This window comes from Bidens hawaiensis, unplaced genomic scaffold (assembly GCF_021521415.1).
Source record: "Bidens hawaiensis isolate Kalapana, Puna unplaced genomic scaffold, B.hawaiensis_p1.1 tig00025108_1, whole genome shotgun sequence".
Lineage (NCBI taxonomy): Eukaryota > Viridiplantae > Streptophyta > Magnoliopsida > Asterales > Asteraceae > Bidens > Bidens hawaiensis.
This window is the reverse complement of record NW_027493993.1, coordinates 97094-169182: the sequence shown is the minus strand read 5'-3', so window position 1 is coordinate 169182 and position 72089 is coordinate 97094. Positions and strand designations below refer to the sequence as shown.

At 37.7% G+C, this 72089-nt stretch overlaps 2 protein-coding genes across 2 annotated transcripts; both read right to left on the bottom strand.

The window, feature by feature from the left end:
• Positions 1-39618: 39618 nt before the first annotated feature.
• On the bottom strand, positions 39619-43525 carry LOC143570851 (uncharacterized). Its single transcript, XM_077056391.1, has 4 exons — positions 43289-43525; positions 42207-43229; positions 39735-40895; positions 39619-39654 (listed from the first exon to the last, which is right to left on the bottom strand). Exons 1-4 carry the CDS (start codon positions 43523-43525, stop codon positions 39619-39621), a joined length of 2457 nt encoding a protein of 818 aa, XP_076912506.1.
• A 26888-nt stretch (positions 43526-70413) lies between these two features.
• Positions 70414-70809, bottom strand: LOC143570850 (uncharacterized). Its single transcript, XM_077056390.1, has one exon. The coding sequence runs from the start codon at positions 70807-70809 to the stop codon at positions 70414-70416; it is 396 nt and encodes a 131-aa protein (XP_076912505.1).
• Between the last annotated feature and the right edge of the window lie 1280 nt (positions 70810-72089).

Sequence of the window (72089 nt, the reverse complement as noted above, 5' to 3'; positions counted from 1 at the left end):
TAACTGCTGTAATGGGCGGCCCTATGAGGGGGACAAGGAAGACGAAGGGTCCAGTCAAAATTCTTTAGAAAATTTAGATATTACATATTTAGACCATGTGTAGTGGGCGTGAACTTGGGCGAAAAGGGGCTACAACACCGCCCCCGGGTAAAATTTGGGGCGAATTGTGGGGGGGGGGGGTGGGCAAGCTTTTGTCGTCGGATTGTGTTGTTTGTTGGGAGGGGGGGCAAATGTGTTTTTATAATTATTATATTGTATTGAGAGAGAGGGATATATATATGTATATATATAATTCTACAACACCATTACACCCTAAAAACAAAAACCTATCCTTGTTGACTGTGCGCCACACGACGCAAAACACCCCATTTTGTAGCCCCTCCACTACGCATAGCCTTACTCGGTGACCACTTATTAACGAACAACATTGTCAACTTTAACCTCACAATATCACCCGTCACTTCTAACTTGATGTAAACTTATATGTGATGTTTATTAATTTATTTTTTTACTTTTATTATAATTATTGCCATTCTTATTATCATTGTTAATACTAATAATAATTAAGTTAACAGCGTAATTTTGTATGTATCTAGTCAAACATAATATATTTGTACTTCTTTATTAATATACTAGTTTGATCCTCCCGTGTTACGAGAGTTTATTTAAAGTTTTGTTTTTAATCGTTTTGCTATCTTATGATGATTTATAGTATTTTTTAACGAAGTTATGTTTTAATTTAATACATATACATTAGTTTGTTATTATATTTTTTAACGTGTGGGTTTATCAGTTGAGATGTTTAGGTTTTAAGATTTTTAACGAACACGAGCATGTTGATTTTTTTAAATGTACAAACATGAACACAAATATTTGTCTAATGAAAGAAGGGGCATTGATGTAGTTGACAATGGTGGGTAGTATCGGAAGTTAACCAACGATGGAGATGATAGATCAACAACGTAAAACATGTATTATAAATTAAATTAGAGTTTGATGATAAAAGTTTTTGTCAATAAATTAGATCTTATAAACAATGAGGGCTATTAGAGTTTGGTAAGACCTATAACCCGTGAAAATTATTCTTTGATGATTAAGGGGTTATTTTACAAATAAATGAGATGTTATAACACGTTTAAGGGTTATTCGGGTTTAGTGAGACCAATAACCCGTGAAAATTATTATTCGATTATGAAATAGTTTTATAAATAAATGAGATGTTATAACCCATTTAAAGACTATCCGGATTTGGTGAGACCTATATCCGCGAATTCGGGTCAAATGCATGAGAAGCCTCCATTTATAAATCAAGCAATCTGATGGCTCTAGAGAATGGGGGGAACAACATGAGAGCGACACCTATGATTTTATGGTAAGCAATTATATAGATAGTTAGATACTCTCATTTTTTAACGCTTAAATTTACATTGTAGGTTGTTGAAATTCTTTATTTTCGTTTATTTCTTTATCTAGACTAAAATATTTAGATACAAGTTGTCGAAGTTTTATTGTTTCTTTTGATGTCACGGCTGCAGCACGTGTTCGTCCCGCTGAAAGCACGGGTAAAAAAAAAACTAGTATTAAACTTAAAAGGGAGAAAATGGAAGTCGTGTAACATATGGATAGTTTCATATAACTTCAACAATAACAATCATACCTAGTAGTTACTTAGGTGAACATATTTCGGGTTTATAAAAATCACTAGATACCTGACCTGAAAATTACCCGAACCTGACCCGAAGGAATATACATATATTTGCTGGGTATAGAAATTTGTCTATTTTGATGATTGATTTATGATGTCTATTGTCAAGTTGAATTTGCTTAAACTTGTTGAAACTTAATTTGAAGATTTAGAAGTTAGATATCACGCAAGTAAGTTTTGGTATAGCTTGTTAAGAGTCTTAGTTAGCAAAAATGGTTGCTTTATTGGCAATGAGATATATGTTCTCGAGGGAGGGAATCATGAGTCGGTAATTGTAAAGAGGGCATAGTGAGAGTGGAATAGTGAAGAAACACGGATCTACTCTTCTAGACGGGTCCTAGATCCCATGAGCCTACAGGGTAGGATACGGTTAACTGTCAATATGATATGAACTCAATTCCCAAAGTCCAGTGACGTGAACCTGTAAAACAGACACCGTGAGCTCGTTACGGGAAGGACAAGAGGGGGGGGGGGGTCTTCCCGTAACCACCCTCCGACGTGAGAATAAGTACAATTCTGACAAAGATTAGATAATGCACTTAAGTAAATAGTGATAGTACAGTGGGAGTGAATGAATACCTCATGATGATCGAGAGGATATTTATAGCCGAAGGGGGTGGGAAGGTGATTGGGCCAGCTGTCCCTTTCAGAAGATGCTCTTGTAACCACCTGGACACGTGTCTTCAAATGATAGATTCAGTTATACGTTGCATGTGCATGTATAACCACCTAGACACGCGTCCCTTTGATATAAGTAAATAGGCAATACTGGCCATGTGCACGGTTATAACGGCCTTGCCAGGTGTCCCTTGTCAATTGGTCGGGAGATCACGTATTGCCCAAGAAAGCATCTTTGATAAATCTTCTAGAAGGTAATTGGTTATTGACAGCTGTCCTGGAGCATTACCCCGTGGTTATTTACGCGGGGGAATATTCTTTCTTGCGGATGACTTCTGAGGGTGCCAGGATGCTTCCGCATGTGCCGTGAGGGTGTTTCATCCTTCGATGATTATGCGGATGATTCGTATGCCCCGCGGGTGACTTGTGATGCACTTCTGGTTGACCCGCGTGTATTACTTTGAGTATTTGGGTCTTTTTAGTACCCTACCTCTATAAATCCCCCAGTCCACTGTTTCTTCCATGTGAAGTACTTTATGCGGGTGAAATTCTGGACTCAGAGTGTATTTGGGGATTTTTTATTTTGCAAGTTGTTGAGAAATATCATTTGTTGCTGTGGATAATCATGAAAAAAGGACAAGTTGACCACTCGCAGGCATGTGTGCAGGTGACAGGACGTTTATGACTGTTGTCACTGTACCCGACTGTACAACTTTTTTCCTTATTCGAATTTCCCGCGTGACGTGGCGACGGCCTATTGGGCGTTTTTTCTCTCTCCACTATTCATATCCCATTGCATTTATTGCGATGAGTATAAATAGAGGGAGTTAACTTCTTTTTGAAGTTTTATCGCCTTTGAACTCTGAATATTAACTTGTTTTCTTTCTCTGAAACTTTCGATTATATACCCAATCTTTCTTGAAACTACTTGATAGTATTGTTATAATGACAAGTACTATGGCTGAAGTCGAAGAGATAGAGGTTCAATGGGACCTGGATGAGTATCAGAAACTCATCGATACGTATGGTATCCCAACGGAATGGGGACCGGAGTTCCCTTCTGCCGGTTCGATTGCCAGTTTCCCGCCTCTTGGGAAGATGGCTTTATATGCTGATTACTTTGTTCACAGGAACTTTTGTCTTCCTGTTACAAAGTTTTTCATGCGAGTGATTAAAGCGTTTGGGATTCACTTATCCCAACTACATCCTCGTGATGTCATGCGAATTCGTCACTTCGAATTCGTGTGTATGGCGCATGAGGTGGTACCTCGACTGGACCGATTTGCTGTATTCTATAAGATGGTCAGTCGGAATGGGTGGTTCACTTGTCATGCTTTGACTGACAGGGTCATCGGTCATGAGACCGAGACAATTTCTAAAGATTGGAAGAAAACTTTTTTCTGGATATCAGAGGACGTGGTGCCGGAGGCCATGATTCGACGTTCGGGAAACGAGGCTCTTCTTGACGTTACTCCGGCTGCTCATGAGAAGCGTGATTGGTTCCACAAGCTGACTTCCTCACCAACTCCGACGCGGGCATTCCTGAGGAAGCCCTTGTATGGGCGGGGTTGAGCCTCTTGTGGCCTTCTCCATTCATGGAGCCTGTTTTTATTGGGCTAGATAGCCGTAAGTTTACTACTCTGTCTTCTTCCCTATTATTTCTGAAGTTCCGTTATTGAGTTCTTTACTTTGCTTTCAGGTTTGGGATCAATGTTGAATGCCCTGTATGATGACAGAGGCTGTGTGGAAAAGAATATTCGCAACGTAAAGGACACGCCTGTCCTTGAGAAGACTGCGAAAACGGTCAGGCGGATGTTACCGGGATCAATTCGTTCTTGGGACGCAGGGTATTGGGGGCGTGACGTTGGCAAGAATCGCACTTTCTGATTTCTTGCACAGCGTCCAAGTGCATGTCTGGCCAATAATATCCTCCGTTCATGATCTTTGCAACAGTCATTCTATGACCCGCGTGTAGGCCACAAATGCCTTCATGAATCTCTCGTATTAGATAATTCTCCTCTTCAGCGTCTACACAACGAAACAGTGGTCCTAAAAATGATCTCCGGTATAACACGCCATCATTCAGTTGGTAACTCAAAGCCTTGTGCTTAATCTTCCGGGCTTCAGCCTTTGCTGCTGGGAGGGCTCCAGATGATAAGTAAGCTTTAATCGGTGTCATCCATGATTCAACTCCTGTTTGTATTACCAAAACTTGACTTTGTGGAACGGACGGGTGATCCAGGACTTCAACGCGAATGTCTTTAGCAAAGTGTTCGAAGTTTGTCGAAGCCAGTTTGCTAAGAGCATCCGCAGACTTGTTCTCACTTCTCTTGATATGAATAATACTGAAGGAAGAGAACTGCGGGATTAAGTCCTTTGCTTGCGTGAGATAAGAAGCCATAACGTTATTTTTTGCTTAATATGTTCCATTAATATGTCCCGCAATTAGCATGGAATCCACTCGTGCTTCCAAAAATTTCACCCCGAGCTTTTTGGCTATCCGCAAGCCTGCCAGAAAGGCTTTGTATTCCGCATCATTGTTGGTACTTTTAAAGTCCAATTTTATGGCGTATGTGAATTCGTGTCCTTCAGGATTGACTAGCCTTAGGCCTGCACCGGATCCCTCGCTACTTGAAGCTCCATCCGTGAACAGTGACCATACTTGTCCTTCTTCCGGAGGTGCTTGGGGTTGCTGCTCAATCAAACATTCTTTTACTTTGTGCTGCGGGACTTCGGTAACGAAGTCCGCCAGCACTTGTCCCTTGATTGCTGGTCTGGGTTTGTATTCGATCGTATGTTCACCCAATTCAATGGCCCATTTTGCCAATCTTCCAGACAATTCAGGTTTACTTAACACGTTCTCGAGTTTGTATCAAATCAGGACATTTATGGGGTGTCCTTGGAAATATCTGCGGAGTCGTCGGGCTGCATAAACCAGTGCCAATACAAGTTTTTCTAACATTGAGTATCTGGTCTCTGGATCTGACAACGTTCTAATGACATAATAAATTGGAGTTTGGACGTTGTTTCTATCTGTCAGTAGCACAGCCCCGACGGCAATATCAGACGCGGATAGATACAGTGTCAAGGGTTCACCCGCAAATGGTGCTGTTAGAGTAGGAAACTCCATTAAGCAGTTCTTAACCTCTAAGTATGCTTTTTTGGCTTCTGCGGTCCATTTGAAATGTGCATTTTTGAGGCAATTTATAAGTGTTGACACGAATGGGTAAGACTTGGCCGCGTGATTTGCTAAGAAACGATTTAGCGTCACGAGTCTTCCATTAAGTGTCTGGACCTTTTTGAGGGAAGAAGGAGAAGGCATGCGGGCTATAGCCTGAACCTTATCGGGGTTGGCTTTAAAGCCCGCATCCGTGACTATGACTCCAAGGAATTTTCCTTCTTCCATCCCAAACGAACATTTTGCCGGGTTCAATTTCATGTTGACACTTCTCAGTGTTTTGAAGGTTTCCTCAATATCTCTTAGCATTTGATCTTCTTCAATGCTTTTGATTACTAAGTCATCCATATAAACTTCCAGGTTTCGACCTATCTGACCTTTGAATGCTTGATCCACTAACCGCTGATACGTAGCACCCACGTTCTTTAATCCGAAGGGCATTATTTTATAACAAAATGTCCCCTGGTCAGTGCGAAAGGCTGTCTTATCCTCGTCGTCCGCTGCCATGCGGATTTGGTGATAGCCTTTATATGCATCGAGGAAGCACTTGAACTTAAACGGAGCTACAACATCTACTTTGAGATCTATTTCAGGTAATGGATAACAATCTTTTGGACATGCTTTGTTTAGATCTTTAAAATCAATACACATTCGCCATGTTCCGTTGCCTTTTGGAACAATGACTGGATTAGCTACCCATGTCTGATACTTGCTCTCCCGGATAATCCCTGCATGAAGAAGATCTTGTACCTGCTCATTCATAGCTTTCGTTTGTTCCGGGCCCATCTTTCGCTTTTTCTGGACAATTGGGGTAAACATCGGGTTCACCCTTAACTTATGTTCCGCAATGCTCCGCGGGCTGCCAGGCAAAGACATCCACGTTTTTGGTCAACAGTTGCATTAAAAAAGTCCTTACTATCTCGGAGACAGCAGGTCTAATCATAATTGTTTGATCGGGAAATTTCTTGTTCAAAACCCACTTTTCCGACCCAGTCCTTAAGGTTTTCTTTGGGATCTAGCCGGGCCTTGAACTCTCAGTTGCAAAGCAATGTTGGTTGACATGAATTATTGCCACACCGGTGCGAGTCAGGACTCCTACCGCACCGTGGGCTGTGGACGGGTGGGCGTTGAAGTCACTGGTCGCCTCACGTCCTAAAATGATGTCATGCTTAGAAGTTGCTGGCAGGACCAAAAATTCAACTTCCTCCGTCCTTGAATGAATTCCATCGCTGAGTGTTACCGGAAACGATATCACCCCTTGCGGATGCATTATCTCTCCTCCGAAACCGGAAACGGGAGCATGAATTGGCTTCAACCTTTCTTTGTCTTCCTCATCTAATTGTTCGAAACATTGTTCGTACATGATTTCGGACGTACTACCAGTATCAAAGAACACATATTGCGATCGATAGTGACCAAAAAGAGCAGTGATTATCATCGGATTCTTGTTACATGGCCCGCCTTTGATTCGAGGAAAAATCACGGGCTCATTTTTCTATTCTTCATCTAAATACTCCCTCCGTTTTCCTCCAACCCATTGTCCACCCTGAATCATGTGGACATTTAAATCCTTAACTTGCCATTTAGCCGGGCCTTGGCTGTCCCTTGCGGGAGGCTTGCCAGTCCCTGGTCGTGTGTCTTCAACCAAATGTTCCAGTTTACCATTTTTAACAGTTGCTTCAATTTCATTTCTAAGAGCCACACACTCGTTCGTGTTGTGTCCGATATTGTTGTGGTATGAGCAACGATTTTTTTTATCAAGAAATGACTTCCTTGGTATTGGTTGAGGCTTTCTGATGGTCAAGTTCTAAGTAGTAAGGATTTCTGAGGGAGTCTTTGAAAACAGGGTCCAACTCTTGTTGGAGGACCGGGCTAAGAAGTTATTTTTGTTCTTATTACTGATCAGAGATCTTGCATCAAATTGCTTTGGTTGTTCCGTATTTGGCTGTAATCTCGACCAAATTGTGCCTTTGGCCTGTCTATTCGGTCGTGGAGTTTGAAACTCGACCCTTGGTAATTGCTTCTGACTACTGGATCGCAATTTTTTTTTCAGTTCTTGCAAATAATTTAGATGCCTTCATGATTTCGTCCCAGGATTCGGGCATTCCGTCTCTTCCCGTTAGAGTACGGATCAAAGCATCACTATTCACATTCTTGCGGAATGCTCCCCGTAACATATCTTCACTCACCCCTCCAATGTTAAGGCTCTCGTTGTTAAAACGAGTAATGAAATCTTCGATGGATTCATTATTTCACCTTACCACATCTAGTATTTCTGACGGGTCACGAGTATATTTCTTTTGTTGACTGAAATGTTGAGAAAACTTTGCTACAAAATCCTTCCAACTTTTAATTTGTCCGCATGGTAATTTTTCAAACCATTCTCGCGCCGCTGTGGTGAATGTTAATGCGAACATGTGAGACCAATTTGGAAGAGTCCAACCACTGACTCCTCCAAATGCCTCAAATCTCAGCAAATGATCACTAGGAACCGTCATTTCATTGTATGTTCCGACGGACGGTGGAATTTTTGCATTTATCGGGAACGGTGCTGTCGCGATACTTGAAATGAACTTTGATTTTTCAGCAAAAGATTCTGGACGATATGGTTTGGAAAAATCATGTCCGGCGTCGCTGTTGTATTCCACATGGCGGACCACTGGTCGCGGGTAACTAGCCCCTCCATAAAAAGGTAGGCGACTGTCTCTGCTGTAATAACTACCCTCCAGATGATACGTTGAATAATGTCCATCAAGTTCGTCCTCATAGGACGGTACCCGCATATCTATGCGGGGAAGAGGACATAACCTTCGGATTTCACCAAGGTTTTGCTCAAGTGGCTAACTGTATTGAATGTGACTTCCCCGTATGGGAGGAGAAACTGATCTCCTGGGAGAGTCATCATACGTCAGGGTACGAGCGTGAAAACGCTCGTTCCGTACCCTACGTTCGTACTCGGCTTTCAGATTATCTTGTTGGATACAGAGCCGCTCATCCGGAGACAAAAGTCCCTCGGATCTGGAGTTATGATGCCGAACTCTTCTTGGAGTAGAGTTATTAGAGTTCTCTTCCAAGCCTAACTTTGAATGAGTTCGATTAGCATCTCTCGTAATTCGTTCCAAATCTCCCATATTGGAACCCCCTGGAGTTGTAACACGCCCCAAGTCAGTAGTTGGTGTAACAACGTTTCTGGTGTCTACCGGAGTAACACCTACTTGTTGAGCAAACAATCCCCGAGCCGTCGAACCACCCAAGGAAAAACCTCTAGGGTTTTCGGCATCGGTTCTTGCAACAGGAGTCGAGGTTCGATCAAACACAGACGTTGCTCCTTCATGTGTTTCGAGGTTGATACCACGTGAAGACTATGCCTGGTTCTCCATCGGCCCTTTAGGTAACTGATTCATATCGTAAAGAGAACGGAGAAACTTCTTGTTGTTCTAACAAAAGCACGGATGGCGCCAATGAAGAAACACGGATCTACTCCCCTAGACGGGTCCTAGATCCCATGAGTCTACAGGGTAGGACGTACTGTCAATACGATATGAACTCAATTCCCAAAGTCTAGTGACGTGAACCTGCAAAACAGACACCGTGAGCTCATTACGGGAAGGATAAGAGGGGGGGGGGTCTTCCCGTAACCACCCTCCGGCGTGAGAATAAGTACAATTCTGACGAAGATAATGTACTTAAGTAAATAGTGATAGTACAGTAGGAGTGAATGAATACCTCATGATGATCGAGAGGGTATTTATAGCCAAAGGGGGTGGGAAGGTGATTGGGCCAGCTGTCCCTTTCAGCAGATGCTCTTGTAACCACCTGGACACGTGTCCTCAAATGATAGGTTCAGTTATACGTTGCATGTGCATGTATTACCACCTGGACACGCGTCCCTCTGATATAAGTAAATAGGCAATACTGGCCATGTGCACGGTTATAACGGCCTTGCCAGGTGTCCCTTGTCAATTGGCCGGGAAATCACGTATTGCGCAAGAAAGCATCTTTGATAAATCTTCTAGAAGGTAATTGGTTATTGACAGCTGTCCTGGAGCATTACCTCGTGGTTATTTACGCGGGGGAATATTCCTTCTTGCGGATGACTTCTGAGGGTGCCAGGATGCTTCCGCATGTGCCATGAGGGTGTTTCTTCCTTCGATGATTATGCGGATGATTCGTATGCCCCGCGGGTGAGTTGTGATGCACTCCTGGTTGACCCGCGGGTATTACTTTGGGTATTTAGGTCTTTTTAGTACCCTACCTCTATAAATAGTTTACGAGGAGAGAAGCTACGATCCCGTTCCACTCGTTTTCTTTTCATGATCGGATGTGGAGGGTGACTAACATGTGTCGTATTATTTTCAAATTCTAGATAATATGGAAATGTGTATTGTACTCAAACAAAATAAATATATTTTGATCATTTTTTTTCTTTTTTCGCGTGTCCAATCTTCTTTGATTGTGATAACCAACTCACTTATACAATGGTTTCAAAGGAGCATTCTTCTAGTCATCTTTTCACTTGGGGGTGGTTATGTTGTTGCCCAGTTTAATATGAAAGTGAATTCAGTAGTTAGATTAGATTGTAATAGACAAATTTTTAACTTTGATCTAAAATCATGCTTTAAGTGAAAACCACCCTGTCTAAGGACGGTTTTGCTAAAAGACAAAAGCAACATTGATAAGTGATGGGTTACTGATGGGTTTAAGTGGGTTAGTGAGGCCCACTAAGTCGTTGCACTGAAACCTTCCTAAATAAGGGTGCTTGCAGAGAATTGTGCAGCTACACTAACACATTTTTTTTAAAAAGTGAACTTCATTGCTACACTGACACCTATTGACTAGAAGCATTTTGCAAAGATGAACCCGTCCTTGGTAAAGGCGATTATACCATTTTTAACATTTTTCATGCTGACTTGTCATTTACCATATTGTTTTCATAAAATTACCAATCATAAAATAAATTAAGAATATTACCGTTGCATGTGAATGGAATATAGGAGGCATTAATTAAATATGTTTGATTGTTTTGTTAATTTGATATAAATTACACCCAAACCAAATCAACACTTCTCAAAATTACAAAAATTCATTTCAAGATAAAGAGAGAATTACACTAAATTATAAGTTAAAATATATATAAAAACGTTCATAAGTAAACTAATCACTATAGAACTTCTACATCAAATACAATAATTAAGTAAATTTGAAGCTGATATGGCAAGTATTACAGTCTCTTCATTCTCTATTCCATATGGCAATCCATAGGTAATCCATCAGCCCTTAGCAGGGATAATTAGATATTTTATGACACATGTCATTTTTTAATTCGTCAAAGAATATAATTATATTTATATTTGATTTTTCACCTATTTTTTCTCTTGATATTTTAATATTATTTTTTATATCGTCTTCCCCCATTTATAAACCATTTATAAACGTTCATAATTTTTTCATACGTTATTATCTTTTGAAAAAACTGCACCATAATAATTAGCGTTTTTTTATCTTTAATATGAGTAGGATATTTTTATATAAAATGTTAAAAAAAACTCGGTGTTTTTATGGCGTTTTAAAGAGAGCGACGTTACCATTACGGTGTTGCGGCTGGGTTTTTTTATCTACGTCTAAATATTTATAGTTATATGGTTACAATTTCATTATTTTTTTAATACACGTCGCCCTGCTGCAAAGCGCGGTTAAAAAACTAGTAACAAATAAAAGTACAATTACCAAACTATCTTTAAAGCATCAAAACCGTTAACAAACACTGAACACAAAAGCCTTATGAAGTTTAGAAATATGTACTAAACAAAAAGCAAATTTGCAGGTGTGCGAAGCACCATTTTGACTAAGGTAAAAACAACAAAACAGAGAACAGAGTTTGACTTTTTGGTCAACCCTATCCAAAGTGACATAAACGCTATAAATTATCAAGAAAATATGTGATTTGGGCTGACTTCCCAGTAATTTTGGTCAACCCAACCTAACCTTGTTATTTAATAAGACAGAATTCAGATCGGTTTGGGCTGGCGTGCGAGTAATTGTAGATTCAAGCATTGCGATAAAAGTTATGAGTGGAGTTATATCACATAATAGGGTAGGTACGATTAAGAATAGAGATGGTTATCGACTTATTTCAACATCTGTTTACTCCAATAGGTCGATTTGAGTTGTGTTTCAACTCAAACAGGTCAAGTCAAAAGTCAGGCTAATATTAATACATGTCGAAAAATTTAAAGCTTGCCTAAAGGACCGTCCGAGTGTTTACCCGCTTTGACTCGATTAGTAAAGCATCAATTGTTTTAGTTATTTATTTTCCTTTCATGGTAGCTGACTCGAGAACTGCGACCATGTTGAACTTTTTTTTTTTTGAATGGCGGGGATTTTATTAAAAAGACCCAAACTCTAGCAAGGAACTAGAGGGGAGCAAAAATACAAATACAAATTGTCATTATAAATTAAAGAGGCGCCAATCTTTCCATTCGATGTTTGTTTTCTTCGATCTGTTCTTTACCTATAAAAAGCTTGTGGCTTTGATATCCTCCAATATTTTGTGAATAAGAGCTCTCTTGTTCTTGAATATCACCTCGTTTCGTGCACGCCATATCATCCATATTGTAGTTAGTATGACCGCATTTATGGCCTTTCTTTTAATGGTACTGCCCCCACCTTGTTCATGAATTTGTAGATGTTTAAAATTGAAAGCAAAAATAGGTGGAATTTTGCAGCATTGCGAGATTACCGACCAAATAATATTTGCCACTTGGCAATTGACGAATAGGTGCTCGGCTGACTCCATGTCTTCTCCACTTAACTTGCAAATGCCCGAACCAATATTTCATGAGTGCAATGTACGTAGGAATTCTTTCCATTTCGGCTCTCCACGAATGAATGTTTAGTTTTTTTGGAACTCAATTGTTCCATTTAAAGAATTGAATCTCTTGATTTTCCGGGATCTGGATCATCCTTTCTTTAATGTATCCCACAGAGAAAACCCCGCTGGAATCCCCCTCCCAAGCCCAAGTATCAACGGAATCAGATAGGCATGTACGCGAGAGGGCTTTTTCACATCTATGTACTTGAGCATCATGTAAACTGGGCAAGAATCCATTGTACACCATCATTTGTTACTCTGCATCTATTGCTGATTGAGCACCCTTTTCCAGTTTCTAGCTCATATAAGGATGGGAACCTGTACCGGAGAATCTAATGTGGTTGTCACATCCCACCTTCCCAACAATTAACCTATCCAAGTATATATCATTTTCAGTGCCAATACCCGAGATGTTTTTCCACACACTTGAGAATTTTTCTTTTGTCGGAATGTAATCCCCAAGACCTATATTACAGCCTTCCAGATATAGTTGTGTTCAGTGACAAATCTCCACCACCACTTTAAAAAGAAGAGAAGGCTAATATTTGTAGCTTGAAGAGAGCCCAAGCCGAGTCCGCCTTTGTCTTTTGGGAGAATTACACGGTTCCAAGCGACCCAACTTATTTTATGCTGATCCTCATGCCCACCCCATAAAAATCTACGCCGGAGCTTTTCGAGGGTTTCAATGCCTCCAACGGGGGCCTTGAAGAGGGAAAAGTAGTAAATAGGTAAACTATCCAATACTGATTTTAACAAAGTCACACGCCCGCCAATCGATAATGTTTTAGCCTTCCAAAGAGAAAGTCGGGATTCAAATACATCAATAACCGGTTGCCAACTTCGAATTCGGTTCATATTTGCACCTACTTGGAGGCCGAGGTATTTAAATGGGAGGGAGCCCGAATTGCAATTCATTAAGTTACACATATCAGAAATTTCATTATCACCGACTTTTATTCCAAAGAGGGTACTTTTTTGAAAGTTTATCTTGAGCCCAGATTCCAGAAAGAAACATCTCATGATACGCATGATGTTTGATGCGTTTGAGGATGACCAGTCACCAATAATTAAGGCATCATCAGCGTACAGGAGATGGGTAAGGTAAGGTCCGTCATTGGGGCTTTGAAAACCATGGAAAATGCCAAGGGAGGCAGCGGTCTTGAGAGCAATAGTAAAGGCTTCCATGGCAATGATGAAGATGAAGGGGGAGAGAGGGTCTCCCTGTCTGACCCCACGGAAGCATTGGAATTAAGATGTTGGACTCCCATTGATTAACACTGAAGCACGGGCAGAAGATAAGCATCCTTTAATCCACATGCGCCACATATCCGGGAATGACATTTGTTCTAGAATCGAGTCAATAAATTCCCAATTAAGAGTATCAAAAGCTTTCTCAATGTCCAATTTGAAAAGCATAACTTTCTGATTGTGTTTTTTTTCCCAGGAGATTACTTCATTAACGATAAGAGGTCCATCATGGATGTTGCGGTTGGATAGGAAGGCTGCCAACTTCGAATTCGGTTCATATTTGCACCTACTTGGAGGCCGAGGTATTTAAATGGGAGGGAGCCCGAATTGCAATTCATTAAGTTACCAGTAAGATTTGATAAATAGAAAATTAAACCCGTCGGGCCCAGGAGCCTTGTCATTGCCACAATCCCAGACGGCCAATTTGATCTCCTCCGAAGAGAATGGGGCTATAAGAAAAGCACCGTCAGCATCAGAAATTTTTTATAAGACGAGTTCAAGAATTTAGGCCGGGTGTCCTTGAATTTTTCAGAATAAAAGTTAAAGATGTCATCTTTAACTGTCTTTGGGTCGGTACACCATTCATTGTTGATCAGAAGTCCTTTTATACGATTAGTGGACAGGTTGTTGTTGATTATTCCATGAAAGAAACATGAATTTTCATCCCCATCAATGGCCCAATTGATGCGCGCTTTTTGCTTCATGTCTTTAAGTTTCAGATTTTCAATCTCCAAGATATCATTTTTAACCTTTGCTCTCAGATCAAATTCATTAACGGATAGTGGAGCCGATTCTGCCTTGAGATCCATTTCTAAGATTTCATCTTTTAGCCGAATTAATTGGGCATACTGGTCACAGGATTGCGCTTTCCATTTTTGAACCTCCTTTTTTATTGCCTTCAATTTCGCCGCTAGTCTCTTGTCAGCTGGTCCATCCAAGTTGACCAAAGAGATGGCTTTAATCACAGACTCGTGAAAACCCGGTTTATCAAGCCAAGAGTTGAAACATTTGAATGGGATTGGTCCCCATTTGTCATCCGGGTTAAGATGAAGTATTAGCGGGCAATGATCTGAGAGATGGAGAGGTAAAGCAGTGAGGACAGCAAGAGGCCAAAGCTGCATAAAGTTAGAGCACACAAGTATTCTATCAATCTTACTCATCTTGGAGCCGTTTCCATAGACATAGGTGAATTTGCTACCCCCCATATTGTATTCCGTCAAATCCCCATTATAAATGAAGTCATTAAAGGCACTAGAGCTGGCCGGATTAAACTCAAAGTTGAGTCGATAATCCAGCAATCGAACCTCGTTGAAATCACTGAGTAATATCCATGTGCCCCCTTTATCAAGTTTGAGTGTCAAAATCTCATCCCATAGGCGTTTCTTCCGGGTCATGGGGTGCATAGACATTTAGTACATTGAATACCACCAAATCTGCCAGAAGAGTTTACAGCCAAATAATCAAAACATGTTCAATCCCAAAACTTGTCCACTTTTACTTTGTTAAAATCCGAACATTGAGTTTCTTGGATAGCAATGAAGCTGATTTTATATTGTTTTTTCATCGATCTAACCCAATTGGCTTTTAGGTCACAGCCAATTCCGCGAATATTTAAAGAGAGGAAATTCATTGGGGAAACACACCATTATCATCATTAATAATATTCCTTACCTGAGGAATGAAACCCTCCATCTGGAAACCCACACCGTGTCCTACTTCAACTGTATTGGAGGTTTCAATATCAACCAAAGAAGGCACATTATGATCAGATTGTGTGCTCGAGGGGTCGGGATTAGGTTTCGGATTAGGCCGCAGGGGGAGCCACATCGTTCACTTGGCTGGGTAAAATGGTGACTGAGCTTGGGTTTTGGGTAAGTTTCGAAAAACGACGAAAGGAGCGGTGAGGACGGGAAGAGGAAGGGATCACAATATTGGTGCCACCGGAGGGAATGAGAAATTGAGGTCAGGGAGATTAAGATTATCGAAGTGGGTACGGGTCCTTTTGTTTGGCCGAGATTCACCCGAGGGGCTAGAGAAATGGGATGGTGATCTGGGCCCAATATGGATTTCAAGTTGCAAAGGATGGTAATGTCTCTTGTTTCACCAATTAGACAGTGATTTTCCAGAACCATGAACGCACAGGTGTTGAGTTCCCCAAGATTGATTGATTTTTGGTTTGAGGAGGGTCTTCCTACGACAGCTTCCTTGAAAGAGTAATCTGAGTCTAAGTTATAGGAGTGGGGGTGTTGATTGGGTTGGTAATGGATTCTTGTTCAGAGGATGCCGTAGTTGACTTTCCAGCCCGATTGTATTTTGCAAAATTAACCTCCACCTTAGCATCAGAGTACCTGATGAAAGCAAAGCGGTTGGTTACCGAGTTTATCTCTTTTTTCGGTAAAAAGACGTCTTCCAAAAATCTTCAACTCATTCCATACGTCCGCAAGCATGCATTCTTCTGGTAGATTTGAGACCAGAAAGTTTGTGATAGAGGGATCATCTTCCAAGAATCTTTTGTGTGTGGCTGCCAATCTACGTAGTTCTTTGCGTCTTCGTCTTCCTATTGCTTCTTCCCAGTCTTGTCCCTTCATCTCTTTGTCCCGCCGTTAAGTACCAAGAATGAGAAATGATAGAGCCTTGTTGACCTTTTTTCCTACCTTGACTTGAAATTTGAGAGCATCCGAAATAAAAAATTTGACCAAATAAATCACATTTTTATGCAGTTTTCATGAATTATAATTTCATGTTGTTGCTTTTTTTTAAATGAAATTTTAATCTTTTAATAGATATAATATGACAGGCATTTTCCAAAATCATTTTTGTGACACATTTTTAGTGGTAAACTAAGCTTCAGTTTAAATACAATTAATATATTATATTATTATACAAGAAAGATTTGCAAGGGTTTTGTTGATTAACTTACAACAGTCGAATAAAACACAACTAAAATTTGCAAACATCTGAACAAGAATCAAAGGGTGTCAAATCACCTTCATTTCATTTCTGACTGCCATCACTTGTTCCTTTGATTTCTTATTTTTTGCACTGCCCTAAATTTTCGAAACAAAAAAAGGCCCGGATGTTTAAACTATATTATAATAATAATAATAATAATAATAATAATAATAATAATAATAATAATAATAATAATATGGGCTTTGGGATTGTTGGATACTGAAATTTGAGAGCATCCGAAATAAAAAATTTGACCAAATAAATCACATTTTTATGCAGTTTTCATGAATTATACTTTCATGTTGTTGCTTTTTTTTAAATGAAATTTTAATCTTTTAATAGATATAATATGACAGACATTTTCCAAAATCATTTTTGTGACACATTTTTAGTGGTAAACTAAGCTTCAGTTTATATACAATTAATATATTATATAATTTTCCAAGTATAGTTTCATGAATAGTTTTCAACTTGTTCTTAATATGCTACATAGCAGTGTAGCACATAGCTAGGTGGTTGGTGTTCATATTAGATGAATTTTCCAAGTATAGTTTCATCAATAGTTTTCAACTTGTTCTTAACTACTCACTAAGTCTGTATTAAACAAAGCTGAAATACATGTAAGTGTGAAACATATCGGCATCTTTGCCTGTTGCTTAGCTTCAATTTAATTCTTGATGCTTGCTTTTGCATCTGGATCTTTCAATAATAATGAAAGAAAAATCCATAAGATACGCAAGTATATAATCTTTTCATGATTACGCATATATGTTTCTGTGACATATTTAGTTCAATTTTTCACATTTTGGGAAAATGAATTGTGATTACAGGTACCCCATTTTGGCGAAAAAGGCCTCCAGACAAGTCCATATGCGGGTCACGTTAAGGATCACTTGTGAACTACACACCACTTCATGCTTGATCCGAGCCTGATGATCTGAACATGTCCACTCAGAACCAACAGACAAAATTACTAAAAAGATAACAGATATACAAGGCGACACCACTAGAATTATTCCTGGTAGTGGTGGGTGGTTTTGGTCGCAGTGGGATTTCATTTGACTACCATAACCAGGCTTTTCGGAAAGTGTTTGATGAAGATACAAGCAATAGATCAAGTTCTGGCTCTGCTATGTCTAATTTTTATGCTATATGCAAGTATATTAGCAGAGCAGATGCTCATTGACATCACCAAAACCATATTTTCCTCCTCTCTGTTGTATATTACTTTAGTTTTTTTTATAACATTCCTTAGATGATTTTTGCCAACAATTTACTATAAGCTTTGTACATACTGATCTCATCTTCTCGCTGTGGTACTTCTGTGGTCATTTTTTTCCGCTTTACTTGCATACAAGTTCAAAATAAATATGTAAATAAATTAAATAATTAACGGTAGGCTTTCATGACCTTATCTGATTGAATTACACTTCTGCGGTTTAGCTATTCCAAGAAGTTTCATGTCTAATTTCCTGTCATCTAATAAATCAAACACATATTATTAAATTTACTTTAATAATAGGTGTTTTCAGTTTGAGCACGTACTTCTCCACTCAGCATTTTAGGTAAGTGACCTGATAAACCGGTAAGTTTGCTACCAAATTCTATGCATCTACAGCTGAACTGCCTTTAAAAGTCATAAATAGGCTTTTGCTGTACACAAAATATGATAAATCACTTGTACTAAAATAATGATTACCCTCATTTTTTTATAGCAGGGTTGCTTCAGTTTTCTTACCCTCTCAGGGATCCATAAGAGGCCCTATATGCCTTTTGAGGTTTACAAGCTATATCCCTCTATCGCCATTCCTCTTCTGGTTCTTCCGGGGTATTCCTACGGGCCAAAGAGGATTTTTTTTCCATGTCCATTCTTTAACGCATTGTGTCCCGGGTATAGGCCCAAATGCCTTTTGTTTTCCTTGCGTCCTTCTTAGTTCCTTCTTGCTAGGTCCATTTCCATCAGGCTTCAGTTTTCCTATGCATTGCTGTTTCAGTGTGTAGGATTGTGAACGGCCCATTGCTTTTCAGTGAACCAGGCTCTCCGCCATAGCAGCCCACTTCTAGTCCCCTTTTCGGTGAACCAGGCTCTCCCCTCCTTGAACCCCTACTGCTTTACAATACACACAATACTCGTGGGTCCATATTCTTTCTGTTGAGAAAAACGACCACCTAGCCACGAACGGTAAACAAAAATGCGGAATTAATCTTCGTTTGGCTAAACTTTTTCCCGACCCGAATGAACCAATGAGGATGCAAACAAATAGGATAATTAAAAGTAAAAGTGACACAATAAATTTTAGCGTGGAAAACCTCTCAAGGCGAGAGTAAAAACCACGGGACTACTAAAGCCGCTTCAAATCCACTATCACCAATAATGAGTAATACAAAAGTTCTTCTCTAGGTAAAACTAGAGGCATACACAAATCATCATATACTTGGTACAAACAATCTTCAAGTATATGGAATAAAATAAAGAGTAAGAGGTAACACCAACGAGAAAAATACCGATCTCTTGAACGTCTCTTATCTTCAAATAAAACACCAAAAAATCTCTCTTTGTCCTTGGTTGTCTTCGACAGTAGCAAAAGAAAGAACCCAAAAAGAACCCACAAATTCTTTCGTAATATTTGCTGTGCTTGTCGGCTGTTAAGGTTATTTGGGCACACCACAAATAAACCTTTTATAGCATTCTTGTTTCTGGTCCTTCACGTAGTCAAGCCCATCTCAAAATAACCACATCAATTAGTGGAGTTCATGTGGGTCAAGCCCCACCAAAACCCAACGTCATTTACTTTTTTTTTTCTAAAAAACAATAATAATAATATAGATAATAAATCCCATGAAGGTTAAGATTGTTGCCGGGTTTTCTCGTGGGCAAAAATACCCCAACAAATCTCCTCCTTTTGTCTATGAGAAAGAACTCACCACCCCGGCGAGCGAGCAACAAATCTTCAACTTCTCACTTGTCAAAGCTTTGGTCAACATATCGGAACAATTATCATCGGTATGAACTTTATCAAGTTCAAATAATTTGTCTTCAATAGCATCTCTAATCCAATGATACCTCACATCAATATGTTTTGTTCTCTTATGAAACATAGCATTCTTAGCAAGGTGAATAGCACTTTGATTATCACAAAGAACCACGTAGCGCTGTTGCATAAAGCCAAGCTCTTGCATAAATCTTTTCAACCACAATAATTCTTTGCATGCTTCTGTTGCTGCTATATACTCTGCCTTGGTAGTAGACAAAGCAACACACTTTTGCAGTCTTGACTGCCATGACACGGCTCCCCCTGCAAATAACATCAAATATCCAGAAGTGGATTTCATGTTGTCCTTATTTCCTGCCATATCAGAATCCGTGTAACCAACAAGCATCGGCTCCCAATTTCCAAATGTTATACCCAATATGGAAGTACCACGTAGATATCTAAGTATCCACTTAACAGCTTCCCAATGCTTCCTACCCGGATTTGACAAGAATCGACTAACAACACCAACTTCATGGGCAATATCAGGCCGTGTACATACCATTGCATACATCAAGTTTCCAACCACTGATGCATATGGAACACCATCCATCTCTTTAATCTCTTTCTCAGAAGTAGGGCAATCTTTTTCAGTTAACTTAAAGTTGGGAGTAAGAGGTATACTAACCACATTAACTTTAGACATCTTGAATTTGCTAAGCACCTTTTCAATGTATTGCTCTTGTGACATGTGCAACTTCTTTGAAGCTCTATCTCTAGTAATCTGAATGCCAAGAATATTCTTAGCTGGCCCCAAGTCTTTCATAGAAAACGACTTGCTTAACTTTTTCTTCAGCTGGACAATTCTTTCCGCATTCTTGCCAACAATCAACATATCATCAACATAAAGCAATAAAATGATGAAATCATCATCACCAAACCTCTTAAAGAAAACACAGTGATCAGACGCAGTCTTTCGGTAGCCTTGCTTCCCCATAACTGACTCAAATTTCTTGTACCATTGTCTCGGTGCTTGCTTCAACCCATAAAGACTTTTATGAAGTTTACAAACATAATCTTCTTTACCTTTAACCTGAAAACCTTCAGGTTGCTCCATATAAATCTCCTTATCGAGATCACCGTGAAGGAATGCTGTCTTGACATCCATTTGCTCAACCTCAAGATCAAGACTAGCAGCTAAACCAAGGATCACCCTGATGGAACTCATCTTCACAACTGGAGAAAAAATCTCATCAAAATCAATACCCTCTCTTTGACTGAACCCTTTGACCACCAATCTCGCCTTGTACCTAGGCCATGATGTATGTTCTTCAGTCTTCAATTTGTAGACCCACTTGTTTTTCAAAGCTCTTTTGCCCTTAGGCAACTTCACTAACTCAAAGGTATTGTTCTCATACAAGGAATTCATCTCATCTTGCATGGCTTCAAACCACTCTCTTTTATGCTTATGTTCCATGGCCTCTTTATAATACTCGGGCTCTCCCCCATCAGTGAGTAAGACATACTCACCAGCCGAATAACGAGTTGAAGGTTGACTGTCTCTCGTAGAACGCCTGAGTGGGACAAATGCAGGTATATCTACTGGTAACTCAGGATGAATATCCTCATCCAAATCCACCTGCTCTTGATTATCAACATTATCGGTACCATGTTGTTCGTCATTTTGAATACCATCTTCGTGATGTGGCTCAGAACGCTGAGTAGGAATAGGGTCCAAATCAAAGAGACCATCAATATACTGAGGAACTACATGTGTCTTCTCAATATCTTTCAAACTCTCATCTTCCACAAACACAACATCAAGACTTCTAACAAGATTCTTTGAAACCGGATCATATAGCCTGTATCCAAACTCATCTTGCCCATAACCAAGGAATATACACTGTCTGGACTTCACATCAGGCTTTGATCTTTCATCTTTGGGAATATGCACAAATGCTTTGCATCCAAAGACCCGCAAATGACCATACGAAACATCTTTGCCACTCCAAACCCTGTCTGGAACATCATTATGCAAAGGAATACAAGGAGTAATATTAATAACATGTACCGCTGTATGTAAAGCTTCTCCCCAAAAGGAATTAGGCAACCCTGCATGTAAGAGCAAACACTTAAACCTTTCAACCAAGGTTCGGTTCATCCGTTCTGCTAAACCATTCAACTGTGGTGTCTTAGGAGGTGGCCTTTGGTGTCGAATACCCTTCTCTCTACAATAAGCATTAAAAGGACCAATATATTCACCTCCATTATCTGTACGAACACACTTGAGCTTCTTCCCAGTCTGTCTCTCAACTAGGGCATGAAACTGCTTAAACACATCAAATACTTGATCTTTAGATTTTAAAGTAAAAACCCATACTTTCCTCGAATGATCATCTATAAATGTGACAAAATATAAGCAGCCCCCAAGTGTTCTAGTCTTCATAGGACCACATACGTCTGAATGCACCAAGTCAAGTATACTTTCTTTTCTATGAGACGGATGACTATGAAAAGAAACTCTCTTTTGCTTACCATTCATACAATGAGAACACTTCTTCAAATGAACATCTTTCACACCAGATAAGGCATCTTTCTTCAATAAAATAGATATCCCCTTTTCACTCATGTGAGCAAGTCTCTTATGCCACATATCAGTCGCATCAGAATTTGTCAATGAATTAACCGAGTCTCTGGAAATCTTTGGATGTGCCATGTACAATTTTGAATTTCTTTCACCTCTTGCCACGATCAACGAACCACGAGTGAGTTTCCAAATTCCACCACCAAAGGTACTGTGGAAACCATCATCATCATCTAATGTGCCTGCAGAGATCAAATTAAGTCTAATATCCGGAACATGTTTCACATTGTGTAAAACCAAATCCATCCCAGTATCAAACTTCAAAACAAACATCCCCAACACCAACGATCTTTGATAGCCCATTATTACCCATCTTGACATTCCCAAAATCACCAGGAGTATAAGACGAATAAAAATCCCTTTGTGATGTCACATGACAAGTAGCACCACTGTCAACAACCCAACTCGAATCATCACGTGCAATGTTCACCCTATCATAATCACAAAAAATATAAAACTCTTCGGTGGCAGTGTTAGTTTCAGAAGTACCTTCATCACCGTCATCTTTCTTGTAGTTGTTCTTTTTATTGTTGTAATTAGCCTTCTTGTTCTCCTTTTTCAGTTGCCTGCAATATTTTATTGTGTGCCCTTTTCTGCCACAATGATGACACTCATATTCTTCAAACTTCCCTTTGGACTTACTGTGGTGCTTTGCTCTATTACTCGGACCTCTACTATGGCTTCTCCCCCTACTTTCGGTAACCAAGGCATCTGAATGTGAAGAGGAACCTTGTGACTTTCTTCTCATCTCTTCATTTATAATATTACCTTTAGCCAATTCCATAGCAATGATACCGTTAGCTGCGGAGTTGGACAATGATGTCCTAAAAGTCTCCCAAGAATCCGGTAAAGTACCAAGAAGCCACAAACCTTGTATCTCGTCTTCAAACTTAATACCCATACCTGCAAGCTGATTAATAACACCTTGAAAAACATTCAAATGATCAATAACAGGAGTTCCATCACGGTATTTCAAGTTTATCAACTGTTTAATCAAGAACAACTTATTGTTCCCGGTCTTCCGAGCATACAACTCTTCAAGCTTGGTCCATAGAGTACAAGCATGACTCTCCCCGCTAATATAGTTCAATACATTATCATCAACCCATTGCCGAATATACCCGCAAACCTTACGATGCAAAATATCCCATTCTTCATCAGTTTTATCTTCAGGTTTATCGGTACTAAAAGCAGGCAAATAATAATCCTTCACATAAAGAAGGTCTTCCATCTTGCCTTTCCAAACATAATAATTTGAACCATTCAAACTCACCATCCTACCCGTATTAGCTTCCATCGTTCAAACAAGTCTTAACCCAAGAACAAGAGCCGAAGCTCTGATACCACTCTGTTGGGAAAAACGACCACCTAGCCACGAACGGTAAACAAAAATGCGGAATTAATCTTCGTTTGGCTAAACTTTTTCTCGACCTGAATGAACCAATGAGGATGCAAACAAATAAGATAATTAAAAGTAAAAGTGACACAATAAATTTTAGCGTGGAAAACCTCTCAAGGCGAGAGTAAAAACCACGGGACTACTAGAGCCGCTTCAAATCCATTATCACCAATAATGAGCAATACAAAAGTTCTTCTCTAAGTAAAACTAGAGGCATACACAAATCATCATATACTTGGTACAAACAATCTTCAAGTATATGGAATAAAATAAAGAGTAAGAGGTAACACCAACGAGAAAAATACCGATCTCTTGAATGTCTCTTATCTTCAAATAAAACACCAAAAACTCTCTTTGTCCTTGGTTGAAGCAAAATAAAGAACCCAAAAAGAACCCACAAATTCTTTCGTAATATTGGCTGTGCTTGTCGGCTGTTAAGGTTATTTGGGCACACCAAAAATAAACCATTTATAGCATTCTTGTTTCTGGTCCTTCACGTAGTCAAGCCCATCTTAAATTCACCACATCAATTAGTGGAGTTCATGTGGGTCAAGGCCCACCAAAACCCAACGTCATTTACTTTTTTTTTCTAAAAACAATAATAATAATATAGATAATAAATCCCATGAAGGTTAAGATTGTTGTTGGATTTTCTCATGGACAAAATTACCACAACACTTCCCACTAAGTTATACAAAAACTGTTGAAAAAATCAAGTCATGATTGTTATGGTCTTCTTCTTGTTGGTGGAACTTGCTCCCATGATGACGTATTGTGGTTGAACCTGCGAGTTGCTTCATTCCAGCCTTCAAGTGCCTTTCTTTCCTGCATGTATGAATTAGAAGCATTGGACAGTTCCCAACCCCTCCATCTCCTTTGTTGATTAGAATTCTGGATTGCCCTGTTAAATATGACACAGCAGTTCAATCAAGAACTAATCTTGATTCTTTAATATGCAAAACAATAAAACAAATATTGTTTTCTTTTGCTTTCTTGCTTCTGTGCGTACAGTAGCAAATAGAGAACAAAATCTTTGGATGATGGCTGCACTATTCACAATTGCAAACACAGTGGACGACAAAGAATTTTTGACAAACAAAAACAACTCAATATTATTATTAAGAAAACGAACACACGAAAAACTTAATAAACCTATGTGAACCAAGGGTTTATATAACACCTTTAATACGAGTCCTACTCGTATTCAAATACACAATTTGAATCTAACTCAAATAGGTTTTAGGATAAGACTAACTTAATAAAAATAAGACAAACTTATTAATAAATAATAAACGAATTATTATTTAAATCTCCACCGAGCCTCCGCCCAAAATCTCCCCGGTACATTCTTGTTGTGCATCATGCTTCCGATCATGTCGGTTAGGGTGTGATTCTTTCTCTCCGAAACCCCGTTTTGCTCGGGAGTATTAGAACACGTTAGTTGGCGTTTAATTCTATTTTCTTTTAGAAACAAAGAAATTCACGGGATGTATACTCGCCTCCATTATCGAAACGAAGACACTCGATGCTCCTCTTTAGATCTCGTTCGGCTTCTAACTTGAAATCTTTGAAACGTTCAAACGCCTCGGATTTCTCTGTCATGAAATATACCCACAAATATTTCGAATAATCATCAATAAATGATATCATATAACTCATACCTTTAATTGACGGTTGTTTCACCGGACCAAACACATCGGTATGAACTAGCTCGAGAGGCGCTTTAGCTCGATAACTAGAATTCTCAAATGGTTTCTTATGAGCCTTTCAAAACTGACAACCGCAACACACCACATCCGTTTTTACTTCGAGTTCGGGTATTCCCGCCACCAACTTCTTTTTAACAATTAATTGAAGTTTATCATACCCGACGTGGCTTAAACGTTGATGCCACAGATCTGTGTTTAGATTCCTTTTCACCTTATTCACATACGAAGTCCCGGCAGACAATACATAACCGAGTCTTTCTTTCTCCCTTGAATCACCGGTATGATTTAGTTTCGAACTTATCAAAAATACTCACCTCGTTTGGCCCAAATAGAACGTATCGTCCGGTGTCGGTGATTTGAGGAACCAACAACAGGTTCTTTTACATACCGGGAACATGAAACACATTTTTAAGAACAAAACCACTTTCCTCAGAATCTGGTGAGAGATCAACCTCACCGATATGAGCTATGCCGTATCGCGAATCATCGGCTATAACTACCACCTGATTACCCTCGTACTTAACCGGGTTATTTAACCGCTCCTTTTCACCCGTTAAGTGATTCGAACAACCCGAATCCACAATCCAATCATTTAATAAATTTAAAGAGGGTTTTTCCGTAGCCGTTAACGCATGAACTTCTCCAATTCCGGCATAATGGGCCTCGACATCCCAAGGCTCTTCAGTTCGATTTTGCCTTGTCGCGGCGTTTCCTTCTTCAGTTGCACTCGCTGTACAATACTTTGCGATGTGCCCTCGCATGTCACAATTATAACACTTAAAAGATTTAAACGACGGACGTTTACCCTTTTTATTACGGTTCCAATTCTTTCGATCAACGCTTCCTTCCTGTTGGTTTTGTTCCTCGGGTTTATTTCGATCCCACGGTTTCTTTTTGTTGTAACCGTGGTTGGGTTTGAACTTTCCTTTTCCTTTTCCGCAAACAACGCCTCGTTTTCTTGCTTCGGTACAGCGGAGACCGACACACTGGCCATCTGTTTGGCTAAGGATTCCTGTCCGGATAATAAATTTTCAAATTCCGAGAGTGACGGTTGATTCGGCCAACCTTGAACAGCAGCGACAAACGACTGAAATTCCGGCCTCAACCCGTGAATAATAATCCGTTTCATCCTCACGTCTTCGATCCTTGATTGCTGATCTAAATCGGCAATCTCGCGACAAAGCGATTTCACTTTATGAAAGTACTTTGGAATCGTCATATCTTTCTGAGTAACCGAAAGCAACTCGTTTTCAAGAAGTTGTAATCGGGTGTCGTTTTTCTTCGTGAATAGTCATTCAAGAATATCCCATGCATGCTTCAGTGTTTCGGATTCTTGAAAGTGATCTAACAACTCCTCTTCGACTGTTGTTTTTAACACGAACAACGCTCTCCCGACTTTTACTCGCCACTTTCCGATGGCACCTCCGGTGTCGTTTCTTGGCACCTGCGTTTCGGTTCCGTTGGTTACCTCCCAAAGGTCCTGACCTTGAAGGTATGACATAACACATGTCGACCAAACCCAGTAATTAGTTTGGTTCAAACGCTTGATTCCGGCGACAAACGACGTATCAGCCATCGTTTCCTTCTTCGTCAGCTTCTTTTCTCACCACTTCGATCGACTAAACTCGATTACGTACTTACGTTCGGTGACCGGCTCTGATGCCACTTGTTAAATATGACACAGCAGTTCAATCAAGAACTAATCTTGATTCTTTAATATGCAAAACAATAAAACAAATATTGTTTTCTTTTGCTTACTTGCTTCTGTGCGTATAGTAGCAAATAAAGAACAAAAGCTTTGGATGATGGCTGCAGTATTCACAATTGCAAACACAGTGGACGACAAAGAATTTTTGACAAACAAAAACAACTCAATATTATTATAGAAAACGAACACACGAAAAACTTAATAAACCTATGTGAACCAAGGGTTTATAGAACACCCTTAATACGAGTCCTACTCTTATTCAAATACACAATTTGAATCTAACTCAAATAGGTTTTAGGATAAGACTAACTTAATAAAAATAAGACAAACTTATTAATAAATAATAAAAGAATTATTATTTAAATCTCCACCAAGTCACCCCATGAGATTTACCGAACCGCCCTTAAATACCGTCTTGTTTAACATGCCCCTTCTCTTAACACTCATATTTGTTCCCATATCAACAATGAAAGGAACCTCGGACAAGTCAAGGTTCTCACTCACCTCACAATGCAAGCAGAGTCTCACATGTGCTAAGTGTACCACCTTTCCCTCCCTGGTTACCCAATAAACACTCTGAATAGAACCCCAGAAGTCAACCCCCCTCCCAGTAGGATGGACTTTAACATTTTTTGTTGCTCCATTCCCGAATGAATGATTGCCTTGGAATATAGAACATACTACACCACTTAGTTCCAAGTATGATATTAGAATTGATATACTAGCTATACCTATATTGATGATGATGATGATGATGATGATGATGATGATGATTAAAATGTAAAGATTTACAATTTTTTTAAGGTAAAGCAATCCGCATACCTTAATAAAGCTCTTCTACCTATAATTTCAGTTTCAAAACATGGCCATCAACTAAAATACCACTTTCATCATAGAATTAATAAGGTATCCTACATATCTAGGAAAGCATAGTGCATTGTTACCAAGCATTTAACACTGTAGAACCAACCTTTATTTATCATGAACATTGAGCCTAGTAACCCATTGTATTTTAGCCACCACAATTATCAGACCAAGTAAAGCATATCTGAAGAAAGAAACGGACAATATTCACAATATCCAGAGAAATAACAAAGTCACAACATCCAAAGAAACAGAAACAACCCTAGTTCACTTACCTATTCTCCTCAGTTTCCTCCTCCTCCTCCCCGTTTCATCATCCGATTCCTCCAATTCGTCCTCATTCGACGGCATCGATTCATCAGACTCCTCGTCTTTGAGTTCCCTTTTGTCCACTCGAGTAATGAAGCCCAAAAAGTGTATGGTAACCCAAGCTTTGCCATTCTTTCCCCAACTCCTGGAATACAAATTTTTCACCAACACGTTGATTTGTCCATTTTTTCTGACATAAGCTCCTAGAACCATGATCTGAGATATATATAATTTTTTAAAGATTTATCACACTTTGTCAAGTTTTAAAATTGTTTTCACCTAGACTTAACCACACACACAAAAGGCAAGTGTACCTGTCGTGTGGTAATATAGTAACGGCGAGAACCGGGTATCAATCCATGGACACGTAAATTTTAATATCAATCCTTTGCAAATATAATAACCATGAGAGATGAGTTTAATTGATTTGTTTTTAAGATTAATTTTTAGGAGAACTGGTAACAATAATTTAAAACAAGTAACACGATAATGAAGATAAACAAGAATTAAAAAGCTATCACCTTAACTTAGAATCCACTTGACTTCTGATGATGGTAAACTTAAATATATGATAAATTCACTATTTTGTTTTAAAAAGAATAGTTTCTAGTTATAGATAACCATCCAAGTGATTTTTTGGGAAAACTTAGTATGAATTATACAAACTAATCACCTCAAATCATACTATAATGTAAGTGAACTTTTATGTTGAAATTTAAAGATATAGATTATCATTCAATTACGAAACTCAAATCTAACAACCGGTCAGAAAGATTACATGAAAAACACATAATCCACCTATGGTTGATTAAATTAGACTAAGTTCAAGTATTCTCTTGATATATGAATTTTTAACCCAAATGCAATATTAAAATAGTTGTGTTAACAAATTATTTATAATATTACTTAACAAGAATATCAATTCATAACAAATGTTCAATCTTTTCAAATCTAAACATGAGGATATGTGTTTAACCAATTTTCATGTAGCATACAAGAATTATTTTAACTATTTCTAGATTAAAAGTGATAAAGTTGCATGAACAACATTTATAAATAAATGATAAAATCAAGAGTCTTTCAACATAACAAGATGTACCATTTATAATTCTTGTATATTACTTTCAATTGTTTAAACACAAAATTTCATCAAAAGATAACCAAGAACTAGCCATTATTTTAACATAAAATTATCATATATTAATTCCAACCATCAAAAGTTGTCAAGTTTCATCATCAGTTAAGGTGATATAAAGAGTTTTAGCTCATGATAATTATAAAAGATACAACAAAATAGAAGAATATAGCATTCATGTTTAATATTAATATAATCTAACCAAGCTAGATAATTATGATGATGCTAAGACTTCCTTTTGATGTTGTATGAAGGTTCAAGAGCTTCTCTTTCTTTAATTCTATGGATTATGAGAGTCTAAATGGGTGTGTTTTTCTCCAAATTTGTGCACACAAATGAGCAACATGCATGGTCTTTATATAGGCTCACTGTGCACAAGGCATGACCCATGCTTAGAAGGGGCACGACCCATGTTGGTCCCCTTGTAGTACACCACGTGCTCCCTGATTTACTATTTAGCATATATCTAGGCACGCGACATATCTGGTCTAGGCTTGGGCTGTGTTGGTCCCTCATCATTTAATGTGTATGCACTGATTGAACTTTCTTGGCAGGTTTGATTGGCATGGGGGATGTCTGGCTGAGGCATAACCCTGTGTGTCTTCAAAAAGGGGGGCAATGTAGTAAAATAATAAATAACTAAAATTATACTAATCTAGACACTAAATTATCTAGACCCTTTAACTTAACTTAAACTACTAACCGACAAGTGAACCGATCGACTCTAGTACAGCTAAGAAAGTCCGGATATCGAACCCACGAGACTTTTTAAATTATGAAACTAGCAAATAAGACTCAACTTCAAGACACGACTATTTATTAATAATATTTGAGGGGTAATTTAATACTAATAATTAAAACTTGATAATAATTAACTAATGATTACTTTAATTAACTAATAATAAAACAAATAATATAATAATAAAACCAAACCCTAATTATTATAATGATAATAAAACATAATCATTACCTTAAACTTAATTAATTAATTAAATAAAACTTAACCCTAATTTAATTTAAAAACTAATAAAAACAATTAAACGCTTAGATTAACTCAGATGATGAAGATAATTGCCTAGGCCAGAATCCCCAAAGTTACGGTTATTAATTAAATGGATAACTCACGTTATGGAACTGGGATCATAAAATAGACCCTTGACAGAAAACCCGAACAGGACCTTTGAACTTCAAGAAGACGCCTATGGATTTCTAACAAGTTTTAAGACTCGCCAGTTTTATATTAAACTTCCTTATGGTTATTTAATAGCTTATGTCTAAGTATCTTTTATGACGAAAACCTACCTTACAGCGCAGAATTCAAAAGATAGCAAAGGAGACCCAATTAATTTAATAGACTAAGCTGACAATCAAATCTAGACGGACTCCTTACGAAGAACTAAATCTAGCAATCCCGACAAGCAAAGATTTATCAACAACCTATCACCTTACAGCTTTCTAGGCTGGCAGTTCACTTTTATCTATTTACTTGATTTTATTGTTTCTATGATTTTAATGCATATTAATCACAAACTAGCCAAGAACACACAGTAAATGACGTAACAAAACCCTATCATATGAAACAATCAACAAGGGCAATGTGAAACAATAAATTCAAGTAAACAAAAAAAAGTAATCAAACGCATCAATCAAATCAAACTCAACTGTTACTTAGAACACAAAATCCATAACGAAACGAAATCCAGACTTAAATCAAACCGAACTAAGGTTCATCACGACCTAGGCAGTCCATGGAATTTAGCCTAGCATCATAAAGTCTAAATCAAACAAAACAAGTAAATAAGAAAACATGGTGAAAATATAAGAAACGGGGAATCGAAGATGATAAAACCCGTAAACTCGAACGTGAACGGGTAACTCTTCACCGGATGTCCTCTTGCCTTCAAAATCACCAACAAACGCGAAAGATGCTCCAAGAACTCTCCAAAATCGGCCAAGGGTTTCCAGGTTATGTCAGATTTAAGTTAAAGGTGTTTAAATACCCAAAACAAGGCCCAACTAGTTGCAAAAACTAATTAAAAACCCATCAGTGACCCCTATGCGCCGCACGACCGGGTATAGGGGATCCCTCCGCGCGGAGCGGCGTGCTTTTCCATGGCCGGTCTGACCGGTTCTCTGCTCTAGCTCCTTCCTGACGCATTCTGGATCTCCGTTTCGGCTCGTTTTAGCTCGTTTTTTGCCCTTTTTAATCACGATCAAATCCCGGAACCTACGATACACAAAAACGTTAGTAATATACAAATCTTGACAAAAAACGAACAAAAACAATTAAATTATTAAATAAAATAAACAAGGGAAACATATATATTTAGCATTATATCAAATATCCCCACACTTATTCTTTTTTCGTCCCTGAAAAAGTTTGATGCAGTTGGATCAGAATCGGAAAATTACAGTCTAACAAACATATAGGTTAATTTTTAAAGCTCAGAAAAACGCAAAAACCGCGATCAACGATATTGTTGTCCACTTAAACCCATGCCTTTATCTTTACCGGGACAAATATGATCCGACAATTTGTTACTCAGTGGTTTACACAATTAAGACTCGCTTATTTTCAGATTTTACCGGACCAGACCACCCCACTTGACTTAAACCTCAAAATTAGCATATTTAAAATTTTTGTTGTTCTATTTTTTCTTGAATAGTTAAGACGATCAAGGGTATTGTTTATCCACCTAAGCTTAAGCATCAAAGTCTACCAAGCAGCCATTAGATATTATTAAGGTACAATTATTTTATAGCTAGTTTTCCCCACAACATGACATACCTCCGTTATCAAGCAATACACCGAACCATTACCATAGGTGAGTATGCAAAATTTCATCTGTAAGGCTTACATGTGGCGTGTACCTTGTGGTCCATTCTTAATGGTAATGAGACGCGAGCAAGGGGACCCCACATGGCTAACAGCGTGGATGATCAAGTCTGTAATGCATTTGTACTTTTGTACTTTTTGTGATCATGTTTAAAGATTTAAGTGGCAGAAAACTGCGGGTTTGCTCTTTTTAGTTTTATTTTAAATATTCACAACCCCATTTGGAATTGTGAATACCCAGCTAAATAGTCGGCATACAGACCCATGGTCTTTGGACCCAGGGCATCCCATCAATACAATATTTAAGGTTATAAAACCATACGCCAATGATGTGTAAAACACTAAAACTAACAGCTCAAGATTTATATCACATGATACACGGCATACTCTAACGTTAAACCTACCCAAGCATCATATGATAACGTATTCAATTTTTTAAACTTTTTAAACTTTATGATATTTCCACTTTTTCATACCAAGAATTGAGGCTTGAGTATGGCCGACCTTTCATTACTTATTTTCTACGGACAAAACGCTTTACCCACAAGAGATTTCCGACCCATTTTATCAAACTTGCCCTTTCATTTTCAAGGCTGAGCCTACCGACACATCCCAAGTTAAGTGCATTTTCTTTTATTTATCTCATATTATTAGTAGTTTGAAAAACCAATTTCCGATAAATATCATCATCTCCCACTTTTACGCAAAAAAACTAAATTCAAGGGACATTTTTAAACATTTTTCAATTTTTATTTTTTTATTTTTTTAAACATAAACTCAATTTAAACTACGACTCAAATATCTCATCCCCACACTTAAATTTTGCATTGTTCTCAATGCAAGGATAAGGACGACTCAAAATAAAAATAAAATTAAAATAAAGTCGGACTACAAAAACTAAAAACCTAAAAATAAAAAACAAAACAAAAAAATAAAATAAAATAAAAAATAAAAAGTTAACAAGCTAGATAATGGAAAAGACTTAGCTGGTAATATGCGTATGAAACATGATGCCAAAGTCTTCTTTCCATGACTGCCCTCCAACTACGAACGTGCTCAGCAAATGGTAACTCCTTCTCACGAACGTAAACGGCAAAAACAAAACAAACATATATAAAAATATATCTTATCAAAATGATAGATATTAAGCAATTAAAGTACTTCACCAATCCACAAATAAAACATGAATAATCAGGAGCAAATGATAATAAAACATAAAGTATACGGCTCCACTGCTACTCCATCCCCACACTTGTCTTTTTCATTAAATTCTTCCTTGGGGATCTTCTCTCTAGCTCGCTCAATCTTCAAACTCGCAAAACTCAAAAACACAAAACAAAGTAGAACTACAAAAAACTACGCTAGTGACTCGATGAATTATACAAACTCCGCGAAACCTCCCCACACTTGAACTTAATCAGGAGGTTTCTCCTTGATCTGGACCCTGTCCAACCCGTTCAGTTCCACCCGGAATTTATCAAATAGTAATATATCAATGATGGAACCGCAAAATATTAAATTAGAATTAAAAATCAGTAACCGGTCAGACCACCTATATTTAAACTTACCTGGAAAGAGCCGAATGCGTTGTAAGTATCGAGAAGATTGGTCGTGTTTGATATGCAAAGGCTTTTTCATTCCAGTAGACCATCTTCTAAAGTATACGCAACTTCAGTTTTCAGGTAACCTATCATCATCGGCCTTATACCGTGGTTTTAATTCTTGATCAGCATTCAAAACACAGTCCACGGGCCGGCAATGGTGTTCTTCTTCTAACACCACATCCTCATCTACACTGTCCTTTACAAGTAGGGCCTCGAAAAATGCAACATCCTCATTCACGTCCAATTTGTCTCCCCCGTCATAATCCGACAATCCATCCAACTCCAGATTCAGGAATTCATCTTCCTCGTTAAGCTCATTATCAACCTTAACCATATCCTCAACACCAAACATCAACTCGAGCGAATCTCCCAAATTTACACCATCCTCTATCTTATCCTGCAACCCAACATCCTCAAACTCGATCGTCGGCTCATTAAATTATATTTGATACTTTAAACCCAACCGAAAATCATCCATGATATCTGAAAGTTGTGCTTTTGGATTAATGTTATGGATGACACGTAAAACATCGTATAATATCTCTTCTGGATGTGGTATGTGATCCATCATTGCACCAAATGAGTCTTTACAACCGATAATATTCCCCATCCTATCATACACAACGCAGAATTTAGGCTAATAGCTGTTTTTATCTAGGTTTAAACCTCTTTGATCTTTATGAGGATTTTCTTCAACTCTGGTCCCGTAGTAACAATCCATGACAATCACTGCAAAGATAAACTTAAACAGAAAAGGATCACGAGCACCAAATACTAATAATAAACAATATATTAAAGAAACTATACTAATTTAAAAAAATAAAATTAAATTAAACTATATTAACCTAACTCCTACGACTCAAAACAAACTTTAAAAAAAATTACTTAGACTCTTACAACTAAAAAAAAATCAATAAACACGAAAAAATCTAATTAAAAAAAACTACTCAAAGCAAAAAAAAAAAAAATAAAATAAAATAATAAACACGTAAAAATCTAATTAACTAAAACAAAAAAAAAAACTCAAAAGCAAAAACACAATAGCACGTATATAGCAAGTAAGTCCAATGAAAGCTAATATCGCAATCGCCAAGAGTTCCCCGGCAACGGCGCCAAAAACTTTATGTGCTAAAAGTAGTCAAATAATAAATAACTAAAATGATACTAATCTATACACTAAGTAATACTCTAGACCTTTTAACTTAACTTAAACTACTAACCTGCAAGTGAATTGATCGACTCTAGTACAACAAAGTAAGTCCGGATATCAAACCCATGAGACTCTTTAAATTACGAAACTAGCAAATACGACTCAACTACAAGACACGATTATTTATTAATAATATTTGAGGGGTAATTTAATACTAATAATTAAAACTTGATAATAATTAACTAATGATTACTTTAATTAACTAATAATAAAACAAATAATATAATAATAAAACCTAACCCTAATTATTATAATGATAATAAAACATAATCATTACCTTAAACTTAATTAATTAATTAATAAAACTTAACCCTAATTTAATTTAAAAACTAATAAAAACAATTAAACGCTTAGATTAACTCAGATGATGAAGATAATTGCCTAGGCCAGAATCCCCAAAGTTACGGTTATTAATTAAATGGATAACTCACGTTATGGAACTGGGATCATAAAATAGACCCTTGACAGAAAACCCGAACAGGACCCTTGAACTTCAAGAAGACGCCTATGGATTTCTAACAAGTTTTAAGACTCGCCAGTTTTATATTAAACTTCCTTATGGTTATTTAATAGCTTATGTCTAAGTATCTTTTATGACGAAAACCTACCTTACAGCGCGGAATCCAAAAGATAGCAAAGCAGACCCAATTAATTTAATAGACTAAGCTGACAATCAAATCTAGACAGACTCTTTACGAAGAACTAAATCTAGCAATCCCGACAAGCAAAGATTTATCAACAACCTATCACCTTACAGCTTTCTAGGCTGGCAGTTCACTTTTATCTATTTACTTGATTTTATTATTTATATGATTTTAATGCATATTAATCACAAACTAGCCAAGAACACACAGTAAATGATCTAACAACACCCTATCCTATGAAACAATCAACAAGGGCAATATGAAACAATAAATTCAAGTAAACAAAACCAAGCAATCAAACGCATCAATTAAATCAAACTCAACGGTTACTTAGAACACAAAATCCATAACGAAACGAAATCCAGACTTAAATCAAACCGAACTAAGGTTCATCACGATCTAGGCAGTCCATGGAATTTAGCCTAGCATCATAAAGTCTAAATCAAACAAAACAAGTAAATAAGAAAACATGGTGAGAATATAAGAAACGGGGAATCGAAGATGATAAAACCTGTAAACTCGAACGTGAACGTGTAGCTCTTTACCGGATGTCCTCTTTCTTTCAAAATCACCAACAAACACGAAAGATGCTCCAAGGGTTTCCAGGTTATGACAGGTTTAAGTTAAAGGTGTTTAAATACCCAAAACAAGGCCCAACTAGTTGCAAAAACGAATTAAAAACCCATCAATAACCCTTAGGCGCCGCGCGACCGGGTATAAAAGATCCTTCCGCGCGGCGCGACGTGCTTTTCTATGGGGGCCGGTCTGACCGGTTCTCTGCTCTGGCTCTTTCCTGACGCGTTCCGGATCTCCGTTTTGGCTTGTTTTAGCACGTTTTTCGCCCTTTTTAATCAAGATCAAATCCCGGAACCTATGATACACAAAACGTTTGTAGTATACGAATCTTGACTAAAAACGAACAAAAACAATTAAAGTATTAAATAAAATAAACAAGGGAAACATATATATTTAGCATTATATCAGAGGCGTGGGACATGCCTGGCTTAGGATTGGCCCATGCTTAGCTGATATGTCTGGCCCATGCTTAGCTGATATGTCTTCAGATGGAAATGGGGCATATATAGTAACGGCGAGAACCGAGTATCAATCCATGGACACGTAAATTTTAATATCAATCAGTTCAAGTATAATAACCATGAGAGATGAGTTTAATTGATTTGTTTTTAAGATTAATTTTTAGGAGAACTAGTAACAATAATTTAAATCAAGTAACACGATAATGAAGATAAACAAGAATTAAAAATCTATTACCTTAACTTAGAATCCACTTGACTCCTAAAGATGGTAAACTTAAATATATGATAAATTCACTATTTTGTTTTAAAAAGAATAGTTTCTAGTTATAGATAACCATCCAAGTGATTTTTTTGGAAAACTTAGTATGAATTATACAAACTAATCACCTCAAATCATACTATAATGTAAGTGAACCTTTATGTTGAAATTTAAAGATATAGATTATCATTCAATTACAAAACTCAAATCTAACAACCGGTCGGAAAGATTACATGAAAAACACATAATCAACCTATGGTTGATTAAATTAGACTAAGTTCGAGTATTCTCTTGATATATGAATTTTCAACCCAAGTGTAATATTAAAATAGTTGTGTTAACAAATTATTTATAATATTACTTAACAAGAATATCAATTCATAACAAATGTTCAATCTTTTCAAATCTAAACATGAGGATATGTGTTTAACCAATTTTCATGTAGCATACAAGAATTATTTTAACTATTTCTAGATTAAAAGTTATAAAATTGCATGAACAACATTTATAAATAAATGATAAAATCAAGAGTCTTTCAACATAACAAGATGTACCATTTATAATTCTTGTATATTACTTTCAATTGTTTAAACACAAAATTTCATCAAAAGATAACCAAGAACTAGCCATTATTTTAACATAAAATTATCATATATTAAATTCAACCATCAAAAGTTGTCAAGTTTCATCATGAGTTAAGGTGATATATAGTGTTTTAGCTCATGATAATTATAAAAGATACACCAAAATAGAAGAATATAGCATTCATGTTTAATATTAATATAATCTAACCAAGCTAGATAATTATGATGATGCTTAGACTTCTTCTTGATGTTGTATGAAGGTTCAAGAGCTTCTCTTTATTTAATTCTATGGATTATGAGAGTGAAAATGGGTGTGTTTTTCTCCAAATTTGTGCACACAAAGGAGCAACATGCATGGTCTTTATATAGGCTCACTGTGCACAAGGCATGACCCATGCTTAGAAGGGGCATGACCCATGTTGGTCCCCTTGTAGTACGCCACGTGCTCTCTGATGTACTATTTGGCATATAGCTAGGCACGGGGCATGTTTGGTCTAGGATTGGGCTGTGCTGGTCCCTCATCATTTAATGTGCATGAAGTGATTGTACTTTATTGGCAGGCTTGATTGGCATGGGGCATGTCTGGCTGAGGCATGACCCTATGTGTCTTCAAAAAGGGCGACAATGTACTGTGTACTTTATTTTGTCATCTTCTGAGGAGGCGTGGGGCATGTCTGGCTTAGGATTGGCCCATGCTTAGCTGATATGTCTTCAGATGGAAATGGGGCATGCCTGGCTGAGGCTTGGCCCATGCTTAGCTGACAGACTTTCATTTTTCTTGATTTTTTTCTTTGTTTTTTCACCATTTTTGGTTTCCTAAGCTCATAATTCCTATGAGAACAAATAAAGGCTTATTAGAACCGATTCTCAATAATATTATCAAGAAAATAACATGAATTGGGTATGAAATGATGCAATAAATATGTATAAATAATTATACATCAAACCAACACAACATGTTCAGCTTTGTTCAAAGCAAATCCTATCTTAGTATGTTTCGGCCCTGCCGGTTGTTCTTTTGTACTCTCTCTTGCCATTTCACTATTGATATAATATTAATACACCCAGCAACAACTGGTAGCTTCTTGGCACCCTTTTTCAGAAAGTTGTGTATAAGGTCTTGTTTGATAGCCCTAAAACTTGCATAGGTGCTAAAATTACACCTCAAGTTATACCGTGGGGCATTTTCATCATATGTATATTCATGCACACTTTCTTCAATTTTTAGGTGACACAATACCGGAGGCGCACTTGAGGTGCACAAGCATGAGGATGCTACACATATAGCTTATTATGTTGTAATAAGGTTGTATATATATTACATCATATATAGAGCTTAATAATATCTAAAATTTGGTTAGGTGATGCTAGAACCCTATGAGAATTTTTATTTATTTATTTTTTTTGCATCAATAACTTGCGCTTTGCGCCTCGTGCTTTAACTCTAGACCCTGTTGACTTATTGCACTTCACGCTTTTTGAAACCAATGTTTGATTTGGGGCTAATTTTTTTTTAATATAAGTAGTTAGCTACATTTATAACAAGTACCATGACTTACAAAAAAGAGCATATCATTTTGTGTTTGGAACTTGCTAGCACGACGTTAAGGATCATAATGTGGATCTTTCTGAGCATTATCGTTATATTGTGTTATAATGGGGACCAGGGGAAAAGTTTAATTTTTAATAAAGGGAGGAGGTGGGCAAAAACATCTTTTAAAAGAAGAACCACTTCTATACGTAAAGAATTGGCTTTAAAATAATAGCATGCATAAACATAGTTTGTTTAAGTTAGGCGCATCAAAACAAGTCATAGACTTAAACGTTAAAAGGAACAAGTTTTCTTTGGAGTGTGTAGATACTAAATGTGAAGTGATCTGTGTAGAGTTGTCGGTTATGCTGTTGAGTTGCTTGCTTAATGTTATGAGTAATTTGGTATTTTTTGCTTTTACCTTAATAACAAGTTCAAATGTGAATCTGAACACACCAGTGGTCTTATTTGTAATCGTATAATGAGTTTGTAGCTTCACTACATGAAATTATATCATGTAATACCTGATAGCCTTTGATAAAATTCACCGTATGTATCTTTGTTTATTCACTTGGTATATAAACACAATTACAACATAAATTTAGGAGACATACAAGGAAGGTATTAACAACTTTGACTAAATAATAAAAGACATTTATTATGATGGATAAAATATATTTGGTGATGATTTATCTCTAACACCCCCCTCAAGCGTACAGGTGGCGGACGAACGCGTAACTGGTCTCGGAATGATTCAAAGAGCGGTCTCGGAAGCGGTTTGGTGAAAATGTCGGCCACTTGAAGCTTGGTTGGCACAAATTTGGTGTGCAACTTGCCTGAAGTCACTAGCTCGTGTACGAAGTGATAATCAATATCAATATGCTTAGCTCGACGATGAGCCACCGGATTTTGACTGAGAAAAATGGCACTTAAATTATCACATAACAGTGTAGGACAGTCCGAAGGCAAGGAATTTAGATCACGGAGTAAATGAGAAATCCAAATAAGCTCCGCAGCGGTGTTAGCCATAGCTCGATACTCGGACTCACAACTAGAACGTGAAACAGTAGGTTGCTTTTTTGCACTCCAAGATACAAGATTACCGCCAAAAAAAATCGAGTACCCGGAGGTGGAGCGTCTAGTTTCAATACAACGAGCCCAATAGGCATCAGAATACCCAACAAGTGTGGACTTTGTAGGGTAAGAGAAATGAAGGCCATGAGTTATAGTGCCTTTGACATACTGCATGATTCTTTTAACCGGCTGAAAATGTTGTTCTGTTGGCGAGTGAAGAAATTGACTAGCCTGATTGACAACGTACGAGAGGTCAAGTCTAGTGATAGTCAAATACTGAAGTGCACCAACAAGAGAGCGATATAAAGTGGAGTCATGAAATGGCGTTCCAGTGCTAGTAAATGTGTCAGTTGTGGCGAGTGGAGTCCCCACTGGTTTAGAGTCTAAAAGACCAGCTCGACTTAGAATGTCATGAGCATACTTTGTTTGACTAAGAAACAAACCATCATTTGTATAGGAAACTTCCAATCCAAGAAAATAATTTAATTTTCCCAGGTCTTTAATGGCGAACTCTTTTTGCAAACAACCAATGAAACGCGTGATGGAGGGTTCATGGTTTCCGGTAAGAATTATATCATCCACATACACTAAAAGGTATAGAAGGCACGAACCACGATGGAATATGAAAAGAGAGGTATCGGCTTGACTACACTTGAATCCTTGAGCAATCAAGAAGTTGCTTAGCCGTTGAAACCAAGCTCTTGGTGCTTGTCTAAGACCGTAAATTGCCTTGTTGAGGCGGCATACATAGTTTGGATTACTCGAAGCAACATATCCCGGCGGTTGTTCCATGTATACCGTTTCCTGAAGATGACCATTAAGAAACGCATTTTTTACATCTAGTTGATGTAAGTGCTACCGATTTGTCACAGCGAGGGAGAGAACGAGACGAACGGTGGTAGCTTTAACAACCAGGCTGAAAGTATGAGAGAAATCAAAACCGGGTATTTGCGTGAATCCTTGAGCCACAAGGCGGGCTTTATAACGGTCAATGGTGCCATCGGCGTGATACTTTGTCCTAAAAACCCACTTAGATCCAATAATGTTTACAGAGGTGGGTCGAGGAACGAGTGTCCAAGTATTATTTTCATGCAAGGTTTAATCTCTTCATCCATGACATCACGCCAATGCTCATGTTTGGATGCGGATTTGAACCCTTTTGGAACGGTAGACATTAATAAGGCCGAATGCAAGGTTGATGAAGAAATTGCAACCAAATTTAAAAAGTGCCTTGGTTTAACAATACCGGCTTTACCCCTTGTGATCATCGTATGTGTGGCAGTAGTGTTGGAAGGAGGTGTTTGAGGTGTCGGTGAGCTGGTGGTGTGGGATATTGGATCTGATGATGAGGATGTAGCCATGGGTGAGATAGGTGGTGAATGTGGAGTGGGAGTAGGTTGATTTGGAATTTGTGGATGGGGCTGCATGCATGAAAAACAAGGTGAAGGTGAGTGGCTTGGGTTTATATTAGTGGATGAGGTGGTTGGTACAAAGGCTTGTGTATTTGGTTTGGTGGATGGAAAGGATGATTTGGTTGGTTTTGGGTCAGTAGTGGAATCAACCATATCATCTTCATATTGGCTTAAGAAAAGTGTTGTAAGGTTTATTGTGGAACCAGTTTTGGTAAATGGAAAAGATTCCTCATCAAATCTCGCATGGCGAGTGATATAAATACAAAACGTGTTGGGGTCCTAGCACTTGTAACCTTTATATTGTCTGCTGAGAAAAACACACTCAATACTTCGTGGAGCAAGCTTATGATCCGCATAAGGCCGTAAATATGGAAACACACGGCATCCAAAAACTTTAAAATTGTTGTAATTTGGAACGGTGTTAAACAGAAGCTCGTACGGCGATTTATCTTGTAACACTTTGGTGGGAAGACGAATAAATATGGGCCGCCGAAAAGAAAGCATCCACCCAATAGGTTGCCGGAGCATTTGCACCAAATAACATTGCAAGACCGGTTTCGGTTATATGTCGGTGTTTGCGTTCGGCGCGTCCATTTTGTTGTTGGGTGTATGGACAAGACATTTGGTGATGAATACCATTTTCTAAAAATAAAGTTCGAACTTGATTGTTTACGAATTCAGTACCCCCGTCACTTTGAAAGACCTTTAATTTGCAAGAAAATTGATTCTGAGCGAAATGCATAAAAGATTTTAAAACTTCAAAGAAGCCCGACTTGGTTTTAAGAGGATAAAACCAAGTAAATCTTGAGTAATCATCAATAAAAATTGCATAGTATCGATAGCCATCAACCGAAGTAACGGGAGCAGGGACCCATAAGTCACAATGCACCATATCAAGGACATTTAAAGAACGTTTACTATTTAAAGGAAAAGGCAATCGACGTTGCTTTGAAAGCTCACAAGAAGAACAAGTATGCGGTTTAGGTAAGGTAGATGTAAGGTTTAAACAATCATGCTTATTTAAAACTAAAATAACATCAAAAGCAACATGACCAAGGCGTTTATGCCATAATTCAAACGAAGCCTTGGAAGGAGAAAAAGTAGAGGCAACAAGTGCTTGACCGGGGCTCAAAATATAAAGGCCATCCTTATGCTTCCCTTTGGCTAGAATGTCCTTGCTTACCGTGTCCTGGATAGCAAAGTAAGACCGAGAAAACAAGAAATCAACCGGGTAATCATTAGTGAGTTTGCTAACCGAAAGTAATTTTTTTTTGAGATTTGGAACGATAAGCACGTCCTTTAATTTCAAGTTTGGAGTAACGGAAAGAGTACCAATACGAGAGATAGGAAGGACATTACCATTGCCAAAGGAAACTTTGTCATTTCCATGATAAGGCACAGAGGAATCAAAGTGTGCAGTAGGTGGTGCCATGTGAGCCGTGGCGCCGGTATCAACACACCAATCTTGAGTGGCATCATTTAGCTTGCATTGTGCATGAAAAGCTTGGGCCAAGTGGGCTGCAGAGTATGAATTCTTTTGAGCATAATTTTCCAAGTCAGGACATGAGGTTGCATAGTGTCCCTCGCGTCGGCATATCTGACAGGTAATCGCCCGTCTGCCACGCCCTCTAGAAGAGAAACCACCTCTGTTAACAAACCGACCAGGCTTGCCTTTACCACGAGATTGATGTGATGTGGAGGCATGATGGTTTGCTGTGAAGGCAACCTGAGACGGAGAAGAGCCAGGAGGGATGAAATAAAGAGTTCATGACCCTCGGCTTGTACAATTAGGTCACGAAAAGTGGGTTTAGGTCGAATGGCCCGCTGGGCAGTAGCAAAATTTTCAAAAGCCGGACCTAACCCAAACAGGAAGTATTGGTTCTTGTCGAAATCGGGTACCGATTTTCCAATAGCAGCAAGTTTGTCACATATGGTTTTGAATTGTTTGGCATAATCTGAGACAGAAAGATTTCCCTTTTTTAACTGGCGCAACGTGTCTAGAAGATGTTGAGAATGTTCCATGGAGTCATTGCTGTAAGCAGACTCCAGGGCTTGCCATATTTCTTGAGACGAGGAGAGTCCCAAAACTTCCCCATAGCTTCTTCGGTCAAGGAAGATTGAATAAGAAGCAGCACACGCTGGTCGGTTTCAAACCAGGTGGTATATTGTGGGTTTAAAGTTTCTTTGTTATCAACTAAAATAGTTTTTTGTGGAGACGGGTATGAACCGTCAACAAAACGGAGCCAATTTTGGTGAAGCAATAGAGGGGAAATCTGACTTTTCCATTGAAGGGAGTTGGTGGATGATAGTTTTATAGTGAGCATGTGAAGATGGGTAGCCATAGGAAGGGAAGACTCTGATGAAGAAGCCATGAGAGCAAGGAAAAAAAGAATTCGCTGATGAAGATGAAAGCGGCGGTGGGAGGACTGGTTATTAGGGATTTGGGAATTAGAGAGAAAGGAACGGGATTAGGCTGATACCATGATAGCCTTTGATAAAATTCACTGTATGTATCTTTGTTTATTTACTTGGTATATGAACACAATTACAACATAAATTTAGGAGACATACAAGGAAGGTAATAACAACTTTGACTAAATAATAAAAGACATTTATTATGATGGATAAATTATTTTTGGTGATGATTTATCTCTAACAATACCATTAGTTGAATATAAAACGGTTGCCATTAGGATCAAATACCAGTTTCTATTAGTGACAGTATTATAATACATATGACATAGTATAAGTCACAGAATCAAAAGAAATTTTCTTATGAATGAACAATCTAACATGCAAAATTGAATTTAAATCACAATTTTGTAAATAAAAGACTTCAGCTAAAGGGGTAGGAAATATTTTAAATAAAAAGTGATATTGATATAGACATCTCAAAAAATAGGATTGAATGCTTATCAAGATCAACAGCCGGCCTGTCGATGTTACCGAGGAAATAACAATATATGGAATGGCTCAAAAGTATTCAGGCTTTCGAAAAATCCATTCAGTAGTACTTTTCTTCATCTTGTGATGTGTTGCTTTATCCAAAAATACGCTGGTGTTCCCTGTATGCCTCCTGTTAAAAAAATTTACCCAAAAATGGACTCATAGATGCAAACAGATCGAGGCAATTATGGCGATAGGCATCCTTATAATCAATACTATAAATCTTAGAATTTCCTTAGCTATCAATTGAGCCTTTGAGTTTGATCAGAAAACATCCTACCTAGTGAATCAGATCTGTACTCAGTAAATCACATATCAGTCTATTGTCATCTTTATATGTGAAGAAATGAAATTAATTTGTTAATGCTATTCAGTACCAACTTATGCATCAGGAAAGGATATGATTAGTTGCCTACATGGTATCAAATGTTTGATTGGTTTGCCTACGTGACACTGACACCAATAGAGAACTATTAGCATGCTATGAGACATGACATCTTTTGCATTGATGATTGCTTTATCCATATTTATCCATTCTAGGACACACACACACAATATATATATATATACATCTGTAAGTGCGTGTTTGTGTATGCGTATAGTTGCATGTTGGTCATTGTCACCTGCCCCTTGCATTTTCCTCACCCAAGTTTAAAGGTGGAAATTGTAGTGGCAATGAAAAGTGAAGAACTAAGAGATTATTCTATGTTATATGTGAGGTACCTGGAAAGGTTAGAATATTAAGAAGTGAAGGGGTGTCTCACTACAGGTTTAGAAACTTTGGTGTAATGGAAATGAATAAGCAGATGGGTACGTACCAGATGATATATGTTTGGAATGTGACCATCAAGCCCAATTAGAGGTGACAAAATAAATGGGCAATGGACTGCAGGTAGGGAAATGAGTCGGGTTGAATTGGTCGATCACTTGGTCCACCATCATTTCTTGTTGTTTTCATTTTAATATATATCGATCGAGTTAAGGAATTCAGCATGGTTAATTAAGAAACCCATCTTACTACAAAAAAAAGGTATCATATATATGATTGACCCTTTATTAGGTTAAACAAGTCGACCAAGTATGAATGACATCAGTGAAAAAATGTTGGTCAGAAAAGAATCTGATTCAATCCTTGAACTAGAAAGGCAACAATACAACCAGCCGTCTCTAGCAACCACACCATTACACAATACGGTATAGGCACAAATATGTTCGTGGACAATGCTACTTGAAGGCATATATTTTTTTGGGAAATATTGAGTAGATCATAAGTATTATATATATCCCCCAAGGGTTTCAGGGGAAGTTTGAACATAAGCACAAAACTCAACAAGTTTTACTTCTAGACTTGAGTAAATCGACCCTAGTAGCACGAGGATATAATTGGTAGACTGTCAACGTAGCTTCCAGGGATGGGCAATTTTAAGAACTTGATTCCCATTCAGAAGAGGTCTCGGGTTTGAATCTTGCTTCCACTAGTTTCTTACCATAACCTATTGAAGAACACCTTAATTACCATCACAAGCTGCAATTTACCTGTTATATTGTTGCTTGGCTAAGTATTGCCAAGGTCTTGTGAGTATACTAGTAACGGGTTCTCATGGTCACCAAAAATAATAATTTTTAACATGTATACGAGAATTAATAGGGGAGTGAGTTAGGTGAAGTGCTCAAACATTATAATGAGCCGAGGAAAATACACCATCTGCTTGATAAATACAGCGCAAGGTGCCTGTAACATGTGTTAAATTGCATAAACTAGACAATATGCCCAACTGTCCATTTTACCATCTTAAATATAAAACCGATTCATTACCTTCACTTTAAATATATTCTTTTTCGGTCATTACAGTGTCATTATAGTTTACATTAATTCCTATTTTCTTTACAGGTATCGCGCGTACTACCGAGGTGCTGTTGGTGCTCTACTAGTATACCCGTCATGCTACTTTTGAGAACATCCAGAGGTGGTTGAAGGAGTTGAGAGACCACACCGACCCAAACATCGTCGTCATGCTAATCGGTAACAAATCCGACCGACCTCCTCCACCTCATTGCCGTCTCAACCGAAGACGGGAAAACATTAGCCGAAGCCGAGCCCCTCTACTTCATGGAGACTTCTGCATTGGAAGCAACTAATGTTGAAAATGCTTTCAGTGAAGTGATTACACAGATTTACTGAATTGTGAGCAAGAAAGTGGTTGAAGCTGGTGACGAAGGTGGTTCTGCTTCGGTTCCTGCAAAAGGTGTGAAAGATGAATCCTCGGGTCCTAAAGGGTTCGGGTGCTGCTCTAATTAGGTGGTAGTTTGTGTTAGTTTGCATGGTTTGGGTGTTGTTCATGAGAATGCATTAAGTACGTAGTATTTTAATGGAATTGTTTGAGGATGTTGAGCAGCTCAAAAGGGTGTGTTATAGTTATGATTTATGAACGGGTCTTATTGAACTGCACTATATTTATTTTTATTTTTATTATTGTTTTGCTTACGAATTTGTGGGTGTGTTTATATGAGACCATCCGTAGCCAGGCGTTTTGCCGGCTTTTTGGCACCCAAAACGCCGGGGAAACGCCCCCCTAGGCGTTTTGGGTGGGAGCTTTTCCTGCAAAACGCTTCTTTGGCTCTTGTTTCAATGTAAAGTAGCATTTTGATTGGGTAAAATGGAGAGAGTGGTATTTTTGTTGATGAATTAAATGAAAAAAAAAATTACCTAGCTACACCCATTTTGCCAAAAAGCCTGTGTGTCACGTGGCGCACAATGCTTGGCACACAGGCTTTATGACTACGGATGATCTGACATCCTGTAGTAAAGTACAAAGGTCCTACACTTAATAAGTCTTAACACTCACTTCAATTAAACTAAAACTAGAAGGTTATGTTTGCTCAAAAGCGGTGAATTGTTATTGAGCAATTTTTGTGACAAGCAACTTAAAGATTGTTTGTCTATTAGTCGAGTCATTTGTATCTCAGCGAATTACGTAAAAAAGTCCTTTTTATGTATATTTAGGTTAAGCGAATTAGTTAGTTCGCTATAGGTGACCTGCGAACCACTTGCTTCGCTAAGTCTATCTAGAGAACGAGCTGATTCTCTAGGTTGTGGGTTTCTAGAGGTTTGGGTCTTTAGAGAACCAACTGGTTCTCTAGGATTATCATAGTATAAATAGCTAGTGTTGGTCATCATTTCAAGGTTAGACATAAAGAGAGAAACTTTTTGTATGTGTGAGAGAAATTGATGTAAACTTGCTATTTTTGAATGGTATGACACAGTGATTGAGATGATCTCGTGTTTGTTTATCATTTGATTCTTGTTCACGATCACGTCAAGATACTTTAAATTTTGCATGTATCTTGATAAACACATCTACACGTCAACTGATCTACAACTAAACTGGGACGTACATGTGGTATCAGAGCCACGACTCAATTTTTGAGTGTTGTAGATGCGTTTTTGAGTGATTTGTATCTTGAATCTAGCTTGTTACACGATTTCTGGATCGTTTTGGATAATTTGAGTGTTGGTTCAGATTTGGTGTTCTTCATATTTTTAGATTTGGTGTTCTTCATATTTTTTTTGCAACTTTTTGGTACTAAGATCATCATTTATGGATCATATGATGTTTGGTTTGGAGTTTTGATTAGCAAGCTTTGGTTAGATTTGGTAATCCATCAATCCTTGTGGATCAATTTGTTGAAAACATCAATATTTGAAGATTTAGAAAAAAAAATTACTTCAACAGACTCCCTCTTGATAATCATCTCTAAAGATGTTTGTCACTTGATTCCAAATCAACTCTAACAATTGTTTTGAGTAAAATTCATATCGAAACATATAAAAATGATGCAAAGGTATATTCAAAACTTTATAAACGTTATACAAACAGATTTATAAAAGGAAACCAAATTGACTCCGCTTGATAAAGAAAACCAAAATTTGACTCGGCTTGATAAAAGAAAACCAAAATTTAACTCGGCTTGATAAAAAAACCAAAATTTGAATCGGCTTTCGTATTTGAACAAAATTGACATCTAGTCGTTAATATAATTATTCAGGAGGTAGTAGGGACTTTTATTATCTTTTTAACGTGCTCATAATCCGAAACAAAAAAAATGACAATGATACTACTAATAATAATGATATTAATATTAATAAAGCAATTAATAAAAGTAAAAAAAGGAAGTAGAAGTACACATGTTAAATGGTGTACCAGAAATAGATTAGAAAACACTTATATCAATTCACCTCGCCATAACTCTATACAACGTAACAACGATTATCATTATTAGTAGATATATCACACATGATACATTGATACATCCAATGTTTACGTGCATATTACTAGCTAATGTATTGTTGCATGTTGTCTATATATCTATGTTGTGAACGCACACAAGTTATTTACCGACTACTTCTATACAAACCTCCTAGAAGTAAAGATATGATGGCCATTATTTATGCTATTTAGTGTAATATTTTGTAGTTTCATGTCTAATAATATCAAGATAATACGCTACCTGGTTTCAATGGCGTACCCACATATTGCTAATAGGGTCAGCCGACACTCGTAAAATTTTTTTGTTGTTGTTATATATGGGTAGAAACCTCAATTGAAGTGATAATTTGATTGTGAATATTTGATATGTTATGTGCTAATGAGTAAGGTGACTTTGGATGAGTTTCAGTGAGATGACCATGCAAAACGAATATATCTTTTATTAATGTTTTTCTGCTTGTTTATTACAAAAGGGATATATACATATATATATGATCTCGGGAGGATCTCCCTTCTGACCGTTATTCTTTGGACTCTCTCTATTATCCGTTGGTCCTTTGACTCTGCCAGGGAGTTAGCTATTATCCGTTGGACCTTCTTTTCCCTCCAAGATTATGTCAACCTCAGCTCTGTGATGCTCAGGCTGACAAGGACAGGTCAGTCCTTGACTTTGAGCTTTGTCTGGAAGGCATGGGATGCTATTGGGCCGGACTGGGCTGAACTGTGCTGGACCTCTTGGGCTCTGTTTGGGCCTAGCCAGACGTAGTCACTTCAAATCCCCCCAGTCTATTGTCATTGTTATTCGTGACAACGGTGATAAACTTGACTCAAGCCCACCTCGCTTTTTATCTCTTATATCTTCTTGCTATGAGTTAGTGTCCTATGGGCTTGTTATGCAAATCAGGTCGAGTCCCCGTTTCCTTGAGTCGCGTGGTTTCTGGCCCATTTGAGTCCGATTTAGAGGCAGTAAAACTTGTGGTCTAAATTGAATTACATGCTTTTCCAAGTTACCATTATATCGAGGGTTTGCCATCCTATCGCCATAATTTTCACCTGCCATCTCCTCTTACCTCTCTCCGGCGATTTATCATTTTCTACCAACCCTTCATCTCCCAAATTGGGAACAGGTTAGTTCTTACTGTGTTGTTTTCCATTTTCTTCTATCATGAGCCATGAAGGCTTGTCTTCGATTACATCTACTCTTACCAAAGAGAAGATGCTTACCCTATGTGCTCGCTATCATATTCCTGTCTTTATCTCCTGTTTTACCCGATCCTCACGAGACGGCTATTAGCCGCCCCAATCTTATTGCATTGTACACGAAGAATCTGGAGTGTGCTAACATACGTTATCCGCTCACCGACTTCCAGATGGTCTTGTTGAAATATCATAAATTAGGGTTCTCTCAAGTTCACCCATTAGGCTTTCTACGGGTAACTCACTTCGAACTGGCTTGTCGAGCTATGGGAGGCTTAGCAACACTCCCTCTATTCCTTCGATTTTACTGTCTAAAAGTGGACGGCGATTGGTTTACCTTCGAACGTCGTCCCGTGAACAAACAGCCTCCCCGCTATTCAAAAGTGCCTACTGGGTTTAGCCCTAAAGAATGGAAATACAGTTTTTTCTTTGTATCTCCAAATTTCGCTCCTGGTCTTCATAGCCACCATCATACGGACACAATCATTCACGATATAGCTCCTCGCCCTCCCACGAACCAAGCCTACTTGTGAATAATCCTATTGAAGCTATGACCTATCCTGAGCCATTATTGTATATGGCTGGGATGAGCCAAATATGGTCGGATCCTTCCACCCGGCCGGCTATGTTTGAGAATGGCCGAGGTCTTTTAGTTTCCCGTTGACTCCTTTTCTTTCTCGAACCACCGTTTGTTTTGAAAGTTGCTTGATATACATCTATTTATACATCTTGAATCCCTTGTAAAGTTGTGTTAATTTAATATTTCGAGTTCGTTTTAGTTCGTGTTTCGTTTATCTTTTATTGATTTAGGTTTTGAGTCAAGTTTATTATATGTTTACATGTTTTATATCTTTTGGTGTCTTGCATGTTAAACTTAATTCTTTCTATCTTTTCATGCGAAGTTTAAGTTCGTTTTGCTCATCATTTGTTACATGATTACTTCACTTACGAGTTTTGATTTATGTCCATCTAGATGGTGGTTTGGTGATCAAGGGAAAGGATGTCCAGAAGTTTCTATGCGTTACTTGGAGTTCAAGAATGATATCTAAGATGATTTAGCAACAATTAACAAGAAATAACAAACGAGATTCGTGGGCTACATCAGAAAAATGCCGCCGAGCGCGACCGGGGGAGGCCATTCCCGTCGCGGGGCGCCTAGGGCTTCCTGGTCACACGTTTTTGCAAGTCCAAGCCCATTATGCGTTCTATATACACACTTTTATACCAATACGAATTCAAGAATATTGCAGCCGATTATGAGAGGGTTTCCAAGGGTTTGAAGGTTATTTGGAGCTAGGAATCAAGGAGGATCATTAAGCTTTCATCCAAGTGTTCAAGGGTCGATTAAGACGGGTTCTCTCGTTCTTTATCTTTGTTCTTCTTCATTACCTTTCATGATGTTTCCTTTTGTTCTTTAGTTATTTATCTTTGATTTTGACTATGCTAGGCTAGACTTCATGTCTACCTAGGTTTGATGAACATGTTTTTGACTTGATTCTTGCTTTGGACAATTGTTTGATTATGGTTTCATTTTATTAATAGTAAAAGACTTGGTTTTGTTTTCATGATGCGTATAAGTATTCATTATCTTGATTGATTATTTAACTATTGCTTCACATGGATCTTGTTTTCTATTGATTGTGTTCTTTAGATATTAAGGTTCATGTTTAATCTTTACTTGGTGTTTTGATTATTATGGTTAAATAGGCCTATTAGATCATAGATGCTTTTTAATTGTTGATTAGGATTTTGAATGTTTTGCTAAATTCCAATAGTTGTAAGGTGAGGAGTTGTTCATGTGTCTTGGTCAATTGCATGCTAGGATAGATAGTGACAATATTCTTGCTTATTGTGTTGATCCATGTTCATGATATCATGTTTAGCTTATCAAGTTATCTAGGGTTTAGTTTTTTGTAAGATTGCTTGCCTATGATACTATTAATTAACTCTTTTTGATATCTTTGCGGAAATCAATAATACTGATTGCTTAATAATCTAATAATTTTCTTTGGGAAGTCGTTTGATTCGGTCAAGGGTCCTTTAGGGTTTGTTAAATGAATACGTTTAGAAATCAGTTTCCATAATCATGTTATTTGTCCATTGATTGATGATTGTTGATACATGGGATTCTTACCTAGGTAGATTCCTTCTCTGATTGGTTTCGATCTTGAGTTTAGTTGCTTATTTCTCGTTTGCTTGCTTATTTATTTTCTTAGTTTAATATTAGTTTAAAAACCCCCTTAAAACATTAATAATATATAGTCGTGTCGTAAGTCGAGTCTAATTAGTTAATTTACGTAATTTATAGAGTCCTGTGGGTTCGATATTCCAGACTTACTTAGCTTTAGTACAATTGACCGGTTCACTTGCCTGTGTTTTGCTTAGTTGAGTCTTAAGTCTAGTTTTTATTACTTGTTTAATTTAGTCAATATTTAATTGAATATTTTTAGCACATCATGTTTTTGGCGCTGTTGCCGGGGACTCTTGGCGATTACGTTATTAGTTTTACTTGGACTTATCTGCTACATCCGTGCTATTTGTTTTATTTTTGTTTGAGTTGTAGGAGTCTAATTTAAGTTTTAGTTTATTTTTAAGTATTTGAGTCTACTCACTTCATCTTTTGTGTTTTTCAGGTTTATGCCACATCTTCGTTCGCAAGGACCACCGCTGGATAATCTTGGAACTTCTCCGTTAAAGACCGAGGCTAGTTCATCAGTAGAAGAACAACCGTCAGAACCCGCATCTACACCAAATTCGTCACCGCCCAGTTCACCATCCGAATGTCCTAGACGTCAAGATCCAAGGGCCGACAATAGGACTATTGCTGCTTAAGCATTCGATGGTTTAACCGGAAACCAGTCATGCATCGTCGTTCCCTATATCGAAAATCCCAACTCGTGGCAAATTCCATCATACTTCATGAACAACATCGTTCAAACCAATCAGTTTAATGGGAGTGATGACGAGGACGCACCGGCTCACATTAACCGACTTTACCGCGTTCTCAAAACTTTTAATTTTCAAGGTGCTACCGAAGATGCTATTTTCTTTCATCTGTTTCTGTTTCACTTGCAGGTAAAGCAGCTACTTGGCTTGACACGCAACCACCTGGCACGTTCACCACTTGGGAAGCACTACGTTCTGCATTTATCAAGAGATACTTCCCACCAGCTAAAGCGGCTATTCTTCGCGATCAGATTCACTCGTTTCACATGGAGCCGGGAGAGCAATATTGTCATGCTTGGAAACGTTTTCAGAACATGCTAGCTCGTTGCTCACAGAATGGTCTCACACCATGGGCTCTTGTGGAGCAATTTTACAATGGGTTGAACTACGAAACCCAAGTTCGGTTCGACACGGCCGCGGGAGGAAGTCTACTGGCTAGGAAGAATGTCGCCGAATGTAATGAGATGTTTGAGCGCATCGGACCTTGCCAAAGTGCCACATCACGGGAATTTCACTCCTGTTAGCAGTACATCTTCATCCGCTCGAGGTGTACACCAGGTTAATCTGGATACTAATGTGGTTGTTGCTTTGGAATCACTAACTCGAGAGGTTAAGGAGCTGAAGGCCAAGGTGGACAAGTGTGAGTTTTATAGAGGTGGACATGGTACATTGGAGTGCCCGGTGATGAATCAACAAGTCGATTTTGTTGCAGGTCAGAATAGGTTTCCCAATAATTACAGCAACAATAATCAGAGTTGGAACACCTACAAAAACCCGAATCAGAATAATTCCAACTGGCGTCCGTCAGGCGCACCACTCGGATTTCAAAATTTTTTATGCTCCAGCACAAGGTCAGTATTTTAATGATAATAATACCAATAATACTAATGTTCAAAATAATGTGCAGGATTCGAATGGTGGAATTGGGCGTTTGGAAGAGATGATGAAGCAAATCCTGGAGAGAGATCAAGTTACACAGAAAAAGTTTGCCGAGCACGATTTGCTTTTCAAGAATCAACAATCTTCTATTCTCGATATTCAAAGAACTGTTGGTGATATTGCTCGTCGTTTAGAAGAAAGGTCTCCAGGTCAATTTTCGGGTATTCCTCAAACTAATCCGGCTGCTCAATTGAAAACCATCTCCACTCGTAGTGGTAGGGTTTTTGGTCCGGAGGTAGTTAGTAAAGAAATTGGAAAAAATGGGGATGATGAATTGGTAGATGAGGAGATAGAGGTAGAGGCTCCGGGCAAGTCACAAGTTACAACACCGATTATTGAGCCACTAGTTGAAAAGAAGCCAGTTGGAGCCCGGCCACCACCACACATCATTAACCCTGCTTATGTCCGGTATCCCGCTCGTCTAAAGCATCAACAGTATACGAAGGATTACGGGCATTTTCTAAATATTCTTAGCCAATTAAATGTCAACCTCCCGTTCGTCGAAGTCCTCCAGCATATGCCTAAGTACGCCAAGTTTTTGAGAGATCTTCTTAAAAGAAAGGATAAGTTGGAGGAGCTGTCGACTGTTCCGCTAAATGGAGAGTGTTCTGCGGTGGTTGTTAATGCCCCCCGGCGTTTTTACCATTCCATGTCTTTTCGGAAGTGACACGACGTGTCAAGCATTGGCCGATCTTGGAGCTAGTATAAACCTCATGTCGTATTCTTTATGAAAAGTTAGGCCTAGGAGAGCTCACCTTTACTCGTATGACGTTGTCTTTGGCCGATCGTTCTGTTAAGTATCCAAGGGGTGTCGTGGAAAATTTGCTCGTTAAGGTAGATAATTTGGTTTTTCCCGCAGATTTTGTTGTTTTAGATATGGAGGCCGACGAGAGAGTTCCTATTATTTTGGGTTGTCCATTCTTACGTACTGCTAGGGCGGTCATTGACGTGTTTGAAGGCAAGATAACTCTTAGAGCCGGTGATGAAAGTGCCACTTATTTGGCCAAGTCTATGAGACATCCGAGTGGTCAAGACGGTCTTATCGATCCACGTCATCCAGTTTACTCGATAGAATCATTTATCTCGAGCATGGATTGTCGTCTTGACAATTCCCGTTCGATGAGTATTAGTGTGGGGAAGGAGCGAGAGGTTTCGAGTGCTCGAGAAATGGTAAAGTGTGTTGGAGAAAGAGGTGGTGGTAAGAGAAAGATTGAAAAAGTTCGTGGGGTTAAAAAGAAGAAGACAAAGTTTGACGAATGGTCGGATAATGATTCGGAATTGTTGAGGGCATTGGAGTTCTACCGAGGTGGAGGAAGCTCGACTCGGTCCGCCACATAATTCGCATAACATGGGTTCTTGAGTGAAAAACTCAAGTGAAGAGTTTGTACAATTTCTTTTATTTTATTATTTTTATTTTTATTTTCTTTGAGTCCCTAACGTAGTTTTTTGTAGTTTTTCTTTGTTTTTGTGTTTTTATGTTTTGCTAGTTTGGAGATTGAACGAGCTAGAGAGACGATCCCCAAGGAAGAATTTAATGAAAAAGACAAGTGTGGGGATGAAGAAGCTGAGCCGTATACTTTATAATTATTATTTGCTGCTAGTTATTCATGTGTTATTTTTCGGTTGATTGAAGCACTTTAATTGCATAATATCTATCATTATGATAAGATACATTTTTAGATATTGTTTGTTGAATTTTTGCCGCTTATGTTCGTGAGAGAAGGAGTTACCATTTGCTAAGCACGTTCGTAGTTGGAGGACATCCATGGAAGAAGACTTTGGCATCATATTTCATGCGCATATTACCAGCTAAGTCTTTTCCATTATCTAGCTTGTTAACTTTTTATTTATTTTTTTTTTTGCTTTGATTTTTTATTTTTGGGTTTTTAGTTTTTTTTTGTAGTCCGACTTTATTTTTAATTTTAATTTTATTTTAAGTCATCCTTATCCTTGCATTGAGGACAATGCATAATTTAAGTGTGGGGATAGGATATTTGAGTCGTAGTTTAATTTTGCTTTAAATTAAAATTTTTTTGAAAAGATGCTTTAAAAATGTCCCTTGAATCTAGTTTTTTTTGCGTTGAAGTGGGAGATGATGATATTTATCGGAAATTGATTTTTCAAACTACTAATAATATGAGATAAATAAAAGAAAGCGAACTTAACTTGGGATGTGTCGGTAGGCTCAGCCTTGAAAATGAAAGGGCAAATTTGATAAAATGGGTCGGAAATCTCTTGTGGGTAAAGCGTTTTGTCCGTAGAAAATAAGTAATGAATGGTCAGCCATACTCAAGCCTCAATTCTTGGTATGAGAAAGTGAAAAATATTATAAAGTAAAAAAAAATTGAATACGTTATCAAATGATTCTTGGGTAGGTTTAACGTTAGAGTATGCCGTGTAGCCTGTGATATAAATTTTACACTGCTAGCTTTAGTGTTTTACACATCATTGGCGTATGGTTTTATAACCTTAAATCTTGTATTGATGGGATGCCCCGGGTCCAGAGACCATGGGTCTGTATGCCGATTATTCATCTGGGTATTCACAATTCCAAATGGGGTTGTGAATATTTAAAATAAAGCTAAAAAAGAGCAAACCCATAGTTTTCTGCCACATAAGTCTTTAAACATGATCACAAAAAGTACAAAAGTACAAATGCATTACAGACTTGATCATCCACATTGTTAGCCATGTGGGGTCCCCTTGCTCGCGTCTCATTACCATTAAGAAACAGACCACAAAGGACACGCCACATATAAGCCCTATAGATGAAATTTTGCATACTCACCTATGGTAATGGTTCGGTGTATTGCTTGATAACGGGGGTATGTCATGTTGTGGGGAACACTAGCTATAAATTAATTGAACCTTAATAATATCTAATGGCTGCTTGGTAGACTTTGATGCTTAAGCTTAAGTGGATAAACAATATCTTTGATCGTCTTAACTATTCATGATAAAAATAGAGCAACAAAAGTTTTAAATCTCCTAATTTTGAGGTTTAAGTCAAGTTGGGGTGGTCTGGTCCGGTAAAAGCTGAAAATAAGCGGGTCTTAATTGTGTAAACCACTGAGTAATATTTTTTTCGGATCTTATTTGTCCCGGTAAAGATTCAGGCATGGGTTTAAGTGGACAACAATATCAGTGATCGCGGTTTTTGCGTTCTTCTAGTTTTAAAAATTAACCAATATGTTTGTTAGACTGTAATTTTCCGATTCTGATCCAACTGTATCAGACTTTTTCAGGGACAAAAAAAGAGTAAGTGTGGGGATATTTGATATACGTCTATTTATACATCTTGAATCCCTTGTAAAGTTGTGTTAATTTAAAATTTCAAGTTCGTTTTAGTTCGTGTTTCGTTTATCTTTTATTGATTTAGGTTTGGAGTTAAGTTTATTATATGTTTACATGTTTTATATCTTTTGGTGTCTTGCATGTTAAACTTAATTCTTTCTATCTTTTCATGCGAAGTTTAATTGACTGTTTTTAGCACATCACTGCTGATGTCGTTTCTTTTGTTTTGTTTTGTTTTTTTTCTTTGCAGAAATGAGTTTGAAAGAGGCTTTGCATAAAGGACCTTTGAAAGCTGTCGCGTTTGTTCGCCTACCCGTGGCGTCGGTAACGAATTCTGAGACGGGGTCGGCTTCCTTGGACTGTTCCAACCCTACTGGGCTTCTTGACCTTGAGGAAACCCCTAAACGAAAGGAATCTTTGGTTGTGATGTTTGATGCCTCCATGAAGAATCGTTTGAGGAGTTCCAAACGGCTTTGCTTGGGCCAATCGTCTTCTTCTTAACCGATGGACCCCTCTGTTGCCGAGATTGTGATTCTGGACAACAACTTTGCATTCCAGGTAGTTGCTTCTGCTGAAGAACACAAAAACCATGATTCTGAGCTTGTTCGTTCTTACCCCAAAGGTAAGCGTCCTGAGGAACTGGTGTCACCGTCTCGAGCTCAGCCCCTTCCAGAGACTGAACAACCTCCTGATTTTATGCCCTTTGTCCCTAAATGGAACTTGGATGTTCGTTCGTCCGTGCTCACTCCCCAGCAAGCCCATAGTTTCCTTAGTGAGGTTATACCTCCGGTGGATACCACTCAAATTCGGGCCATTAGCAGGACTAGTCTTATGAGTGAGTTTGGGACCCATCTTTATCGAACCCTGGCTTTGGGGGCTGCCACTCGGCAGGCCGTGATTGATGTGGATCAGACTTTACAACAAAACCAAGAGAAGATCGATTCGTTGGAGCAGGCAGTTGAGAAAGGCTGTCAGAAGATCCAGAGCCTTAGGCAGAAGATTGTTTTGGCTGAGGAGAAAGTTCTCGAGACATCTGGGCTAGTAGCCAATCTGAAGAAGTCCCAAGATGAGGTGGCTTTCCTGACGGGAGATCTCGCTATGTCTCGGAAACAGATCGCTATTTTGGAGGCTCAGTATGCTGAAGCCCGAGCTGACCATGATAAGTTCCAAGAGGTGAGTATTTCCCCTTTGTTTTCTCTCCTTTTCTTTTTTTTTTTTTTGCTTTGGTGAACTTATTTGTCCCGGGTCAGGCTCGTAGGTTGTTTCTGGGCTTAAACGGGAGTGGGAAGAGCATGAATGTTTGAAGTGTGCCGTGGAGGAGATCCGGGCCCATAAAGATCAGGTGATTGAAGGCTTTCTCAAGGAATGCGATGAACTGAAACATGAGCGTGATAGCTTGAAGTTGGAACGTGACGGTTTGAAGTTGGAATGTGATGGTTTGAAGTTGGAACGTGATGGTTTGAAGGCTGATCGGGTGTGGCTGGTGGTAGATGGGTTCGAGTAAGTGTACAAGCGAGCTAAATCTTGCCGAGAGACTTGTCAGTTCCAGGATATTTTTGAATAGGGCCGTTTTTGCCTCGGGGTTCCAGCATGGTTTGCAGTCAGGCAATGATTATCTGGCGAAGGGAGTTCCCATCTTCGAGGTCCCCATCTTCTCAGAGACTGCTGAGGCGGAAGCGGAGAAGGCTTATATTGCCTACAACACCTTCGAGCCCCCGATCTTGGCACAACTTTCCTCTACCCCTGATATTCCGGTGTGTGAGATTCAAGCCCTGACTTCCTTTGTTGACCCCACCACTCTGCTTCCATGACTGCCATAGTTGGTGTTTTTTTATGGGTGAGTGTCCCCTTTTTCAAGACTTTCTTTTGTATTTTATATGTTTGATATGGACAATCGTGTTGTAAACCTCTTGAGAGTCTAAGTATGAATGTTGTTCCTTTTTTTCCCTTGGGGGGCAATTGTATGATTAAGTGATGTTTGTATTTCACTTGTTTTAAGTATTGACTATGCATGCATGATTAGAAAATGTTTAATAGTTTAGGTTAACTAGATAGCCTATCGGCGAGGCCTTCCCCCTTTTCATAATGGGAGGTATATGAGTTTGTTTGAACATTTTTCTTCGAGAAATTGTGTTTTAGGTGTTCATGTGATGATTTCGGCATCGGGCTACAAATTACCTATGTGGGGACTCTGGGAGAGGTTTTTCATAAAAATAAACTTCATGTCATTGATCGTTGATCATGTTACATAAATGGATTACAAAAAGAATGAAAGTCATGATCTATTTCCCAGGTTTCCTCCCAGAGAGGTTATTATGGGTGTAGAGACCTTTCTTGAGCACACGTGGCTAGTTGTCCCAAAATATTTTTAAAAGGTAGCCCCTTGTGTGTTGCCTTTGCATTCTCCCCTTCTGGGGATATCACGCGTAATACTTCCTGAGTTGCATCGCGTTCCACGTACGGGGTACCTCTTCCCCTGTGTGGTACGCTAGTTTGTAAGTGTAACATTTGTCAATTTTCGATCCCGTAAACCTGACTCGTTTAAAATTTTCTATGTGATTCAGTTAATTATACATATACCCATATGTTATATATTTCATACGTAATAGATTTTCTTTTCAAAAGTTATTTAATAATATTAATCATTACTAATATGTATTTAAATAAAATTATAACACTCATGATTTTTTTCTTTATTCAAATATCACATAAATAACATTATTGATGCATAACCAAAGTACATCATTTTAATCTAGTTATGTCACATTTATTTTTGTCAAATTTATTTTTACCTAAAGTTATTTATTTTTAAAAGATGAAAAATATCTTCATACACCATTCAAATTTTAGTCAAATCTCCTCCCCCAAATCACTCTCCTGATCAATTTTATCATTAAAACATTCTAAAGAATAACCTCCTTATTTTAGTATAGATAAGAACTCACTCCCACCACTTTCATTCTTGCACCACTCTTTGACAAGTTTAAGATATTTTTTTTTCCATTTCAAAGGTAGGATTTTAATTATTCAAGTCTTCTTCATCTTATTTCTATTTATTTTAAATTCTTGTTCATGCTAATTAATCAAATTGTCATATGACCATAACACAATCATGTCTAGGAATCCACATAATCCATACACCATGGTGTATAGGGTGGATGAGACAAAGAACACAAGGAGATGATCAATTACAAGAAGGTCACACTTGAAACGTTCTTACATCATTATTTTTCTGTTTTGAATCATTATTTGTTTGTTCAAAGGATCCAAGTATTTATGATGATATATTCTAATAAATTTTATATAATCATATCCAAAAAAATCCATAATTTTATTTCATCAAAATCATTTTCGAAATCGTTAGAATATTGCTTTTAGCAATATTTCAGTTTTGACATTAGATATCTTGTTTATAACCAACTGAACAAGGGCAACACCAAATTCTATGATATACTTCAATGAAATACGGTTCTAAAATCTATTTTTACGCATTTTAATTCATTCCTATGAATTCGCAATAAATATTTTAAAAACAGTGCGCAGATTCGTACTCTCTGATTCACATGGCTTTTTGGCCTATTTAGGTTACTAATTTGCAAAATTTTCGGAATGAAAGTTGTTCAAAACATTCTAATTTAGTAGATTGGAAAGTCTCAATTTATAATAAAATTGTTTGATCTTTTAAATACCTTAATCAAAACAGAACAGTTTGCTGTCCAAAAACTGATTTTGTATTTCAATTTCCTTTTTGATCTTTTCCTTGTTATCTTAATATTTATACATTAGATTTAGTATTCTTTAAACTTTTCAATCCCATTAGTTAGTCTTTAATTATTATATTTTGTTTATTTATAGTTCTTGAGGTTTGATCGTTCATTTTCTTTAACGTGCTTTCGGTTGTCATTTCAAGTTTAGCTTTAATCTCAAAGGTAAGTTTACATATCCCCCTTTTTTATCTTTTAAATTTTGGGAGTGGCATGTATACCCTATTTAAATTACTCATTTTTATTTACTTATCTATTCATAACACAATTCAATATACGTTTATGTGTGATTATTGCATGCTCTATGATAATGCTCTATGTGCTTAATTATTTATTTTATGTTTGATGGTTGGTATCTCATCCCCATCTATCCTCATCTAGTATGATCATACATTTACCCAAGTACTTTGACTTCGTATCAGTAAGAACGGGTCCACATCTATTTAGTTGTTTACATTTTCATAGGAATTGTAATACTCATCATTTACATATGAATTGTGATTTATATATATATATATATATATATATATATATATATATATATATATATATATATATATATATATATATATATATATATATATATATATATAAATCTAAAACTTATGAATTCTCACCAACATTCGTGTTGACAAACTCTATTTTCATACATGTTACAGGTACAAGTAGTTGATATTATTCAAGTTGGAAGACCATAGTTTGACCTTAGGATATTATTCAACATACAAGAATATGATGTAATTGTTATAATTATTGAATTTGTGTACGTGTTTAATGTTAATGAAATTAAATATTCATTGTCTTTTGAGCTACTGTCCAATCAATATGTTACGCCCAACATGTGCCGCCGCCTTTGGTCTGGGTGTGACAGATTGGTATCATAGCCGAAAGCTATAAGATAGGTGGTTAAATATAACGGCCTAGTAGCATGCTTAGGGTCCGTATACGTGATATGTCTTTACGTGTTTGCACCCTAAATTATATTATTGATTTTCGTAGCTTAAATACTATTTAATGATTTAATATTATTATTGTACACAAAAGTAAACACTTTATCCGAGTCTATGCCTCACTCTCAAAATTGTTTTCAAACTTTAGAAAAAAAATGGGAAATTCCTTCAGAAATCTCGCCTTTTCACTCCCCTCTTCTTGAGGAAGATTCGTGTGACGGATATGTAGTAAACTCTAAGAGTGACACACTTGTTTACCGAACATTTGACACCAAGGCTTGCGAGCCTATGGAAGTGCAATGGGCATAAATCTCAATCAACCGCGAGACCCGGTTGCCTTCCTGGAGTGTTTAGTAAGGGTGTGGAACTTATTAAGCCAAAGCATATCACACCAAACGAAACCGAATCTACTACCCTTATTGTATCAAACGTTGTCATGTGACGATCACACTCTTAAATCAACGATGAGGTTTTTGTCTAAATTTTTTTTATTTTGTTAAGAATGAATATTTTCTCAAATTATCAATTTCATCAATACTCTAAGTTAAGGTTATTAAAATTTTATCTTGTATTCTCAATAATTTTCACAAAACTAGAAATTTCACATTGTTATACAATTTTTTTCTTTTTCCAAAACATAATAAATTTTTCACGTGTCGTCATTGTAGCATGTCTTCTTCCAGCCTTATCAACTGTAACCGTCGCACCGGCAACTCGGGTCGTAGCATGTCATCCTGCATCGCTAAGGGAATCGTGGAAGCCCTCCCAACAATCATCTCTCAACTCCAAACTGTGAATTCCCCTACATCATCCACAACTTCGAACCCAATTGCTTGCTCCATCAAACAATTCAAGAGTGCCAACCCGCCTGAATACTTTGGTATCGACGGCGCTACTATTCTCCTCCAATGGTTCGAAGAAATGGAAAGCGTGTTCCTCCACTGTAAATGTCCTGAGGACAAGAAAACCACTTTCGCCTCTAGCGTACTCAAGAAGAATGCCCTCAATTGGTGGAACGGTGAGAAGCGCACGCTTGGCGCTGAGTTTGCCATGGCTTTGCCATGGGATGTGCTCAAGAAACTCATGCTCAAGACGTTTTGCCCGAAACATGAGCTTCGGAAGTTGAAAGAGGAGTTTTGGAATTTGAAACAAGAAAGTGGTAATGACACCATCTACAATGATCGTTTCCATGAACTGAGCCTTCTCATCCCCCACATGATCACTCCCCTTAAACGTTCAATCGACAAGTACATCTCGGGTTTGCCTATGCAAATCCGAGATTCCGTCCTAAGTCATGACCCTCAAACCCTTCATGATGCCATCACCTTAGCCGGTACCCTCACCGAAAACCACGTTAAGGCCAGGACCTTGACGCGGAAAAATTTCAAGAAGCCCAATGATAAGCCTACATCCGAGCCCACCGAAGAACCTAAGCCCGAATCTTCTAAACCCTTGTCTTCTAAGCCTGAATTCTTCAAGAACAACAACTCCCCCCGGGACCGTAACAATAAAAGAAAGTCCAATTCCCAAAACTATGTCTTGGCCCAATCGCAAGCCCAACCCACCAAGAAGCCCTACACAGGACCCCACCCATTATGTGATACATGTAACTTTCACCATTCGCCTAACCTCAAGTGTCGACAATGCACCCATTGCAATCGATTTGGTCACTTCTTTACCACATGTCGTGAACTCAACCAACTTTTGATGCAACCATTTACCTCACCTCTTACCCAACCCCAAACTTTACCCTATGCTCAACTGTTTACTCAATCACCCTCAACTATTAGAGATTGCTACAATTGTGGAGACCCTAACCATTATCGCAATGCATGCCCAAGACTCGCACACATGAACCAAATTCAATCCTACCCACCAAAACCGCTCAATATCAAGCTTACCAAGCCCAAGTAAATCAACTTCAACCAATCCAAGCTCAACCCATCCAATCAATTTAAGCCCAACCCATTCAACCAAATCCCAATCAACCAACCAACCTCAAGCGACCAAGCTACTCAAGGACAAGTGTGTTACATCAACGGTTCCCAAGTCTAAGCCTAACCCTTTATAAAGACATGCTACGCAAAAGACGTTTCTTTTATTTAGTTCTTTTCATTTAAATCTAATGTATTGACTTCATTAAATCTCCAATTCTATTATGAATGAGAATTATGGTTATTTATAATGGTGTTCAATCACTATTTATTCCTATTTTGTCTTTTAGTGCACTATTTATTATTACACAATTTATTACCATGAAAAAAGTGGTCTATGGCCGGTTAATTACCGGGACTATGTGCACGGTGATTTGAATAGTTATCTAATAGTATCGTATTTGTATCATAAACTACTTATGACAGAAACGTGTTGGAAATTGGGACTATGAACATGTGTTGTACATAGTTATCTAATAGGAGTCACATGTACAAGTTTTATTTCGATATTTTAATACATGGCTACCCAAACCCTCCAAACTCACCTCATCCTCATGGTACTCTTACCTCAATCTCATCGATTTTATAATCTTGGTTTCAAACCTTATCTATTATTGTACTCATAAGTCATGTGATTTGTTTGTTGTGTGAGCCTATATATTATTACATGAATTTTCTCGTCATCTCAAGTATTTTCTCCACATCCTATATGTAAGTTACTTATATAATTTCAAAATTTTCCTCTATCTGTTTATTTCATTTTGTTGTTATTACTCTCGATGGTTAACTTCAACAATTTCGTCATTTTTTTTATTATTTTACTAGTTAATTATTTCATTCAAATTTTAGTTTATTGCTCTTGATCAAATGATATCAATTTAAAAAAAAAAGTTTTCTTTTACCTTTGTTTTCAAACCGCACAACGGGACGAACCATGTGCATCATGCAATGACCTAAATAATTATGAGTGCACACATAATTATCGAAATCCTTGCATGGAACTCATAGTGAATACCGTTGAGTGTCATAACTCAGAATCGAGGGTGTTTGGGTAACGATACAAATGTCTTTGTGTTAAGGGTATGGTGGATACGTCGCCGGTACATCCTATATATAAGTGTCCTTATCATAATTTTCCATTTGTAGCGTTATTCGGGTCATTCGAAGGTCTGCGTTATATTTATAAAAAAATATCTTTCTTAGACTCTTACTTTCTTTCTTTATGTTATGGTTTTTCTATAATTTCGAGATGAAATTTTCAAAAAGTTGTGAATACTGTAACATTCGTCAATTTTCGGACACGAAAACCTGACTCGTTTAAAATTTTCTATGTGATTCAGTTAATTATACATATACCCATATGTTACATATTTCATACGTAATAGTTTTTCTTTCCTAAAGTTATTTAATAATATTAATCATTAATAATATGTATATTAATAAAATTATAACACTCATGATTTTTTCTTTATTCAAGTATTACATAAATAACAATGTTGATATATAACCAAAGTATATCATTTTAATCTAGTTATGTCACATTTATTTTTGTCACATTTATTTTTACCTAAAGTTATTTATTTTTAAAAGATGAAAAATATCTTCCTACACCATTCGAATTTTGGTCAAACCTTCTCCCCAAATCACTTTCCTAATCAATTTTATCATTAAAACATTCTAAAGAATAACCTCCTTATCTAGTATAAATAAGAATTCACTCCCACCACTTTCATTCTTGCACCACTCTTTGACAAGTTCAAGAGATTTTTTTTTTTCATTTCAAAGGTATGGTTTTAATTATTCAAGTTTTCTTCATCTTATTTCTATTTATTTTAAATTCTTGTTCATACTAGTTAATCAAATGGTCATATTGTAACAACTCGGTTTTTCTAATTAATATTCTTATCCGTTACCCGACCCGTTTTTATAATCGGGAAATTTAAACGACAAAATTATTCGAGTCATTATTATCTTATTATTATTTTTTATAATAATTATTTAATATATATATTACAACTTTGAAAAAAATATGCAAATTTAATCCAAAACGAACCTTTAACTCGTTTATGTTTCCAACATCGTAGTAGAGGGCCCATTTTGTAAAATATGATATAATACAATATTTTACCCATACCCAATATCTAGATCCTATTACCACACCCGTTAACCCGATCCATATTGGCAACCGGCTACCCTTTTTGATTTCTTTCTTCTTAATTATCGTTGTATAATTGGAATTGATCGCCTTAAATCGTTGATAATGCATAAACGATTCACACTGACAATCTATTTATAGATTATAATAAAAAACGATCTTAATTTCCTTATACACACACCGTCTTTATCATTATAGCAAAATACGACCTAGACGCAATGAAAATTCAATTAAAATTGGGCACAGCTCCTTCTTCCCCTCGCTAATAAAACCCGTATAGTTAATCGTGTAATCGTGGGCTGTTCATATTGATTCGTGTTCGCGTTTTCGCCGCAAATCACATCTCATCGTTCATCAGTTATTTTTCACTGTTTAAGGTAATCTATGCATTCAACAAGTTCGTTTTGAATCCTACTTCGATAACCCTAACATGAATTACTCAGAGCATAACGGATTACGATTATGATTCTAGGGTTTTTATTAATTGAATTGGTTGCGCCTCTATTTTGCTATGTATTATTGTTTCTGTGTTATAAACAAGTAACCCCCTAGCCCAGTTGGCTAGGGGTCTGCGTGGCTGGGGGCGGAGGTTCGAGCCTCCCCCGGCCCGAAATTTTAGCTTATTGTTTTTAAAATTCATTTATATATATATATATAAATCTCTTAAGTCAATTTAATATATATAATAATGAATCAATATTTTTATAAAACCGACATGTTATCTAGTCACGTTTATGAACTTCGGTTAAACACTATTTAAATATATTTAATCTTATTAATTAATACATTAAAATACATAATATATTTAAATTATTTTATATAATTATTGAGTGTTTTATACAATGTTTTATTTTATATAAATTATTTATTGGCTATTAATATTTATTTACATTATTTAATTTAAAAGATATATTTATTTATAATGAAAAATATATATAAATACATTAAACATATTTCTAGTTTAAAATGGACATTTAAAATAAATCTCTTTATATAAAAATCTTTATGAACATTTACTTAAGCATTTTTTATGCAATTTATATAATTAAATCATACTACATATATAAAATTTTGATAATGAAGTTTATATTAAATTAATGAGATAAAGAGTTTAGTTAGGTTACCTCGATTATCAAATCCCGAACCTCTATTCTTTATTCAATTCGTATTTATTTTTCCTCAACTACTGTTACTTAGGATTTCTCGTCGATAACTTCCGAAGAGTGTGACTCTTGTTTACTAACGTTATTTACCATATTCGCTTATCTCGTGCTTATTACTAAGGTGAGTACCAATTCCCCCTTTTTACTTGTTTTCTCATGTTTTGGGGACATATGCGTAAATTATATTTCTTAAATATACTTATATTTAATACTACAACTATTGTCTTATGTGTTAACAACTTATACCTTACTTGTTTACGTGCTTACTTGCTTTGTATGCTTCCGCATTCGGAGAGGTCCAACATAATCTCAGTCTAGTATGATCATACGCCAGTCGTTAGCCTTTGTGCTTCCCGACATCTCAATTATACTTGCTCATTTGGTTAATTTGTTATTCTCATATGACTTGTTGCAACTACTTATTTTTACGCTATACTATATGTATATTTAAACTGGTGTGTTGCTCACTCAACCTTGTATTGACAAAATTACTATATTTTCAACGCATATGCAAGTTATCGTTTGATGTGAAGTAATTTAAGTTAGAAGATCACTTAAGGATTTATGCTAGAAGAAATTAATTGAGATAATATTAATTAAAATTTTATAACTGTTTGATGTCGTATTTGTTTTTGGGATATTGTAATGAATATTTGTTTTATTTGAAATTATTAAATAGATATTGAAACTTATATTGTGCATGATAGTAACCTTGAGAGCTGTGACAATCAGTTCGAGCCCCGGCATATCCGCCGTAAGTTGGGGTGTGACACATATGACCATAACACAATCTTGTCTAGGAATCCACATAATCCGTACACCATGGTGTATAGGGTGGATGAGACAAAGAACACAAAGAGATTATCAATTACACGAAGGTCACACTTAAAACGTTCTTACATCTTTATTTTTCTGTTTTGAATCATTATTTGTTTGTTCAAAGGATCCAAGGATTTTTGATTATATATGCTAATAAATGTTATATAATCATATCCAAAAATTTCATAATTTTATTTCATCAAAATCCTTTTCGAAATCGTTAGAATATTGCTTTTAGCAATATCTCAGTTTTGACATTAGATATAGCCGTCAAAGAAAGAGGCATATCTTGTTTATAACAAACTGAAAAAGTGCAACACCAATTTCTATGATATACTTTAATGAAATACGGTTCTAAAAACTATTTTTACGCATTTTAATTCATTCCTATGAATTCGCAAATAAATATTTTAAAAATAGTGTGCAGATTCGTACCCTCTAATTTACATGGCTTTTTGGCCTATTTAGGTTACGAATTTGCAAAACTTTTCTAAATGAAAGTTGTTCAAAACATTCTAATTTAGTATATTGGAAAGTCTCGATTTATAATAAAATTTTTTGATATTTTAAATACCTTAATCAAAACAGAACAGTTTTTGTCCAAAAACTGATTTTGTATTTCATCTTCCTTTTTGATCTTTTTCTTGTTTTTATCTTAATATTTATACATTAGATTTAGTATTCTTTAAACTTTCCAATCCCATTAGTTATTCTTTAATTATTATATTTTGTTATTTATAGTTCGTGAGGTTTGATCGTTTATTTTCTTTAACGTGCTTTCGGTTGTCATTTCAAGTTTGGCTTTAATCTTAAAGGTGAGTTTACATATCCTCCTTTTTTATCTTTTAAATTTTGGGGGTGGCATGTATACCCTATTTAAATTACTCATTTTTATTTACTTATCTATTCATAACACAATTCAAAATATGTTTATGTATGATTATTGCATGCTCTATGATAATGTTCAATGTGCTTAATTGTTTATTTTATGTTTAGTGGTTGGTATCTCATCCCCATCTATCCTCATCTAGTATGACCATACATTTACCCAAGTACTTTGATTTCGTATCAATAAGAACAGGTCCACATCTATTTAGTTGTTTACATTTTCATAGGAATTGTAATACTCATCATTTACATATGAATTGTGATTTACATATATATATATATATATATATATATATATAAATCTAAAACTTATGCATTCTCACCAACATTCGTGTTGACAAACTCTATTTTCATACATGTTACAGGTACAAGTAGTTGATATTATTCAAGTTGGAAGACAATAGTTTGACCTTAGGATATTATTCAACATACAAGAATATGATGTAATTGTTATAATTATTGAATTTGTGTACGTGTTTAATGTTAATGAAATTAAATATTCATTGTCACTTTAATTAGTGTCTTTTGAGCTATTGTCCAATCAATACGTTACGCCCCGGCATGTTCCGCCGCCTTTGGTCGGGGTGTGACAGTAAGCACCCTTGTCCCTTGCACATATGACTTGATAAGGACCCTCCCAGCGTGGTCCCGGTTTCCCTTGGCTTTCCTGTCTACTCGCTTCGTTCTCCCGAAGAACCAGGTCTCCTATCTTGAACTTGACCTCTCTTACCTGTATTTTTCCATTTTTTTCTTATACTCGGTTTCTCGCCTAGCAGCCGCCTCACTTCTTTCTTCAGCAAAATTCAGATTCAGCCTGAGGTCGTTTTCGTTCTCTTCCTCAGTTAACAGGGTCCTGTCGGTAGGCAAACCGATTTTGACGGGTATCATGGCCTCCGTCCCGTAGGTTAGGCTGAAAGGCGTCTCTCCGTGGCTAACTTTAGGCATGGTTTGATGAGCCCATAGGACATGGGACAGTTCTTCCACCCACGAACTTAGTTTCCAGCCCAAACGGCTGGTTATCCCTTCTAGTATGCTCCTGTTAGCCCTTTCCACTTGTCCGTTTGCTTAGGGGTGGGCCACCGACGTAAATATTTGCTTGATTTTCCGCTCCTTACACCATTCTGTGAACATTCATCACGCAAATTGCTTCCCGTTGTCACTTACGATAGTATAAGGCAGTCCGAAATGACAAACAATGTTTTCCCATACAAATCTCTTCACTTGATGAGATGTGATCGTGGTTAACGGCTTGGCTTCCACCCATTTGGTGAAATAATCGATGGCCACCACTAGGAATTTGGCTTTCCCCGATCCCTCTGGAAAGGGGCCCACTATATCGATACCCCACTTCTAGAATGGCCAGGAAGAACTCATTGGGACCAGGTTCAGTTTAGGCTTCCGGGTCACCGGGGCATAGATTTGGCAGCTATCACATTTCCGTATTTCCCCTAGGGCACTCATAAACATGGCCGGCCAGTAGTATCCGGCCCTCATGGCTCGGGCTGCCACCATCTTGGCCCCCATGTGCATCCCACAGATTCCTTCATGGATTTCCCGTATAACATACTCGGCTTCTCTGTAATCGATGCACTTGAGCGAAGGCCCCAGATAGGACCTCCAGTACAGATCCCCATCTATTGTTTCGTATTAGAGAGCTAGGATCCTCAACCTGCGTGCCTCTTCTCTGTCTTCAGGAACGATCCCTTCCTTCAAGTATCGCAGGATTGGGGTCATCCAACATGGCTCCGGTGCCTCCACACCGGCCACCATTTCCTCCAATATCGACGGATGTTTGATGGTTTCTACTTTGACGTTTTTCACCAAATGGTCAAAGGCTACGGAAGCTAACTTACTTAGGGAATCCACTTTCTTGTTTAAACTTCTGGAGATGTGAATGAACTCAGCCTTGTCAAAATTTTGCAACAGTTCCTTTGTCTTCTTCAAGTATTGTATCATTTTGGCGACCTTGGCCTCGTATTCCCCTTTCACCTGGTTAGCAACAAGCAACGTGTCCACGTGAGCCTTGATACGTCGGGCTGGCATCTTTTATGCCATCCTCAGCCCTGCCAACAAGGCCTCGTACTCAGCCTCGTTAGTGCTGGGGAAACCCAGTCGCACTGCGTATATCAGTTCTATCCCTTCGGGGATGACAAGGATGAGTCCCGCCTCGCTCCCATCTTCGTTGGAGGCCCCGTCAGTGCATAGATTCCAAAAAGGTTCTTATGGACCCTCCTGGATGTCAGCCACCATGTTTTCTTGGCGGTCTTCCTGGGACAAAGGTTCTTCTTGCCCAACTGCGGGGCCTTCTGTGAGGAAGTCAGCTATCACCTGCCCTTTGAAAGTTGCACGCGGCCTATACTCAATGGAATGATCACCCAGTTCTATCACCCATTTGGCGAGCCTTCCAGATACCTCCGGCTTCATTAGTATTCGTTGGAGAGGTTGGTCTGTCAAGACCCGGATGACATGGGCTTGGAAGTATCTCCTCAATTTTCTCGTCGTGTAAATGAGGGACGGTACTGTCTTCTCGAAGGGAGAATATCTTTCCTCTGGTCCCTTCATTGTGCGACTAACGAAATATATGGGTATATGGATTTCTTTCCTTTCAACCATGAGTACTGAGCTGATCGTCCTATCGGTGTGCGAGAGGTAAAGGATTAGGACTTCTCCTGGTTGGGGAGCCATAATCGTGGGGAGTTCACAGAGGTGTGCCTTTAAATCTTGGAAAGCCTTTTCAGCTTTGGTATCCCAACAGAACTTATTCTTCTTCACGCTCCTTCTTAGGACTGCCATAAACGGGAGCGTCATATCCGCTATCTTGGAGAGGAAATGATTGAGGGCCACTAGCCTTCCATTTAATCTTTGCACCTCCTTTATATTTCTCGGGGAATCCATCTGGATCAAGGCTTCAACCTTTTCAGGGTTGGCTTTGAACCCTTAGTAAAGCTCCCAAGAACTTCCCCTCCTCGACCCCGAATAAGCACTTCCCTAGATTGAGCTTCATGTTAGCTCCCCTAAGGGTGTTGAAAGTTTCTCTTATGTTGTTCAGCATCCAGTCTTCATCTGTGCTTTTAATGACCAGGTCGTCTACGTATATCTCTATGTTTCTTTCCCTTTGCTGATCGAAAAGTTTATCCATGAATCGCTGATACGTTGCCCCTGCATTCTTCAAGCCGAAGACATCTTGGTATAACAAAAGGTTCCCTCGTTAGTGAAGTACGCCGTTTTCTCTTCGTTCTTGGGGTTCATTTGTATTTGATAGTACCCCTTATATGCATCCAGGAACCATCTAAGAGGGTATCTAGCGAGGGACTCTTATCTTT

Bases quoted from the DNA above. Each gene is read 5' to 3' on its own strand.
- LOC143570851 (XM_077056391.1), bottom strand. From the start codon at position 43,525: ATGGAACATTCTCAACATCTTCTAGACACGTTGCGCCAGTTAAAAAAG. The intron at 43,230-43,288 runs GTACAAGCCGAG...TCTCCGTCTCAG, and splicing joins CCACTTTTCGTGACCTAATT to GTTGCCTTCACAGCAAACCA. The intron at 40,896-42,206 runs GTCTTTCAAAGT...GGTCATCTTCAG, and splicing joins AATTTTCTTGCAAATTAAAG to GAAACGGTATACATGGAACA.
- LOC143570850 (XM_077056390.1), bottom strand. From the start codon at position 70,809: ATGCCAGCCCGACGTATCAAGGCTCACGTGGACACGTTGCTTGTTGCT.